This window comes from Furipterus horrens, unplaced genomic scaffold (assembly GCF_987537825.1).
Source record: "Furipterus horrens unplaced genomic scaffold, mFurHor1.1.pri manual_scaffold_4, whole genome shotgun sequence".
Lineage (NCBI taxonomy): Eukaryota > Metazoa > Chordata > Mammalia > Chiroptera > Furipteridae > Furipterus > Furipterus horrens.
Window position 1 is genome coordinate 54,569,617 of NW_028327174.1, and position 72,089 is coordinate 54,641,705.

Genomic DNA, 72,089 nt, shown 5'->3' on the forward strand with positions numbered 1-72,089 from the left:
ACCGTTTGTTCCTTCCCTATGTTCCGATTTGTTGATTTGATCCCTGGTATTCTTGCCCTCACCACTAGTTTCATATGTGTTTTTGTTCATTTCAGCAGGACTAGCCTTCATTCCTTCCCTGTCTTGTTTAAGATCTGCTATAAGGTCTGTAAGCATTCTTATAACCAAAGCTCTTTACTGTGCCTCAGGAAGATTTCCTATCTGCTGAGCCGTTAGATTAGATATTTGCTGTCTGGTCAGCTGCATCACTGGGATCTCTATCATAATCTGTGCCATCCTGACCGTTTTGTGTTTACCTTTGCTTCCTGGGTGGGGCTGTCACACCTACTATGTTATAGGGGGTGGATCCCTGTGTACTCATCACAACCAGGTGACCCTTCTCACCACGCTCTGGCATTTTCTGTGAGGGTGGGGTCCAAGATGGATTCCTGCCGTTCACTCTCTGCTGAGGGACCGGGAGCCTCCTCCTCTGTCCCCACGCCCTCTGGGCCTCACAGTCCAAGGCAATGGGGGTCTGCCTTCCCTGGCATTGAAATTGCAAGCTGATGGGTCTGGTCTGTAGCTGTGGGTGCTCCCTAGGCACTTCTCACCTCCCCCTAAATATGGGTGTCTGTGCTTACTGCCATCCTGCTGCCACCACCAGCACAGCTTGACCTCTCCGCATTGGCTTCACCTCGCCTACCCGTCTGGATGAGCACCACTTCTTTATAACTTCATACGCTGGACTTCCATTCCTTTTCTGGAACTTCTGGTTATTTCTGGTTTTCGGTAGTTGTATTCCTTCTTAGTTGTGGAGTGAGATGGAGCATGTCAGTCTAGGCCTCCATCTTGGCTGGAAGTATCTGCCAAATCTATTTTTAAGGTGCTTCTGGCAATAGAGAACTTTGAAAAAATAATATCTACATCTAGGTAGGATCACTTCTCACCAGGGAGAGGAATATTCTTTCTTCTTTTGAAGCATTAGAATTGTAATAGGCAGTAAGATAAGCATGAGAAGAGCAAGGGAGATAGGCCAGGTACAGAAGGTCACCAGGGAAGAAAGCCCTGGGTGCCTGGCAATGGGAAAAACTGGGAAAACAAGGACCTCACCCCTAGGGTAACCTTTCTTCCCTTAGCATATTGCTGCTCATATGGTTTAGACCCCCCTAACCTTTTATGTCACTTTTCATGCTGTTTGGACCCTCCCCTGATTTCTTCCCTGGCACATAGCTAGTCATGTGGCAGAATTCCTTAAAGGAGGAACAAGTGGGCCAGAGAATAACCTCATATAACTCCCATACATGCCCTTGCACAATCACTCTCTTAAGTATTAAGCCCTCAAGACAATAAGGTTCTGACCCAAATCAAATAATCTTAGGAACAAAGCCTTGGGCCTGTTGATCACAGACAGAGTTTCGTCAAGCTAGAGATAACATCTTGGCCTCAGTTGTGTTTCAGCTCCAGGCTCAGAAAAGCAGCAAAACCAGATGAAACGATGTCATGACTGACATCAGGATCAGATGCAGTCACTAATGACCTCCTTCCGTAGCACCAATCAATCAGTAGAGGCCACGACCCTGAAAGGACACACCTGGAAAGCTGATGAACATTATATTGAAATCCTCCCCTGGGACCTTCCCTAAGGTCCCCACCTTCAGAGAGGGGATAAAACCCCTCAAGCAAAGGACTTAGCATGCACTTTCCCTCTCTAGATCATGCCTGTGCCTATCCCCCCTCTCCTTCCTCTAGGCATGTTACCTTTGCTTCTCTTAAGGTCCAAGGGCCCTTCTTTTGCCTCTGTAACTTGTTTTCCGAGCCCATGCAGCCCAGCTGGCTCACTTTTTCCATGGCTCACTTCTACTTCTGTGACTTTCTAAATAAAAATTTGCTTGTATTTGAGTCTTGACTCTAAATTCTTCCTTAGTGAGAACTTAAGTACTGAGGTTGCTGAACTGAAATCCAATTGCTGGTAACATTCTGGTGCTGTTCATTGCTAACAGAATCCTCAAAGAGGGGGAATAAGTCCCAGGTTTCTCTCTTACTGCTCCTTCAGATAGTCACTGAAGCCCTGCTTTTAAATTGCTTACCTTCTTTCTTTAGGTGTACAGATAAAGAGAAGGTCCCAGTGCCTGTCTTTTAATAGTTTTAATATACATTGGGAGATAAATTTTATTTAAATGGCATAAGTTGGGAGCCATTCCTGGAGTAAGAGCTAACATACATTTTATTTTAAGTGTATGAGAAAGGCTTTGTATCTAACCTGAATCTTTTGATGTTATTATTAAGTTCATGAGATAATGGAAGTATTTATTATAGTTCATTTGGGGAGGATGATACAAGGTGGAATGAAGCCAAAGGATGAATGTCTCCTGACTATGTAAGACATCTGAGCTAGGGATGAGATAAGGTGCCTTGAGGCTTCAGTAAATTATTGCAGGGAGAGCACATGTTCAGCAATTAACAGTTATCTCAGATGAGCTTATTCTGAGCAAGGCCTCTAATTCAAGTTCTGGGTAGTTAAGTGGGGAGGGGACAGAAGTTTCTCTTGAGCCCAGGGTGAAAGTTGCCTTCAGCTAAAAAAAAAAAAAAAATTCACAAATCACAGAGGCACATCATGGGGTGCCTTGCTCTGAACCTCTGTATTCATAAGGCACTTCTCTAGCCTTGAGGATACATTGTAAACAAAACAGACAAAAAGAGGCAATTAACAAATTAAATAAGTAAACATAGGATTTTAAATAGTATAAGTTATATAGAGAAAATTAGAGGGGGTGGGTATGAATTTTGGCAGCTGCTAAAGGCATAACAGGAAGTGAATGAGGACCTCGGGGCTGAGAAATGGAAAGAGACTTGTCCATGGTGGGCAGCAGGTTAGAGCAAAGGCTTCTTAGTCCTGTGATCACTCCTTTATTCCTCCTTCATGTCTCAAGGCCAGAAGCACTCTTACAAAGGCTACTGCATCCTGACTTACACTGATGAGAGTCAACAGGAGAAATCCCTGAACAATGTACTTTTCTTAAAATATAGATAAATTAGCCTTGATTTTGATTATAGAAGAAAATTAAATTTGCAGATAAATTTGGGGAGTGTTATGGTATGTAAAGAGAATAGCTGGCCTTAAACTGCAGCTTGTAAAAAGAAATCGTCGTCGGCAGCCGTCCGTCTCGAGAGACGATGGTGTAGCTTCTTAAGAGTCTTATCTGCACCGCCGAGAATGGCTGTGCAGTCCGACTCGGGTATCTGTCTCCTCCCGTGTTGAATCGACATCTTGTGATGTCGCTGGAGTGTCCTCTCCAGTGAAGCTGAAGCTACAGAGCCTGGGCAGGGTGATATGGAGGGTCTGCTGTTGCCCATGCAGCAGACCCCCCCCTCTCTTCGAAGCTGAAGGGTCCAAGGGAAAGACGGAGCCAATACAGCTTGGCTTCAGGTGCGCCGCAGGAGTTGCCGGTGTTGACTACAACGTCAAACCGCCTTAGGGACTCCAGCTCCGGATTTTCGGATTTTCTGTCGGGGTTTACTCCCTTAGCCTTTCCCCTGAAGAGGTATGCCGCAAGGCAGCGGAGGTTTTTTGGAGTCAGAGTTTTCCTTCTCTGATGTGCCCTGACTGGAAGATCGAACCAGCGACACTGTAAAAAGAAATAATACATTGCTTATAATATATACGGTTTACAATCCACAAAGCACTCTCTTAGTCTTTTTTCTGATTTTCATGACAATAATCTGAGAAATAAGCAAATTTCTTTCACATTATTATCCCCATTTTTAATAAATGAAGAAACTGAGGCCCATGGACAGTAAGTAATAAAATTGCCATCTGTGTGGGTTTCTCTCTCTTTCTTTCTGTCTATCTAGATAGCTACACACACACACACACACACACACACACTCCTTCCATCAAGTTCTTCTGACTGGTCTAATAATCAAATTAACAGAGATTAACAGGAGGAAATCAGTTTTAATACATATGCATGAGGAATCCATAAAGGCATGAAAATTCTGAAGACACTGAGGCAATGTTGGGTGTATTAAGACATTTTTGGACAAAGGAGAAAGGGTGGAGGAATGATGTATTAGTTTTCAGAGGTGAGAATAGGTGATATACAGGTAGTCGAGGAAGAGCAGACATAAATGGCAGGAAAATCTTTGCTGCGTGACTCAGAAATTAGGCTAAGGTGGCATTCGAAGGTTTCCTTCCTGAAGCAGTTTTCTCTGAATCTCTTGAGCAGGAAAGGCAGGTAAGTGGGTTAAAGGTACTTTCTGAGTCTTGTTTCTTAATAAACAGCTTAAAATAAATATCCTATAAAGCAGCTTCAGGGTGGCAAAACTTTGGTTCCCTTCACAATGAAAGAAATATCCAAACCTGTAGAGAATTTTTATGAGATTATCTGAGCCAGATAGATGACATGTGTCCAGGAGCAAGATCTCAAATGCTCCAGAGAGAAACACTTTCTTTTATACGTTTGAAATTAAGGAGGAAATGAAGGTGGGATAAAACAAGGTGAGATTAGGTTACAGGCTACTGAAGATTACTGCTCTCTTGAGGGTAGTCAGCTTTGAAAGAAGGGGTCTGAAAGGGAGCATTTCAAAGGTGTGTTAACCTAGATGCACAGGGCTCTGCTTAAGGCAGAGATAAGCCTGCTACTAAAAAAGTTATATGCCTGGGGCGAGACAACTCACAAAGATCTGCCAAGTTAGAAATTTATGATCAGATCACCCTGTGAGGTTATTTTCCATAGAATCCACCTTTTTAAATTCACTTTGATAAAGTTCTCACAATAGTGAATAGCCTCTGTGGTTGGGAGTCAGTCGGTCTGACTGAGGTAGGATGTGTGTACAGACAATGTACCTAAGGATGTGTTAACTCATGCAGTCATGTTGCCTGGGCTTTCATGCACAGAAATCATCTGCTTGCATATGATTATTGATTGGTGACTAAGTACAGTCATAGTAATGAGTATGGAAGAGAATATTATATTACGGAATGGTAACTTTATCATGCACCCAAGAAAGAAATTTTCTTGGGATAGAAGTTTGATACAAAAGTTTCATTGGGATTGTCTGGAGTCTTTTGCCATCCTAGCTCTGGTCTCCTGTCATAGCCCTACATGGAAACATGTCCCATGGAGACAGGATGGAGGAAAGACAGATCAAGGAGAGATGTCTTCCCTGGCCACCTTTATATTATTAATCCTCATCTTTATACCAACAAAGGGGTGGGTATAGGGGAACATGTCATGCCAATCAGCAGGTAATAGAAGTCATTTTGGATTAGATCTTAACAAGCACCCAACATCAGTCTTCACTCCTGAAAGATTCATGTATTTTGTTTGGTTTGGTTTATAGATTATGAAGCCAGTTTATATTTCCTGAGACCTCAGGGGTGGTGCATGTTTTAGAACAGTCGGCAAAATATGTGCTGAGCAAGGGCAGGAAGGTGGCTGGAGATTCAAAGTTCACCTTGGAAAACTGCCTAAATACGAACTAACATCAAGGTAATTGACATTTATTGTTGCTTCATGAGAAAATATTGTTTTTCCACCTTAAAGAATTAATGAATCTCAGAAATGGAAGAAATTTGAGATACCATTTGTAACCTTCATAATTATAAACCCTTCTCTAGTGATTAATAAGTGCAAGGCACTCTTTTCTGCTCTTTACATAGAATTCATTCAATGCTCACAGCAAGCTCATGAAGTAAATATTATTATCATTGAACAAGATGACCTTAATATTCCATTCAACTTAACTTAGACTTCTTTCTGACTCTAGCCCCTTGACCTCCATTTTCATAGAGCAATTACTTCAGAAAACTTGCCATTGTAAATTCTTCCTCTGGCCCTTTGAGATGTAAATCTCCCCCCAGACTCTCGCTGGTTTTACAACTCTAGGATGTCTCTCCCAAGGACAGGGAGCCAATCTCTGTGAAATGTAATCCTCAAAGGTTAGCGCTCTTATCTCCCAACTTCTTTGGGAGGCTAGGAGCCTAACATCTGAACAGGTCTAGCTCCAAGTTGCAAAACTATCTCCTGTAATAAAGATATGAGAGAGATTTTTTCCTTTGGATAAATCCAATTAGCAAATACAGGTATGGCCTATGACCTCTCCGAAAGTCCTCCAGTACTTTTCCATTATTTCATTCCAGTTCTTAAAAATTCTATCACCCTGGCTTTAGCAGAGATGACTTCAGACTTAATTCTGGCCTCTCTCCCCTATTGGAATAGGCATTTATAAAGGTTTTCTTGCCTGCTTAACTTTGGTGCAATTTTTAATTTATTTTTATTTTTTATTCTTTATTTTATTTTTTTGATTTTCAATTACAGTTGTCCCATTTTCCCCCCATTTGTCTCCCCCACCCAGCCCACCCCTTCTCCCACAATCATATCCCTCCCCGTTGTCCATGTCCATGAGTCATTTATACACGTTCCTTGATTAAACCCTTCTCTCCCTCCCCCCTCCTCCCTATTGACTGCTATTCTGCTCTTTGTCCTATTTAGTTCGTTTGTTTGTGTTGTTCTTTAGTTTCCTGTATTAGGTGATATCATATGGTATTTTTCTTTCTTTGCCTGGCTTATTTCACTAAGCATAATTCTCTCTAGTTCCATCTATGTTGTCGCAAATGGCAGGAGTTCCTTCTTTCTTTCTGCTACATAGTATTCCATTGTGTAAATGTACCACAGTTTTGTGATCCACTCATCTACAGATGGGCATTTAGGTTGTTTCCAGCACTTAGCTATTGTAAACAGTGCTACTATGAACTCTGAGGTACATAAGTTCTTTAGAATTAGTGTTTTAGGATTTTTCGGGTATAGTCCTAGCAGTGGAATCGCTGGTTCAAAAGGAAGTTCCATTTTTAGTTTTTTGAGGTAATTCCATACTGTTTTCATAGTGGCTGCACCAGTCTGCATTCCCACCAACAGTGCAGTAGGGTTCCCATTTCTCCACATCCTCGCCAGCACTTGTTGCTTGTTGATTTGTTGATGATGGCCATTCTGACTGGTGTAAAATGGTATCTCATTGTGGTTTTTATTTGCATCTCCTTGATGGCTAATGATGTTGAGCATTTTTTCATGTGTCTATGGACCTTCTGTATGTCCTCTTCAGAGAGGTGTTTGTTCAGGTCCTTTGCCCATTTTTTAGTTTGGTGCAATTTTTACCTTGACATTATCCACAGTTTATTGATTAAGAATCTGAGGCACAGAATAATTGAGTAACATGCTGAAGGTCACACATTAGTGAGTGGGATTCTAGTCCTACCTCCTCACTTTACTGATAAACATGCTGTCAATCAGGACTTTCTGTCTTTTTGAAATATTCCTAAATAAATTACTGTGTTAAAATCATTTCTATGCCATTTTTTCATTTGACCCAACCCAATATACTAGGCAGGACAGGTGTTTTTGTATCTTTACTTTATGGCTGAGAATTTAGGGAGCTTAAATATTTTGCCTAAATCACACAGTTAGCTAGTGAATGATTCAGGTAAATATATTTGTTTCCACAAATTTAGGGCCCCAAGGTTTAGGGTTCAATCCTCACGGAACTCTTCAGCTGTGAATCTAACTAGACTCAGATAGCAGGGAAGGGCTAACTCCCACCCAACTCTGGAAGCCTACGCCCTCTCCCAGCCAGCTAAGGACCTGCGATCCCTTCATCCCGGTTGCAGTAGTCCTCCCAACTCCCCTCTTCCACAACAGCCTCCAGAGGCCTTTTTGTAGCTCAGAAAAGCCATCTCCTAAACCCTTCTCTACCCACATGGCTTTCCTTTGACCAGCTACCTGTGATGATCCTATGCCTTTCTCCAGCCTCTTAGAATTCACTTAGGAACTCCGATTTATATATGGACACCTATCACTTTGCCCCCATGAGGCCACAAGTATGAACTCCAGCCTGTTTCCTGCGGGTGTCCTGTCTCCCAAATTAGTTTCTCTTCCTTTAAACAGGGCTTCCCAAGTAACCCAGGATAGCAATGGGGGGAATGGGGTAGGTAAGAGTAACGGCGGAGCTAAATCAGCACTGAAAGGGTTTGGTGCAAGAGGACTGTGTGTGGAAATGCTTCGGCAGCAAGAGAAGGGGAGTCTAATAGAAAAAAGTTCCCCACTCAGGTCGGGGGACCTGACCACTCGCTCTGGCTGCTAGCATGTGATTTTGGTCACTTTTCATTTCCTTTCTCTGGGTCTTTTTTTCTTCTTTACAATCAGGCCACTGGGCTAGTCCTTTAAAGCTGTGATATTCTGGGATTTTCAGGCCTCGATTTTCTCGGTAGGAATGAAGGCATTTACCCCTTATCTGTTGGGCTCACAGGGACCTCAGTTTTCCTGATGGGCGGTGGCATGTCTAGCAAAGAAAAGAACCGGAATCTTGGAGCTTTATGAGGACAGCAGTGGCTGCACTTCACTTAATGAGCACTGCATTGCTGCGCCTCGGGTCCATAATTTTCCTAAACGCTGCACGCTCTGCCACCCCTCCCCCACCCACGGGCCAGGGATGCGAGCACTGCCGACTGGCCTGGAGATTGCTTCTGTTGTCATGCGGCGACCCGCCGGGGAGCTCAGTCTCACACGCTCCAGTTCCGACAGGGACAGTCTATGGCTGGGAAGCTGGCAGAGCAGCCTGGCTCTCCTTGGGAGGAGGTCAAGCCCATGCACATTTTGGGGAGAGGGGAGCTGGGAAGCTTTTGTTCCCGGGGCTAATAATAGAACCTTCCACAAACGATTCTGATTCAGCGTCAGAGTTCTTTAGCATCTGCCTGGGAGGGGCCGTGGAGACTGAATGCATTGTTTCTTTTTCTCCCTCGCTGGTATTGCCTGGGCGCATCCATCAGTTATTCCTCAAGGGCTGTGCGCACGGAGGAAGGGAGCAAAAGAGGGTATCTGGACCATACCCTGCCTCCAGAATGCTATTACCACCCCCCCACCCCCGCCAGACGCCCTCCTTAGAAACCTTCAGTTATTCATTCATTCCCGTATCTAATAGTCGGCGGCGGCGGCGGCAGCTGTCCGTCTCGAGAGACGATGGTGTAGCTTCTTAAGAGTCTATCTGCACCGCCGAGAATGGTTGTGCAGTCCGACTCGGGAGTGACACGGTATCTGTCTCCTCCCGTGTTGAATCAACATCTTGCGATGACGCTGGAGTGTCCTCTCCAGTGAAGCTGAAGCTACAGAGCCTGGGCAGGGTGATATGGAGGGTCTGCTGTTGCCCATGCAGCAGACCCCCCCTCTCTTCGCAGCTGAAGGGTCCAAGGGAAAGACGGAGTCAATACAGCTTGGCTTCAGGTGCGCCGCAGGAGTTGCCGGTGTTGACTACAATGTCAAACCGCCTTAGGGACTCCGGCTCCGGATTTTCTGTCGGGGTTTACTCCCTTAGCCTTTCCCCTGAAGAGGTATGCCGCAAGGCAGCGGAGGTTTTTTGGAGTCAGAGTTTTCCTTCTCTGGTATCTAATAGTAGCTTCTGGCAAAGCTGAATGTAGGGATTACCTCATTCCAAGCACCAATCCATTTCCTCCATGAGATGGGATCAAATGTGCTGTGAGTCTCTTAGGCTCTTTAAATGACAAAAGTCGCAGGTTCTCATGTTCCCTCTCCTGGCCAAGATGGCCTTAACTTTCCCCCAGCTTGGGGAAAGTTCGGACAGGCTTTCTCCTGATGCTAGTGCCTGACCTTTTTTCAGAAAGCATTTGCTTTAGAGAATTTTACTATAAATCCTTTTTTTTTTTTTGTCCCTTTGAGATGTCAGTCTTCTCCCTGCCTCATTGCGGCTTAACAACCTGGGGAAGGACCAAGAACCCTGTCTCTGTACTGTAAACATGAGAAGATAGTGCCCTGTCTCCCAGTTTCTATGGAAAGGTAGGAGCCTAACTTCAGTGCTGGGGGTTAGGAGGCCCTAGCTCCAAGTTGTAAAACTGCTGCCCTTCATGAAAATACCAGACAGTTTATTTTTCCTTTAGGTTAGGCCAATTACCAAACCCAGATGTCTAAGATTCCCCCAGCCCAGCCCTCAAACCTTTACAGCCTGTTGTTACCACCCAGATTTCATCTCTGCTCTCTCCGCCATGGCTGGCAATAGTATCAGAATAAAATCAGTCTCTGTCAGCTAATGGTATCTGGTGATTTTCCTTTTATTTAATGCTTATCATGGTTACGATTTCCCTCAGACCTCTCTCTTCTAATCTGTGCTGTCTTGCAACTTGTTAGGCAACCAAGTAAAACATTACTGGAAGAGTGTGTGTGTGTGTGTGTGTGTGTGTGTGTGTGTGTGTGTGTGAGAGAGAGAGAGAGAGAGAGAGAGAGAGAGAGAGAGAGAGAGAGAGAGAACTCACCCACTCTACTGAAATTCTCTTGGGGAAGCCATGTATCTATGAGATGCCTGTACCACACACTACCTGGTAGAGAGAGCACTGTAGGTGCTTGAGCCCTGTTTGTTGACAAAACTTTTTCCATCCAACACAAACCATGACTTTTAGTTCTCTAAAAACACATCAAGGTTTTGAAATATTTTTATTTGTATTGTTTTCTGCCAGCAGAAAATACTGTAAATTTTTGGCACTGGCCAAGAAGAGGGACTCTGGATCCCACTCATTTCTTTTCCTATAAAGATACAAAATTTGACATAGAGGGAGATGCTGGTTTTAAGGGAGAGGCTGCAAGTGGATCTCCTCAGATGAGGCCTCAAGAAGAAAAACAGGACTCTGGTGTTGTTGGAGACATTCTGGAATTTGATGGGGAGCACAGAAGGATGACTAGAGGTTCAGAGGAAACCCCATGGCAGGTTGCACCAAGGTTACAGAGCTTGCCAGTGGGATTTTTCCTTCCTCACTTAGCCTGAGCTTTTGAGAGCAATCCAGTAGCAACCCCTGTTTCTCAAACTTCATCATCCTTAAATCCTCTGTCTTAGGCAGTGTCAAAGCTTGGGAGAAAATTAAGTCTTTGTTCAGTTTACTATTGCCTGTAGCATGTATTCTGTACCCCTATAGTAGAGAAACAAACGTGCAGAGAAATGAAGTGATGCGCCTAAGGTCTTTCTCTGTGCACACAGTTTGTGACAGCATCAGGACGTAGATTCCAAGTCTCTCAGTCTGGTCTTCTTTCCCGTGAGCCATGCTGCCTTCCTCCTACTGAGTTCAGGAGTTTGTAGGGCCTGGGAGCAGGAGCTGGATGTTGGAGGCAGTACCACCTCCTGCAGGAAGGGGCGGGAATTAGGCTCTTCTATGAAGCCACTGCTGTCAGAGCATGTGCTGTTGTGGTGGGGGAGAAAGCCTGCAATGGGAATGAAGAGGAAACACATCATACATTTTTGAGACAAGTTTTGGGTATTGGCATTGGTAGAGATGTTTACACCTCACCTATGGAAATGTCTCTCATTACTAAAAGAAATATTTAAAGTTATTAGCAGCAGCAAGAGCAGAGTCATATGACAGGCTTTCTGCTCTTCTCACCATTAAGTGAGATCTCTGGAAGCATTCACATCTTATTTTTATACTTATAAAAGTATATCTATACTTTGTTCTTATTCTTTTATATATATTGTTGAGCACTGTTGTAGAAATTTGCCAAACCATTGCCAACCCATGTTCTGCACCTTGAGTGGAGCCCCAACGTTATTCACCTAGTCAACTGTTAATGCATGTTTCTGTTAACAAATATTTCTCTTGTCCTTTCTCCATAGTGACTATCTCTACTGTCTTCCTGAAATTCTCTGCATCACACTTTTAGTGATGACACAAACAGAAAAAGAGGGAAACCAATAGGCACCAATTTCTTGGCTTCCTCTTGAAATGACCAATGCAACTGTATTCACACCTGTCTTTTTCCCTCTCCTCTAATCTCAGACAAAAACCTGCACCCCTGGTTCATGAATAACTCACCCCAAGGTGCTTTGGATCTCAACTCGTTCTAATTTTCCAGTGGCCTCAGATCATCCTCCCTTCCCTCCTGAACCATAGTCTTTCCACCCTATTGTTTCTCTCCTTTCAGCAAACATATATGCTTTTGGGACTGGGTTAGTTTTGAGTTTCTATTTACAGGGCTATTTTACTACTCTGTAGGGGCAGAAGTCACCTTGAAAATTTATGTCGAATAGAGATGCAAATGATTTCTTTCCAGTGTGATCAGTATTCCCAGAGATTAATTTGTGGTGTTGTTGGAAATTAACCAGTTTTGTAGCTAACTGGGCAATCTATTAGTTTGTCTGTTTATAACTAGCTTCTCAAATACTCTTTGAATTAGTTCAAACATACTACTATTAACCTTATTAATTGACAAATAAAATCTTGGAACATGTTTATCTTATATTTTCATGAGAGTCATAGTTTTTCTTTTTGAAAATTATACTTAAAAATATTTGCCTTCCAACTTGTTACTTCTACTGTATTCTGTTCCTAATAAAAGGGCATTAACATTCATTTAGTCACCCAAGGAAAAAACCTGGAAATTTCTCTTGTTTCTTTCTTTTCTTCACCTCCTAAACATAAATCTATTGGTTCTAGATTTAGCTACTGGATATATTAAAAATATCAAAATTCCACTCTTCTTCCCTCCATTCCCAGTACTCTCATCATATTTCTGGTCATCACATTTCTCTTCAATCTTCTGTGGTAGACTCTTGAATGATTTTCCTTCCTCCATCAGCTCCCTAATCTGTCTATTTCTCATACCTCTGCCACAATGATCTAAAAGACAAATCTAATAAGATCACTCCTTTGTAGAATTTTAAGTGGCTCCCTATCTTCCTAGACTAAATGAAAACACTTGAAATAACATAGAAGACATTGCTTCATAATTTGATTTCTATTGACCTTTACTAGCCTTAATTTTTATCTTCTCCCACATATCCCCTTTCTCCCATTAGGCATTGGCATAGTTTCTGGAGATATTATGATTTTTTTCCCATTCCTCCCAGCCTTTTAACATCTTATCTCTCTAACTAGGATATCAATCTCCTCCATCTACTTCCATTTCACTACCTTTACTCATCTGTCCAGATTCACCTGGAAATGTCATCCTCTGAGAAGTTCATTTTTATATGTCCCCATGACATCTAATAGAATTAAATAAAAGGAATTGTTGACTTTTCTGTCATGTCTTTTACTAAACTATGAGCTGCAAGTATCCTGTGACTGTTCTTGTTTAATCTGTTTAATACCCTCTGCCTATGAGTTTATAAGAAGACAAGCAAAATCAGTGGTGATAAAACTCAGAGGGTTAGGGCAAATCCAAGCACAGAAAGTGAGGCTTGCTTGGACCCTCAGCTGTAGCAGGAACTCAGATCTCTGGGTAGGGGCATTTTCCCATGCCCCTCCATCCAGGTGTCCTGTGATTCAGGAGACAAGCTGGTCTTGTCTCCACCTGTGGCTTTAGGCTGTCCAGGCCACTGGGTCATGGAATCTTGAGAACAAAGAGGTCTGCTAAGTACTCCATCTGCCTCTCTGTAGATAACGTCTTAAATTGGAGCCAGCCTTGAGGATTAATGGGTCTGCTTTGTATCCCTGATAGGTGCTATCTAAACCATAAGTTACCATGGCTGTACTTTACACGTTAATGATACATTGTAAAAATTCTTTCACTGTTGGCTGTAAAGTTCACCCCCCCATTCTAATTTTAGTAACTCTTGAAATCCTAATAAAAGGACGGTAAGGCTTCTTGCTCTTTGCTGACAGCCAGAGCATGTTGCAGCCGCCCATTTGTTTTATCATTCTGTTTGCTGGAATTATCTCCACGTCTCCGATCATATTCAACACTACACTCAGCCACAGTCTAAACTCCTCCATACTCAGGCAAGTGTGATCTCATGAAAAAAGCATTTGTTCTGATTCTGATATTAACTAACTAGTTACATGATCTTGCTAAGTCATTTTTCTTCTCAAATAGTCTAGATGATTATAAGATTTACATGAGATCATATCTATGAAAGTGCTACATATACTCACTAGAGGTACTTTCTACCTGAAGGGCTGGGTAAGGTTGCGTGGATGGAGCTGGGGCCTCTGCTATGGATGTCTCCAGGAACAATGTTTACATTGCTGACTTTGTCAGTGGTGACCCACCGTTGCATGGCTCAACAGCCAACAGCCTTGGATATGGCCTTGATTCCACTGAAACATTTGAAACCAATAACTCAGAAAAGAAGCACTATGTGAATGCAAAAAGAGATTATCCTTCTGCTTTCAACAGCTATAAAGAGTGGGACATACAGATAAAGGAAAAGTCAAGGGGGCAGGCGAGAAGACACACAGAGGTGAAATGGCAAATACAAATTAAAAATAACCTTAATTTTCCTTGTTTTGAAAGAGGCTTCTTCCCCTCCCCCACCTTTTCTTAAAGTGCATTTCTTTAGAAAACCTGTAAGTTCTTTATTTGTATATAAATCTTTAGAAAAGGCTAACTAAACCTCTTGCCACCTTTATTTTTCTAAGTATATTTTATTGATTATGCTATTACAGTTGTTCCAACTTTTTCCCCTTTGACTGCCTCCACCCAGTATCTCCCTTCCCTCCAGCAATTCCCCCCACGTTAGTGCATATCCATGAGCTGTGCATGTAAATTCTTTGGCTTCACCCTTTCCTATACTATTCTTAACATTCCCCTGTCTATTTTGTTCTTAACAATTATGCTTCTTGATCCTTGCACCATATTTCCTCCTTCCCCCTCCCAGCTGATAATCCTCCAGATTATCCCCATATCTATGATTCTGTTCCTGTTCTGGTTGTTTGCTTAGTTTGTTTTTGCTTTTGTTTTTATTTTTTAGATTCATTTGTTGATAGTTGTGAGTTTGTTGACATTTTAATGTTCATAGTTTTGATCTTCTTTTTCTTAAATTAGTCACTTTTACATTTCATGTAGTAATGGCTTGGTGATGATAAACTCCTTTAGCTTTACCTTGTCTGGGAAGCACTTTATCTGCCCTCCTGTTCCAAATGATAGCTTTGCTGAATAGAATAATCTTGGTCGTAGGTCCTTGCTTTTCATCACCTTGAATACTTCTTGCCATTCCCTTCTTGCCTGCAAAATTTCTTTAGAGAAGTCAGCAGATAGTCTTATGGGAACTCCTTTGTAGGTAACTCTCTTCTTTTCTCTTGCTGCTTTTAAGATTCTCTCTTTATCTTTAACTTTTGGCATTTAATTATGATATTTCTTGGTGTGGTCCTCTTTGGGTCCAACTTGTTTGGGACTCTCTGTGCCTCCTGGACTTGTATGTCTATTTCCTTTACCAAATCAGGAACATTTTCTTTCATTATTTTTTCACATAAGTTTTCAATTTCTTGCTCTTCCTCTCCTCCTTCTGGCACCCCTATGATATGGATGTTGGTACGTTTAAAGTTGTCCTAGAGGTACCTAATCCTCTCCTCATTTTTTTCAATTCTTGTTTCTTCTTTCTGTTCTGGTTGAATGTTTATTTCTTCCTTATGTTCTGAATCTTTGATTTGAATCCTGACTTCCTTCCCATCACTGCTGGTTCCCTGTATATTTTTCTTCATTTCACTTAGTATAACCTTCACTTCTTCTTTGTTTTGTGGCCATACTCAATCATTTCTCTGAGCATCCTGATCCCCAGTGTTTTGACCTCTGTGTCTGATAGGTTGGCCTCCACTTTATTTAATTCTTTTTCTGGGGTTTTGTTCTGTTCCTTCATTTGGGCCATATTTCTTTGCCTCCTCAATTTGGCAGCCTCCCCAAGTTTGTTTCTGTGTATTAGGTAGAGCTGCTTTGACACCATGTCTTGGTAGTATGGCCTAATGTAGTAGGTGTCCTGTAGGGTCCAGTGGCACAGCTTTCTCTATCACCCAAGCTGGCAACTTGAAGTGCATGCTTTGTGTGGGTTGAGTACATCCTCCTCTTGTAGTTGAGCCTTGGTTGCTGTTGATAGATCAATGGGAGGGACTTACTCAGGCCAGTCAACTTCAAGGACTGGTTGTGACCACTGACAACCAACCTCCGCGCTCCATGGAAAATCAGCTGTGCAGGGGCAGGGTGGTGGTACTCCTACATGATCTGTAGATGTCCACTGGGTGCACTGGCCCTGGGATTTCCCTGGTAGTGCAGGCCAAGGTCAGCCCCCACCTGTGTTTTGCCCAGGGCCACCCTGCCTCAGCTATAAAGCTGAGATGCCTACTACCTGTGCTGGGCTTGGAGATTTCCAGGTGAAGCCAAGCTGTGAATCTAAGCTAGCTGCTGCTAGTGCCAGGCCTGGGGCTCACTGAGGCTACTATTGCTTGTTTGATAGGATTTAGGAAGTTGTGAAGCATGAGCCAAGACCAGCCATTCATATGCAAAAACAACTTGGATAGGTCTGTAAGTTGGGTGGGATGGAGTCTCTGGGGGTCTCCAAGGCAGGTCAGGCAGTGTTAGCCAAGTTCATGGAGTCTCACATATGGCACCAGCTTGCCAACTCTGGGGGTAGGGTTTAGAAGAGACAATGGCCTCTGCTTGACTCAATGCCAGACACTTTAGTTTCTCCCTGCATGCCACTGGTGCCTTTCAAGCTGCTACCCCAGTGCTGGAGCTCAGAGGAAGTGAGTCTGGGTAGGTGAGTTCACATGTGAGTTCTTTAAGAACTGCGTGGGTCTCCAGAAGTTTCTTCCACTGACTCAATCTCCACTGGTTTTTGCATTCAGAAGTTGTTGGGACTTGCCTTCTTGGCACTATAACCCTGGGCTGGGGAGCCTGGTATGGGGCTGGGACTCCTCGCTACTGTGATATCCCTTTGGAATTTTTATCTGCCACACATGGCTGAAAGACCAGCTCATTCTGTGTCTGCACCCCTCCTACCTGTCTCGATGGATTTGGTTTTTAATGCCGTAGTTTACAGACTTTCATTCAACTTGATTTCCGGCAGTTCTGGATGATGGTTGTTCTATATTTTAGTTGTAATTCTGATGTGGTTGGGTGAAGAGGTGAGCCATGTCTGCCTTCGTCACCATCATAACTGGATCTTACCTCTTGCTACCTTTATAAGCCAGAAGTGTCTTTCTCAAGGGAAGCTAGTGCTTTGAAATGTAATCATCAAAGACCATAGTGCCCTTATTTCCCACTCTTCGTGGGAGGGTAGGAGTCTGACTTATGTGCCTGGTTCCAACTTACAAAACTACTTTCTGTCATAAAGATAGAAGTTTTATTATTCCTTTGGATAAAGGCAATTAGCTAACACAGTTGGCCACCCCAGTTACCGGGTAAGTCTAGGATGAACCATGTGACAAATGGTGCTGTCGAACATAAATAAATTATGTTTATTTTGACGTGTATGTTATAGGTTATATTTGCTTGACTATAAGAGATGAGATTTCTTTCTGTCTTTGCAATCTTGCTCCTGGTTGCCTGTGATTGTCTTAATGCTTATTTAAAAACAAAACTGCTTTCTTTCTTTTATACCTTTCTGGAGAGGTTTCCTGGAGTCGAAGAAGATTTTGTTTTAAATTATATTCCCCCAGCAGGCACACATGATCTTGGTAAGAACCATAAATGAGGCAGAAAAATAATTTTCACATTCTTACGATGTCCTCTCTCCTTCCCCTCTCCCTTTTCCCATCTCTCCCTGTACATCTCTTCTATCTAGTAGTTCCTCTTCAGAATTTATTTTGGTATAAATATAACTGCCCGGTATCATCATGTATAGAATAAGAAACAACAGAAACATATTTTATAGGATTAAATGACTTAATTCCCACAGACTGCTAAGGATAGTAGCATCTAGAATGTAGTGAGCCTTGTGTGTATTTGTTATTATTAACATTATCATATGGAAAAAATCTTACATCAAAGAGCAAGTCTGTAGCTACCTGGCCCACATAGGTTCCACCAAGTACCAACAGATAGCACTTTGAGTAACCCCCTATGAGATTATGTCACACTAGTTTTCTTCTTATCCTATGCTCTGCACCAGCCTCCCTACCTAACCTTTCCTGTCTCTTCTCTCACTGCCAGAAGAATTAACCATAAAATAAAACCTCCCGTCTTCATATATGACCATTTCACTGACCACCAACCTCATATCTAGCTACCTGTGCTACCTCAGATCTAGCAAAAGAAACAAACAACAAAAATTAAAAACCTCCTTGGTCCTGCCTTTTATAAATGTGGTAAAGGTCAAACCGTTTACATTTCAGCAATAGGGCCGAATAAAAGGGCGGTGAATTTGAAATTCTTGAGCATGGTGCAAATGATAAGGAATGATGAGGATCATCTTTTCCCAGGAACTTGTAGGAAGAGTAAGACTTCTTCTCTGATAGAGACTAAATGGTAGAGTGGGAAGAAGGAAAGCTGATAGCTGGGGACGAGATCCTCTTTTAACAGAAAAGGTGCCCTTATGCTAATTATAGAAAAGCACTCACTTTATGTAGATGAATTAGAAGAAAAAAAGGAACTCTGTCTTAGGAGATGAAGACCCTTGAGGTTTTTGGTGGTAAGCTCCATTGAGCTGGATTTGAACCCATAGTGACTTCTTTAAGTGGGCGTCCTTGTGCATAGTGAGGACTATACAAACTGGACACAGAGGCTGCTTGGGTGCTGTTACCACTTCTTACACATGCTCACACCCCTCCATGCCTGATAATCAGTAGTAGATTAACTTCTGGGACTTGATACAGAAATCCTGGGAGATAATTCATATTTTCAAGAAAATTACAAACCCTAGAAGAGGCAGATGAGGCTGTTGTTCAGTAGATCTGAGGGACTGCCCCACCCATCTCTGCCTTTGATGGTGGTAAGTGAATTTCCCTGCTTTCCATATTTATCACATAGTCTTTAATCTTGGCAGCACTGAGCTGTTTTCATGGCTATTCTCCACTTCCCATGATCTCTTAAAGGATGATAGAGAAGTGGACTGAGAGATAATTCATAGCTTTGTGAAAAGGTGATTAAACAGACTCACAGAGAATTGGAAAGATTTGGGAACCACTGTGATCCCTGGCTCAGCCAAAGACAGTGCCTGTGAAAAAGAGATGTCTCATTCTTCAAGAGGCATGAAAGGAAAATCTATGAAATCACTAATTTACCTGAGAGACTAAGTGCATTTAATGTCTAAAGTTACAGTGTTTCATTGAATCTTACAAGTCATGATTTGTAACACTTATAATTATTTTATATTCTACTAAGGAGGCAAAAAAAAATAGACAACTAAATTGGCTGACAATGACAATTATTAAGGTTCATTCTATTTGAGAGATTAGAATGTGGGAAAACGTATACCTTAGAATAAGTGAAATACGGCATTTCTAACTGCAATCTCTTTTGCTGTAATGAAATTGCACCACCATGGCAGAAATGAAATCTAGTAACTTATTTGAAATATGTAACTCCTAGAAATACTTCCTGCCTGGCATAACTATATAGTTTCTGTACACGGCCTGCTTTGCTGGGCATCTTGGTATTTTCTTGTGCAAGGCTGACATCTGCTGGACAAATAACACTTGAGCAAAGCTTTGTGCACTACTCCTGTGCTATCTGCAGTTTGGCTTTCTACTGGTTCATTTACTCATGGTAACAGCTGTCTGAAATATTAAGGGAACATTCCGGAAACAAACAATTCATAAGTTCTAAATTGTATGCTGTTCTGAATAGCATGGTGAACTCTCTCACTGTCCTGCTCCATCCCACTTGGGACATGAGTCACCCCTTAGTCCAGAACCTCCACACTTTAAACAGTCCCCACCCATTAGTCACTTAGTCCCCATCTCAGGTATCAGGTCAACTGTCAGGGTATCACAGAGCTTGTCTTCAGGTCACTCTTACTTTACTTAATAATGCCACATTCCCACATTATTTTTATTAAGTACTTTTATGATAGTATATTGTTATAATTGTTCTATTTTATTTTCAGTTGCTGTTAACCTCTTACTGTGCCTAATTTTAAATTAAACTTTATCATAGGTATGTATTTTCAGAAAAAAACATATTATATATGAGGTTCAGTACTATCTGTGTTTTCAGGCATCCACTGCAGGTCTTGGAACATAGCCTATCCCTGGTGTGTGTGTGTGTGTCTGTGAGTGTGTGTTTTACTCTATTTTGTAGGAGAAAACTAAAGTGATTTCTGTAAGAACTAGAATGAGGTAAGTCATTTGGCTCCATATCTTAAACCTTTTCACTACATATAACATAACATAATGCTGCCTTCTGATATTTACCTCTTTTGTGAGTAACTAACTGTATATATACAAGCTGTACACCTGGAAATAAAGGTAATGGGTAAGGGAGAAAGAAGAGCCATTAGCGCTCTAAAACCACAGAGAATTAGAATTAAAAGAGTTAAAATTGTAAAAATCTTTGTGAATATAGACCAGTAACACTGAAATTTTGGAGTAGTAACCAAAAATCTGTTGTGCTAGGAAGTGCAGTAAACAGTACTAAGACATGCAAAATGAAGGGAACTCTAAGCCAGATAAATCTTGATTCATTTACTTAATTCCAGAAAGGTTTCAATTTCTACTATCTTGGAAAAATCATTATCTCTGATGCCGTCTTTTCAGAGGTCCTAGGATATAGGTAATAAAAACCTACAGGAGATTCATTTTCACTTAGTTTAACTAATGAATCTTTAGCCAAAATATTCAAAAGTATAGGGGATGCCTCTGAAGAGTTAATACTCAAAACTCACATCAAGAGGAAAGACATTTTAGTGGCAATAACTACCTATGTGAGATTCATTGTCTTTTGAGGAGGGGAAGGGGAGCTACATACACCAAACCCTTGTTGCAGGAAAGAACTCAGAGCCTAAATAGACAAAGCTGTGAGATACATTGAGGAGTCTTCCCTAAGTCCTATGATGTGGGCTGATTAGAAAGTAGCTAAAAAATTGTAAGTGCCGGCATGCAAATCTCCACGGTTGGTCCTCACCTGTTACAAAACTTCTACAACAGTGCTTCTCATACTTTGACGTGCAAAAGAACCACTAAGAATCTTGTAACAATGATGATTCATCAGGTCTGAGGTAGGAGGTGGGGTTCCAAATTTCTAACAAAATCCCAAGTGATGTTAATGCTGCTGGCCTGCAGACTGCATTTTGAATATTAAGGTTATACAGAATTCCCCCTAGAATAGCAGTTCTCAGACTGCGATGGTCAGACCAGCAGCATCAGCATTACCTAGGAACTTGTTAGAAATGCAAATTCTGGGGCGCTGTCTAGACCTATTTAATTAGAAACTCTGAGAGTTGGGGCCCAGCTATCTGTATTTTAACAAGTTCTCCAAATGATTCTGATGCTGATGTCTCAGAACCACTGCTTTAGAGGAGTATTTATCCAGCCATAATAGAATTACCCTAGGAGCTTAAAAACAAAATATCAGCCACTGGTTTTCAAGCCAATGCAATTAAATCAGAATTTCAGGATGTGAAACCCTTGATAGTGAGCATTTTAAAAATATACCCAGTGCATCCAGGTTTGAGAATCATTGTTAGAAATCCACTTCTGGAGAGAGAGGGAGAGGGAGAGGGAGAGAGAGACTTACTTCTTGAGTCTTTACCAGCAAAAGTGTGGTAGAGGTGAGGGGATCTGGGTCTGCTGGCCTGGTGGGTCTCCTCCTCCTCACTGTTGCTTTGCACCTGTAACCAAGATCCCAGCAGAACTAGTCAGAGCCAGAGGTGGGGAAAGGTGCAGGATGGCAGGCAGCTGTAGGAGACAGAGGCTGAGTGTTTGAGGGACTAAGCCTCTTTTCCTCTGGCAGCAGTCCAGCAGTGAGGAAGGCAGGAACCGAGGTGCAGCTCTATATTCAGTGGGAGGTGACACACATGCAAACAATATTTTGAATCATAACAGCTTCTCTTTGTGGCAAAGACTTGATAGATTTTCCAAGAGACCCTTGTACTTGGTGGCAGTATTACAGACATAGGCAAGAGGAGTCCAGAGTTTTTCAGAGTCCATGGGATAAATAGTTAGTGGACCTAGGGGATGTGCCCACTTGGATCTTATGATACCCATTCTAGACCATGCCCTGGTTGCCAAGAATCCCAAATATGCTGCTCAAATGACTCCAAGCCTGCTTCAGTGAACTGCACTGGTTTTGCCTGGTATCTGTTCTTTAAGGGCCATCTTCTCTACTAGTGTATGCACTCTTGGACTTTAGTGATGACCAATTAATGGCTATTTTTGTGGGGAGGGGGTATGAGGAATTTGGGTATGTAAGCTGGGCTGTTCACACTTGTATAGGAAATCCATGATGGTTCAGGATAGATCTTGGCATGGGAAGAGAAGGAGACAGGCCAGGGGCTGGGGAGTAGCTCTTCCCGCACCACCATGTTCTAGTACGCAAGTCCTAAGAGTCTGAGAATTCTAGGTTTGAACCTAGACTTGCAGGTCTTTATGGTTACATACTTGTCAAGGTAGAAGAGAAGCAATTTTATTTATAATAGTAGTGTTTAGTTTATTGTATAACCAACCTCTACTCTTGTGTGGATCCCACAAATGATAGGGGAAGGAGTGCTTGATGAGAAATTTCAAGAAAATTAGATGAGGAATTAGAAAAGCAGTTCTGGAAAACTAGATGCTTTTGAGAAACCAGACCTATTTCTTTTTCTCCTTTTATATTGACTCACTCCCAAAGGTTTCTGAATATAATTCAAGAATCAGTATATCTGATGATGACAGGGAGCCTGGATTCCCTTTACCCAAGGACAAACAGTTAGAGTCTTTCTCTGCCAGCCTCTCCCTTACCTCCAGCTGACTCACCTCCTCTATGTCAAAAGTGACCCACAGCTGCTGGGTTAGAGATCGGTGCAGTTCTGGTCTCTCTTCACTCCGCTTCCATTTCTGCTGGATGATGGACAGGTCCAATGATTTAGCCTTCCCGCTCGTGGGATTCTTCTGAAATAGGCTCTTTCTTGCTCTGCTCTTCTTTTTCCAGAAAGTCTCGTCCTTGGCCAAATGGGCTTCCTTATTGGTGGCCTGCAGACCCCACAACTCTCTCTTTACCTCTGCAGGGTCTGTGCTCCACTGTAGATCTGCTCTGGGCAAAGAATGTGTGCAACAGGGTGTCTTGAGATTATAATGCAAAATTTGTGATCGTGGATGTACTGTGGACATCCTTTGCTGCATTTCCCCTTTAGGGCAGAGGACACAAGAACCAGAAATAGGCAACATTGCACCATTGATGGGGGGCACAGGACCTTCCTGTGAACCTGGCCCAAAGTCAGAGTATTGCTGGAGAATCATCTTTTCTCCTCTCACTCTGTCCATCACTTCCCACACCACTTGGTCCAAACTGTTCCTTTTGGGGGTATCGTGGGGTGGAGATAGCTGAACTCGGGGACATGTGTACAGGCACATTTTGGAGATGGCTTTCTGGAGGCGCTCTCTAGGTGAGTGAGGTTCAGATTCTGTGGCCAGAATCTTGATGGATGGCATATCAGTTGGGTTGCAATTCCAGAGCATGTGGGATGGTGTGAACTTTTGGACAGGTGTCTTAGACACATAGGAGTAGAGACAGAAGAAGGCATCAGCAGTGATAGCCAGTGTTTGCACCTGCTTAAACCTGCCTGGATAAAAGGGTTGAATGAAGACAGTGAGTCTGGGAACTTATCAGCAAATTAGTTCTTGAATTTCTCCCTTCAATGTCCTTCCTAAACTTAAAATTCAGGAAGAAGGTGCCAATATCCCCATTAGTGTTTCACCACTTAGGTTTCTGATACCCAGGGTCCCCCTTCTTGACTTTTTAATTTTTATTTTTGTTAAATTTATTGGGGTGACATTGGTTAATAAAATTATATAGGTTTCAGGTGCACAATTCTATAATACACCATCTGTATATTGTATTGTGTGTTCATCACCCCGAGTCAGGTGTCCTTCCACTTTCTTGATTTCTTGACTCCCCATCCCAAGTAGGCATTTTACTTTAGTCCAAAAATTAATTCTATATGGATTAGAAACATTTCTATATCTTGAGTTAACATATCTTTCTGCTGTCAGTATATTCTAAATAATGGCCTCCATCACTGTGTTTGCTTTAGATGACAAACATAATAAAAAACAACAAAATCAACATTATTTTCTTAGTAACAAAACTTTAGGGTTATAGAAGACTTCTTGATAGCAACAAATTTGAGGGATAGCAATGACTAGGCAATGGACTGGATTAGAGAAATTTAGATGGAACTTATCATTCCTCTTAGGCCTTTGCTTTTCAAAGTGTGGTCAGTAGTCCAGTAGCATCAGTATTGCTTGGCATCTTGTTATAAATGCAGAATCTCAGACTGTATCACAAGCATTTTAACAATATCCTTTGGTAATTCATGTGCACATCTATGTTTGAAAAGCATTGTGTTCAACTATATATCCATTAAATTGTAACCTTCTTGGAGGTAAGAATCATGTTCCTCTTGACCAGCTGTTGTTATTACAGAATATAATGTCTAATTATGTAGCTGGCACCTACAGCAAATTCAATAAATTATCCTCAAGTAAGTGTGACTAAGAATCATCTAAGGTGTGAAAATACTCCAAATCAAAATGTCAGCAGGTGACACTCAGGAGGCTAGCTTTACCAAGGTTTTAAGTTGAACCTGATACAAAGGATCTGAAATAGCATTGCCAGAAACACCATCATGTTTTGAGTGTAGCAGAATATAATTTGAAATATATTCTTTTTTTTTTTTTTATCAATGTATGGTTGCCTCTCACTTGCGCTCCCAACTGGGGACCTGACGTGCAACCTAGTAATGTGCCCTGACTGGGAATCGAACCTGCGACACTTGGCTCGCAGGCCGACGCTCAATCCACTGAGCCACAGCAGCCAGGGCTGAAATATATTCTAATATATAGAATCAAATAGAGTCTTTTACACACCATCAAGGTAGAGAAGCCCTCTCATATCTTTCCTTAGTATTAAATTAGTACAACTTAACTTATTGTTTCCCCAGATGTGGCATAAGGATTATGCATAAATATCATCTGTATGCTTGTTTAAACTAATATCCCAGAGCCCCTCTTACTCTGGAGGAAAAACCTATAAATATGAATGCTTTGTAAACTCCTTATGCAATTTAACATCTTGAACTTTGAGAACCACTGTCTTAAATGGAAATTATTTTAATGCAGTGGCTGTAAATAGTAACATTCAATAATTCCAACTGAGAATTAAAAAATGGGAATAGATTTAAAGATAGTATTCTGATTTGAGATGGCCTATAGAAAGCAACAGTGATATGAGGTTTCTTGAAGAGTATTTCAGAAGAGAGAAGCAGATGTCAAAGTTCATCTTCCTTGCAGCCAACATAAGAGGAAATATATAGACACAAGAGATAAAGGATCAGGTGAAGCTAATCAAGAGAAAGTGGGATGTGGATCCATTGATCCCTATCTGGAGCCTCGGGGAGCAGCAGAGCATGGATCTGTGGGAACACTCACTGGCCAGCATGAGGCAAGGGTCCTCCATCTCAATTCTCTGCACCTGGGACTTCAGGAAGAGCTGGAAATCAATGCCTCTGGCCTGGGAGGGGTTGGTGAAAAATCGGGCAGGAATCCGAGAAGTGTCTTTGTGGTCCTCTTGGCCAAAGCCAAGACTGAAGAGGACATCTTCTGCATCTTCTTGCACCTTGTCCAGAATCTCAGAGATGCTAAAAAGAGGGAGTTTGAGTAAGTAGGGGCAATTCTGAAGCACAGGGTAATCCACAGTGTCTTTGACTTTGAGAAAAGCTTCAACTTCTCTGGACCTAAATTCTCTGAAACAAGGGAATTACAATCTAGCTCTGGTTTAAAAATTGAATGAGATTCTATCATAATACTTTGAATAAATGGTTACAGGTGAATGAAAATTTACTATGAGAGGATTTGAACAATCAAAAGCAGTACAGATGCAAAGGAATCTATAGTTGTGTGATTAACCAGTTAGTTCCCACTTGCACACATGTACTATGACATAGCTGGCTTCTGCCAAATTCTTTGTATCTTGTCACCCAGTTTGCCCTTAGCGGTTGTGCGGGACAACTAGAGAATGCATGTATAGCAAACATAAAACTCATTTTATCCTCACTTTAGGGTAAAAAAATTTCAATATGTTAGGTCCTCACTTAATGTTGTCAATAGGTTCTGTGACTTTAAGCAAAACAACATACAATGAAATCCAATTTACCATAGACTAATTGTTATAAATAACTACTCTTACGGCATCTCATCAATGTTGTAACAAAATAGCATTGAACAAAACAATGTTATTTGAGGACCTGCTGTATAGGTATGTTCAAAACCTGATTTTGAGAGGTAGACCCCTCTTAAGCACCATCTTCAGGAGAGAAGCCCTGCATTACAGAAGGTCAAGTGCTCTCTCTTTATGGCACCAACACGTATCTACATCTGAATCTGTGTTCCACCAGGATGGGTGATACAGAGCTCAATAACTATGCATCCCCAACAACAATGGGGGTGAGGGGCTGTGGATTATTTGAGTCTCTGAATAATCACTGTCACTCTCTTTAGAAAAGATGCTAGGCTTTTGATCCAAATAGGTACCACCTTGTTTAATTGATAGCTGGATAATTAATTGGAATCCCTGGCTCTATTATTATGTTTGTTACCTAAATGCTGACTATTTCTGTAGTCTGAAATCTCCTTATCTGAATAGTGGGCCTGAATCTGAATCACTGGTTCTCAGTCATGGCTGCATATTAAAATCACTTTGGGAGAGGGACTTTAAAAAATGCAGGTATCTGAGTCTTATCTCAAGAGATGCTGGTTTAATTGAACTAGAGCATGTCCAGGGCTAGGGCTCTGTGAGGACAAATCACCAAAGATAGTTATATGGCTAATAAGTCTCAGAACGAGGTCTCAAATTCAAACTTCGACTCGAAATTCCAGCATTTTTAATTGCACCACACTAGTTTTCATCACTTTCTATCTTGTTTTAAAGTTTTTTTGCATGTTATTTTGCATTATTGGACTGTTGAACTCCTTGACAGCAAGCTCTTTGTCTTCTTTTCAAATTCCATATAGTCATTGCCTGGCTTGCATTCAGGGATACAAAATTGCCTGAATGAATCAATATTTTATTGCTTCATTCAAGCAACAAATCAATCAATCAATCAATCAATCACATTTATTGGTTGTTTATTGAGCACTTAGTATGTCTAGGAGCTGTGATGGTATCAATGCTATACCTCCTGGGGTATAAGTTCAGTGGAAAGACACCTGTTATTTTACACATAGCATCCAGCTTTGAGCAGTAGATTCCTTTGCACTCCCCACTATTCTTGAAGCAAATATGGTCATACTTTTCAAGTATGTTGACTGCATAAAAGCTCCATTAAGATATCCCAGAAAAAATGGGCATTGGTACTCTCATCTTACCCCTCCTTCTACCCCTGCCAAACTTGGTACATACCTTGAACTAGTCTTGTTGGTCCCACCAGTCATGCTGCTGGAAGCCAAACTGCAGCCAAGATCTAGTAGCTGGCAGGGCCGGTCTAGGAAACTCCTGCAGGGATCAGAGATGATATCATACTAATCCTATAAACAGACTGCATCCTGGCTCTAAGACATGCCTGCTGGGCATAATCACTCCCTGATGGGTACCTTTGAACCATTTACTGTGAAAAGTCAGTCTATGACTTCATTCCTGATGGGAAAATTTCTGACACTTACCCCAGTTCAGTAGCTCCTGAAGGAGAGACAATTTAGCCCGGCTGAACCTTACACTTACCTGGAGAAGAGTTTGCCATTGGTGGCCAACAGAGTGGCTGGACAAGGAATAGAAAGGCAAAGAGCAAGTTAAAAGGGGAAATAAAAATCACCTAAGTTGTCCTGCTCCTTTGAACTTAAAACTCAGCCACCTTTGTTCCTCCGTGCATCTACTATAGGATCGCTGAACCCAATGAACTTTACTCTTTATGGGGTCATCTAAAGGTTATCAAACACAGACCTGGAAGGAGGACAGATATGGCAGAGAACAGTAGACTCTAAACCTCTGAAATTCTGAACCATGACTGGTTTCCAGGCAAGGGTTCCTCTGTCCTGAGAAGGACAGAATCATTCAGCCCTCCAGGCTAGACTTGCTATCCCACCATATGAGTCCCTACAGGTCCCAGGCAACACTAGTAGGTTGTTACACCTCCAGCTTTTATTCAAACCCTTGTCTTTCTGCCATGCAGCCTTTCTCACATGCAGTGCTTAGGGTGCTTTGGGTGTCCTACACAGAAAACCATTTCAAAGTTGTCTGGGCAGCCAATGTTACTGTGATTTTATATGTTATCTTCCCAGAGTCCAAAGGAAAGATCCTGTGGTGGACCAGCAGACATCCTGAGACTGGTGCAGAAGTATTTCTGGGCACATGGTGCCTTCTGAGTTTTGCATTAGATCCTATTGAGACTATTCTTTCCCTATGGGTAAGGCCCCTTTCATTCGATCCTAATTAATCAAATATATAGTCTCTTACTCGATCTCGACCTCAGAAGGCTATGTCACTTACCCTCTGCGCCAAGGGTCAAGTCATCTTCAAAGCTGGTTCCATGGCTGGGACACCCTGTCAAATAATAAAGCAAAGGTCACAGAAAATCAGGCTTGGACACACACACACACACACACATACACACACAGTGTCACATCAGACATCCACATGTTTGCAAACCTACCCCCAGTTGTACATACATATACTACCTCAGAAATCACATTCACATTTGACTCAGAAAGAATCACATGAACACTCATTTTATAATTAACCTGTCCCCTACGTCACATAGTCACATACACAAACCTCTGCCAAATAGCACATGGGGGTGTGCACTCACACACATAAACACACATTTTATAAAGCTCTTTTCCTAAAGCAGCAATAGTTAGCTGAGCAACCACCAATGGAACATGACGTCTGAGTACTGTTGAGCCTGTGGGCTCTAAGCCAATGTTTACTCTATCTTCTGGATCTTCCTGACTGCCTGTGACCACTAAAAGGTATTTTTCAGACAGTTATGAGAGAGTCAGCCTTCTTATGGATGCATATTCCTGCGCATATACATACATACTCGTGCACACACACACACATACACACACACACACACAGCCATATCACTATCCAGGTAGAAAAACAATAGAAGGAAAAACAGAGCCTATACTCACCATTGTAGATTGACTGTCCAGCTTCCTCAAAAAACCCTTCTTCAGAGTACCTAAAAAACAAAAATAATCTTATAGGTAAAAATCACTACATTTTCCAAGGGGTTTTTCTCAAATATGTCCCACAGGTTCACATAATTTTCCAATGAGAATCAGTAGCATTTAAACTGATTTTATGTTGAAGAAAATAAGACAGAGGTGTTATTTGACTGGCAAATTCATGGAGGTAGTCAGGGGGAGCTAGGATTGGACTGCTGCCCTTGTACTGACCACATTGTCTGAAGTTAGCTTAGCAAGAATTCTCCAGGTGAATTCCTAGGTAAAATAGAATATAAAGACTACAGAAGCAAAACTGGAGAAATACATTTATAGAAGCAGGGGTTTGGGTGCATAATTTCCACATTGCAAAAGCAAATAGAGAAATTAAAAAAAAAAAAACTTTTAGTAGGTCATCTTATCTACTCACACCCCTTTCCTTCCCTCTGAGCCATAGTCTTGCAGAACATCATGTCTTTCAGGAAGCAGCAGAAAACTGCATCTTGGTTAGAGATTATGTTCTTGCATTTTGAGATATGGGCTTATCAAACATTTACCATCTCATGTGGAGGCTGGAGCAGAGACTTGTTAAAGTGAGTTATCAGGGAGATGGACTAGAGTGCAACCATTCCACTGGAGTGATCCTAAATGAACCTCCTCCTTCTTCAGTCTCCAGCAATGGCAATAAATCTCAGGCTATTGGAGCATCACTTCATGAAATGTTTAATGATGGCAATGGGTTTACTATTTGAACATCTGTAGATTGGTTGTGTTTAAATTTTGCAAAATAAGTCATTATATATCATATACAGACATCTTTTACTGGTACTTTGCTTTTAATAGTGAAAAAAAATCAACCATGTTTTCCAAATTCTGTATTTTTATATGCCCTTATGAAAAAAACTGGACATCAAGGTATGATATAAAATGTGAAGTCAAACAAGATAAGTAATAACAAGTGTTGGAGAGGTTGTGGAGAAAAGGGAACCCTCATTCACTTCTGGTAGGAAGGTAGATTGGTACAGCTACTATGGAAAACAGTCTAGCAGTTCCTCAAAAAATTAAAAATGGAATTACCATATGACCCAGCAATCCTGTTTCTGGGTACCTACCTGAAAAACTTGAAAACATTTATTTGCAAAGATATATGCACCTCCCATGCTCACTGCAGCACTATTTATGATGGTCAAGACATAGAAAAAACAAGTTTCCATCAATAGAAGATTGGGTAAAGAAGATGTGGTGCATATATACTGTGGAATAGTGCTCAGCCATAGAAAAGATGAAATACTGCCATTTGTGACTACCTGGATGGACCTTGAGAATATTAGGCTAAGTGAAATAAGTCAGTCAGGAAAAGCTAAGAGCCATATGATTTCACTCAGGTGTGGACTGTAAAACTGAAACTCATAGACACAGACACAATGTGGTGGTTATAAGAGGGAAGGGAGTGGCAGGGGTGAGGGATAGAGGGGGCCTAATATATGGTGATAGAAGATGGTTTGATTTCAGTATACAGTGTGATATACAGATCTTGTGTCATAGAAATGTACAATTGAAGTCTATATAATCCTATTAACCAATGTCACCTCAATAAAGTTAAAAAAATGTGAAATGATATACCCAAGCTAATTAAGAAATAGTAACTCTAATACTACAGCTTGAACTATGATATGTACTTTTCTTTCTAGTATTATTTTATTCTACATATGACATTATTACACAAATATATTTTAATATAATATTACAAAAAGGTTACTATATATAATATTATAAATACTAGTATAACTTAATATTTACTATTACTATTAAAATACTATGGTGACTAATATAATCAACTACTAGAATATTGACATTTACTACTGCACTTAATACTTGTGATGTAGCTACACAGTAATGCAGCTACTAAAGCCAACTTATTTATAACTACAATAAAAACACACTATTATTGCACTTCTGGGTGTGTATTAAATGGAAATGCTTGTACATATTCACCAAAAGAAATGATTTTCATAATAACCCACAGCTGGAAGACCCAAATCTCTAATTATTGTAAAATGGATAAATTATAGGATGAACATACAATTTAGTGCTACACAACAATAAAAAGTACAACCTTCTCCACACTTGCAAAACATGAACATCACAAACAATGCTGAACAAAAGAAATACTCATAAAGCAGTACATGTTGTATGATGCTATTTATATAAAGTTAAAAAACTGCAAAACTCATCTATGATGTTGTATGTCAGGTTACTGGTTACCTTGGAAACTGGGTAATGAACGGAAGGGGACAGACAGGAGCTTCTGGAGTGCTGGTAATGTTCCTGCAGGTTTTATAGGTGTGTGCCCTTTGAGAAAATTCCTTGAGCTATGCAGTTAATACTAAACTATTTTCCAGTAAATAGTTTATACTTCAATACAATTTATATTATTGTTATTTTAGCAGCTTTATTGAGGTATAATTGATATATTGGATTGGTCAAAAAGTCTGTATGATCTTCTTTGTAAAATAAAATACATATTTTTTATTTTCACCAATAACTGTTGATTTGGATATTTTGAGTATGTTGGCTATCACCTGCATGGTATAATGTTGATTGTTCTCAGTTAATGTTTTGATCTGGTCATGATCAACTTCAACTGGTCTACCCAACCGTGGGGCATTGTCCAGTGAGAAATCTCCAGCACAAAACTTTGCAAACCACTTTTTACATGTTCAATCGGTCACAGCACCTTCTCCACACTGCACAAATCTTTTGCATTTTAGTTGCATTTTTACCTTTATTGAAATAATAAAGCATGATATGCTGAAAATATTGTATATTTTCTTCATCTTCAATATTAAAATGGCTACACAAAAATTCACCAATTTTGATGTTTTTTTAAAATGCACACTGATATGACAGCTGTCAAAATACAATCCAACAAAATTGTTTCAAATGAAGTTAAAGACAACTAAGAGCCATCTTACATAAAAAAACAAACATTTTGGCCAACCTAATACAAAAATCTGCATATATTTAATGTATACAATATGATGAGTTTGGACATATGCCAACACCTGTGATTCTGTTAATGATCAAGGTAACAGACATATCCAACAACTCCGTTTCCTTTTTTAAAGAACACTTAACATGAGATCTACCATCATAACAAATTTTAAAGTACACAATACCATATTGTTAACTGTAAGACCTATGTTGTAGAGTAGGTATCTAGAACTTATCTAGTATAACTGAAACGTATATCCATTGAGTTCTAAAGCAATTTATATTAAAAAGAGAAATGCTACTAATATGTAAGCTATATTTCAATAAAATTTACATTAAAAATATGACTAATAAAATTCCTAGTATAGCCAAAGGAAAACTTGCTATTATTCATTAGATACAAGTTTTTGTTGAGTGTTCACCCTGCATTTCTCTTCTTTAGTTGTGCCCTGGCAGGCATGTCCATATACTTTATATGAGGACCAGCCCAGGATGACCCTTGGGACAGTAGACTTCTCTATGTATATGTGGGATCTACCACAGTAGTATGAACATGGGCCTTGGTTTATTCATGCCACCTTACTGAGCATGTTAATTTGAAACTTCATGTCTATCACATAAGTCTCAGGCCTTTCATGAGTTATTGCTTAAGACATAATGTCAGTGACTGAGAACTAAATCCATAGCTGTACCTCTCTCTCCACCTTTTCATTGAAAGGTCCCTTGGCATCATTTCAAGTCTGAAGTACAATAGCCAGGGTGCCATTCTCCTGTATATCCAATTCATAAAGAAAGAGTAGGAAGGTGGACTGGATTATGAGAAGCATGTGACTATTTTTAGCTACTTCCAGCAACTTCCATAGGTTCTGTTTGCAGAGATTTAAAAAAAAATAATTTATTTGTTTGTTTATTTATAGAGAGGGGGAAAAGAGAAAGAGAGGGAGAGAAACATCACTGTGTGGTTGCCTCTCACTTGTGCCCCCAACTGGGGACCTGATGTGCAACCTAGTCATGTGCCCTGCCTGGGAATCGAACCAGCGACACTTGGTTCACAGGCCGACGCCCAATCCACTGAGCCACAGCAGCCAGGGCTTGTTTGCAGAGATTTTAAACTGAAGTCCACACAGATGGTTTTTGGGTTCCTGACCCTATCTCTGATGGTTCACAAGTAACATTTTCATGCCCAGGAAAATCCCCTGAGAGCCAAAGAAGGGAAAGAAAAAGGAGAGATATAGTTCGTAAAGATGTACATGATCTAAATCTGCAGCAGAAGGGTCTGCCACAAGATTTAATTACCCTGAGAAATACTGACACTAAATTACCAAGGAAGTTGGTGAACTTTCTTGGAAAGCTTGTCATAAAACAAAGCCCTTTTGCTACCAGAGGGTGTTTGGCATTGGAAAGAAAACGGAAACTGTATGGTCTTGAAATAAAATTTGAAAGGTGCCTTCCAGGGCACCAGCCAACAGAGTGGACAGATAACCAGTGAACGTGGATTTCTTGTCCATCTTCTTTCCTCTGTGGTTTTTGTAGACGAAAGTAACTCAGAAGGTCATATTCAGAGTACATTTCCTCTAAATTTACTTCATTGTGTATTATCAAATCAAATATTTTCTCACTATCATCAATTATCATCCTTTAATTTTTATGATTTTCTCATATAGTTAACAAGTTTTACATACTTGTTTGGGAGGATTAGAAAATAGAGAAAGTTGAAAATATTTTATGAACTTACTGATTCCCCTTTCAAAGACAAGTGTAAGCATGCTAATAGACTTCCTTGTGGCCTTTTTGAAGTTTAAATATTGAAAAGTTTTCAACACATAGAAAAGTAAAAAATTATGACAGATACTCTTACATCTGTCACCCCATTTTTGCACATGTAAACATTTTGTTATATTTGCTTCAGATAAAAAATAAAAATGAATAAAATGTTAAAGATATAACTAAAGTCTCACTTTACTCCCATTCCTTCCTACTTTCTTCTTTCCTAGAGGTAAACATCATCCTGGAGTTGGTGTGTATCACTTCTGGACATTTTTTGATAAAGAGATGGATAGCCAGATAAACAGATATATTTATTTTGTGAAATTTTAAATTAGCATAAATCCCCTACTTTATAAACCTTACCACTTACATATTACTACAGAGCATTACAGCATTTGTATATACATCATAGCAGTTAAGTCTTGGAAAACTTATTAAATTTTTGAAACTATTATTCTAGTTCTCCACTTTATAAGTGAGGAATCTGAGATAGAATTTCAGTTGCTTACTTACAATTTACACAGATAGATAGCAAAAGAATTAGACTCAAATCTTGGAGACTTTTCACTTACCAGGCTACATTTTCAACATATATTTTGTATCAGGGTTTGTCTTTGTAGAATACAGGTGGGGAAAGGTGATTTCTGAAGCTTGCAATCTTATATTTCTGTGAATTTATTCTTTTCAACTAGAATGTAGTATGTTTAAAGCCAAGGAGCATATTTTAAACCATTTAGCACTTGTCTAGACCATTTAGAAAATCAGGCAGTTAGCAAATGCACAGTTAATAATTGTTGGTATAAAAAAAATTGTTGATGTAAATTGATAAGACTCAAGAGTAGTTAATGAAATAAAGATATTAACTGAGACAACTGGTCCTCTTGTACCAATCCTGGTGAAGCATTAACATATTTATTAATTTTTAATTTTTATTGAATTTATTGGGGTGACATTGGTTAATACAACTATATAGGTTTTAGGTATGTATATGATTCTACAAAACATCATCTGTTTATTGAAATGTATGTTCACCACCCCAAGTCAAATCTCTTTCTATCACCGTTTATCTTCCTTTTACCCTCTCCTACCTCCGCCCACCTTCCCTTTCTTCTGGCAGTGGTGAGGGATTGACAATCTCAGGACAGTTCTCACACACCAAAATGTGCAAACATTCCTATTCCTACATTCTTTCACTTCTCTATATTTTGATTATCTGTAATTGCCTTTGAAGTCATTGAATTGTGAACCAGCTTAGGACTATAAGGACAACACGTTTTGTAAATAACAAAACACAAAATAAATCCTTCCTGGCATTTACCTTCTGGGTCATAGTTGAAATAAACAACATTGGATTATTCAGTGCTATCTATTTCCTACCAAATAAGCAAGGATGTGCTTATGTATATGTCAATAGATGAGTTTAGATTAAAGGCTATATAAAGCTTGAACCATTCCTGGAGGGGAAATAAGGAGCAAGCAGGAGTTATAAATTATGAGAATTCATTATCGGCTTAAATAGGTCACAGAAGCATTCCCTCTATGTCGGAGTAGACTGAGTCTAAAATGGTTCAGGCTATGGGGTGTGGGGTCTCTTATTTTAAAGTGTTTCTGAGAAAAGATACAACATTTTTCATTTAAGCATCTGCTGGGATTCTTCACTGCTTGGAATGATTGGAGTAAACCCTTAGCCCCTTGTCCTGTGTTCTGCAGTAGAAATAAACAACATAGTGACGAATTACTCTGATCATAAGAACAATTAGATTTTTTACCTCTTTTGTTACATAGTGTTAGGCTCTAGTCTGAAAGGGAAAAGCAGTAGAGTAGGGATCTGGGATTCAGACCAGCCTTTCCCCAAAGCTGCAGATTTCCATCATTCTTGGCTTTAGACCAGATCCTGCCTGTATTTCCGGACCTCCACCCTAAACTCATCTCATCCCAGAGTTGCACTTGATTCACAGACGCAATGCCCACACTCACCCCAACCCTTATTTGCCCTCCCCATTTCAACCCCACTTCTAATCATTAGGCCCAATTCAAACCTATTTCCTTGTTTCTGAATCCCCGTGAGCCAGTGCCCGTTAGCACATCCAACCATCAGCGGAGTCCAAGCCCGTCGCACTCCAGCACTTACCCACAGTCCTGCAGCCAGTCTTCAATCTTAGTAACTGGGTTCCCTAGGAAAGTCAGACATCAGATCACAGTGAGACCTGGAGAAAATCAGGCTCCCTCTCTGTAACTCGCCCCACTTTCAAGTTTGTCCTTAAATAAGCCATGTCACAAATCCTCCCCACCGCCCCACAAAACTTTTCTTTAAGATACAAGAGGAGTATACCCGTGTATAAAAATAGTAGAGAGTTTTCTTTCTTCCCCCCTGTCTCGTTCCTCCCAGGCACCCAGAAAATGGCTGGAATGTCAAGCCCACTGCTCTCTTTCCCCCACAGTTTGGGAAAAGGAGTGGATCTTTCTTCTTTAAAAAAAAGGAACATCCCCAAAATAAAACTAGAAAAGCACAGTGTTGCATTTGTGATTTTTGTTTCCTACTAAGCAAAAATGGGTTTATTTATACAAGATTATTTTCCCCTCATGGTTGTAGTCTCATTTGAACCTCAAAGAAGTTCTGAGAGGCATATAGAAAAGGTACTACTGTTATACTATTTACTAGACACATATGTCTTAGAGAGGTGAGTGACTTGCCAAAAGACACACAGCTTGTTAGTGATAGAGTTGTGGCCAGAATCTAGGCATCCGGGTGGTGATCTTGTTACACAGACAAAATTGAACCCTCCCAAAGCATTCACAGAGCACCCTGGCTTCAGGTCCTGCAGACAGCTTCTCAGGGTGACACAGAAATGTGCCTCTTTCTGTTTCCTAATCTTATGTCTGCTTTTCCCCCACATAATTCATATTTTGTATTAATTTACCCTTCTTCCCTTAACCTCTGAACCAGTCAAAATGAGCCTCCCGGCGGGGCTAGCCTACACAAGGGCCCCACTGCCCACACGTTTTCCCTACTGAAGACAATGTGGAAGCCTGTTTGATGTCTAACCGCCTCTTACCTTCCTGGAAAACGTCATCCAGGCTGGATGGCTCAGGATCTGGGACATCCTGCAGGGCTGCTGCAGCCTCCTCTTCCAGGACCTGGGTCTGCCAGTGCCGGCTCTGACGGATCCAGGCCCGTCGCCTCTCCCAGGACGTGGGGCTCAGCACAGAGCCCTCCATGGCCCTGGTTCAGACTTCAGGGTCTCCGCCGTCCTGAGAATTGAAGCACAGTGGTACTCCCTCATCCTCTATTTGGACACTCCAGGGGTGTCCCCTGACTCCCCATTGTCCTGGATCTGCACAAAGGAATGCGACTCCTCCGCCCATTTTGAGGGGAGGAAAAACATGTCGAGCCCTTTCCCCATCTTAAAAAAAAAATAAAGGAATGCTCTGAAGAATCCAATCACCAGGGCAAGGCTCTCAAATCAATAAGCCTGGAAACTTCAAATATCATGTGGTTTAAGGAGAGTTGAAAGGGCTCTTCCTCCTTAAAGAAGTGCTATTCTTGTGGTAGCTGAATTTAATCCTTAAGGATTTTGTCTCAGAATCTTTGACTGACATTGAAATATCTACAGATTTGCAATTTACAAAGTTCAGTTTATTTGATCCTCATAAAAGCATATGAAGAAGTTCAGATCTCAAAGGTTGAACAGCTTTTCTAAGGACCCACGAACAAGAAGCCATTCTAGCTACCATCCTTCTGGGTTTGCTGTGTTTTCTTTTATCTTATATATTAGCGGTCCACAAAGGATTTCTTTTAGGGGGTGGCAGATGGGCTTACAATAAAGACAAGTAGGAGACCTTGCCGTAAGCAATTAGCAGCCACCCTTAAGGATCATCATTTTCCACTTTGTGAACGTGGGTTTCTCCATAGCTATGAGTTCATTTTCTGGTTCATCAATGCGTTTACACCTCAGCACTGCCTAAACAACATCTCTGCATCCTTCCAAAAGGTTCATTCTGAAGGCACTAGCCATTTATCCAAAGAGGAAGAAAGAGGACAGGAATCATTTAATTGTCCAAATAGAGCTTTAAAAGACTCGAGGCGAATGAACATTTATTGGTTAATGCTGTGCCCTCCTGCCTCTTCCTTGCTTGCCGCACTCACGGCAGAGAGGCAGCAGAACTGGGACCACTGTTCTCCACTGCATTGTCCCTCTGTTCCTTGGAGCTGCCATAATAACACCTTCATCATCTTGTCTAAACTTTTAATTGTTGGAGTAAAGGGAAAAAATATATAAGGAGAGTGCCAGTTTTCAGAGACATCTGTTCTTCAAATATTTAAAAACAAAATCATTTATAAGGCATTCAACAATTTAGGCACTAAAATAGCTATTTTTGAAGAGAACAAATTGAACATAAAACACATTCCTAGTACAATAGAATTGTTTTGCATGCCTCTGCTTGCTACAGAAAAGCTTATCTGGAGAAAAATAATACATGATTACTATTGTCTGATCTAAATTCTTTCACTTCGGGTCTAACCTAAGAATATTTTTCTCCAAAGAGGGATAACAGTCAATGCTATAAAACTTTGTTAACTCTGGACATCTGGCAAAAACCTACAACGATGATTATTCTATCTAGCGAAGCTCTCATTCAGAATAGAAGGGCAGAGAAAGTACTTTCTAGGACAAAGTAAAACTGAAGGAGTTCATCAGATCCAAACCACTGTTATATGACATGTTAAAGGGACTTGTTTAGGAGAAAGAGGATCAAAACTATGAACATTAAAATGAAAACTGTATCACAACAACCAACAAGAGAAGCTAGGGAATAGAAACAAAGGCAAACTAAGTAGGCAATGAGAGTGGGAAAAGAATTATAGATATGGGGAACATTATGGGGGGATGTCAGCGGGGAGGGGCAAGGGGGAAAGGGAGAGAGATGGTACAGGAATTAAGAAGCACCGTAGGAGGGAGTGGAGTAGACAGGAAGATGTTGAGAAGAAGTATATGCACAAGGGGGGAGACAACTGGAGGGTGGGGGGTCACTGGGTGGAGGGGAACAAAGGAAAAAGAAATTGGGACAACTGTAACAGCATAATCAATAAAGCATATTTAAAAAACTGTGACAATAAGCTTATAATTATGTGTTTAAGAATCCAAAAATTGTTTGGGGCTGAAAGTTGGAGAAAAGAGATGAATTTGAGGGTTATTCTATGACTTGTTTATAATCTTGGAATTCCTATAATTGCAAAGATAAGTTGTATTTTTCTTAACTATTTCTATTTGTTGTTATGTCCTATGAAGAACAGTTTTACTTAATGAATGTAAATACTTAAAGAAAAATTACTATGGAAATAGAATCCTCAATGCTGCTAAAGAAAGCCTTACAAATAAGTGGTTATTATAGTTATGACAACAAGAAGGCTGGACAAATTAAGGACTTTGCTGCCTATTGAGAATGACAGTCATTTTCTAAGCAATTTGGATGAGAGTTGAATAATTTCTTTTCTTGAAAAAGTAACAATGGTCTCAAGTTTGAAATAAAAGATGCAAGAGATATCTAAGCTAATCATTTCAACTGTGGCAAACTGGACATGGGACCAGGAAATTGAATAAGAATTTTTCTCAATCTCTGCCACTCCTGGGTTGTAGAAACCTGCTCATGGGGTGTTATAAGTACAGTGATATTATGAGGCAGAAAGAAATAGTTGACTGGTTAGTGGTAACAGGAGGAAACTGTGCTACTGGAAGATAAGAAAGTGGGTATTCTTTGTGGAAATCTGGAGGAAATGGCAAATAGTTATCAGACAAGCACATCAGCAGTGAAGAGTGTTGGAAAGAATTGAAGGATGAGGTGCACACAGCTATCAAGGTCACACCTTTGAAGGCCTCAGAGCCCCTTGTAATAGAGAGAAGGGCATGGAGATATTTTCTCCAAACAAGCCACACAAAAACATACACCTACACATACAATGGAATCTGGTACAGTGGAAAGAGCAGTGACTGGGAATCAGGGAAGTTGGGCATCCTTCCAAACTTTGTGTCCAATTAACTGACTTCTGGCATGTTAATTATATTTTCTTTTTCTTTCTTTTTTTCATTCTGGAGTGTAAAGTTCTTTCTAGGTAAATTATAGCTGACATACACTATCATATTAGTTTCAGGTGTATAACATAGTAATTTGACATTTATATACTCTCAAAGTGATCACCACGAAAAGGCCAGTACCCATCTGTCACCATACAAAATTATGATATTGACTGTATTTCTTCTGCCGTGATTTACATCCCCATGACTTATTTATGTTATGACAATACACTTTTTACGCCTCATCCCCCTTTACCTTTTTGCCCAACCCCTACCCCTCCAGCAACTATCAGTTTTTCTGTATCTATGATTCTGTTTGTTTTGCTTGTCCATTTAGTTTTTTAGATTCCACATATAAGTAAAATGATATTTCACATAGCATAATATCCTCTAGGTCTATCCATGTTGTTGAAAAGGCAAGATTCCATTCCTTTGCATGGCTAATATTATTTTATGTACACACACACATCCAATTCTTCTTTATATATTAATCTACTGATGAACACCTAGGTTGCTTCCATATCTGACTGTTGTAAATAATGCTACAGTGAACATAGGGGTGCATATACCTTCTCAAATTAGTGTTTCATTTTTCTTTAGATAAGTGCTCAGAAATGAAATTATTGGACTATTCTTTTTATTTATTTTTTAAATTTTTAAACTTTATATATTTTATATTTTTTATTGTTTTTTTTCTATTACAGTTGTTCCACTTTTTTCCCCATTGCTCATCCCCCACCCCGCCCACCCCTTCCTCCACAGTCCATCCCTACCCTGTTACCCCATTGTATTGGACCCTTCTTTGTCTCTTGTTATAGCCTTTGTTTTAAAGTCTATTTTATCTGATGTAAGTATCATTATCTCAGCTTTTTAAAAATTTCCATTGTCATGAAATATCTTTTTCCATACCTCTACTTTCAGTCTCTGTGCGTCTTCCAATCTAATATGAGTCTCATACAGGCAGCATACGTAAAGGTCTTGTTTTTTTTATCCATTCAGTCACACTATGTCCTCCGAATGGAGCACTTAGTCCATTTACAGTTAAAGTAATTATCAATAGGTATGTACTTATTTCAATTGTAATTGATTTCATACTAGTTTATAAGTGGTTGCTAGTCTACCCTTATTATATGTTTGCCTTTACTAGTGAGATTACTTTTTTCCATAAATTTTCTTATTTATAGTTTGGCCTTTTCTTTTTCACTTAAAGAATTCTTTTTAACATTTCTTGGGATGCTGATTTAGTGATATAAACTCCTTTAGCTTTTGCTTGTCTGGGAAAATCTTGATCTCTCCTTCAATTCTAAGTGATAACCTTGCAGGGTAAAGTATTCTTGGTTGTTGAATGTTCCCTTTCATTATGTTGAATATATCATGTGACTCCCTTCTGGCCTGCAAAGTTTCTGTTAAAGTCAACTGATAGTCTTATGGGAATTCCCTTGTATGTAACTAGTTGTTTTTCTTTTGCTGCTTTTAAGATTCTCTCTTTATCTTTAACTTTTAACAATTTAATTACAATATGTCTTGGTATGGTTATCTTTGGGTTCTTCTTGCCTGGGACTCTGTGCTTTATGGACTTGGATGTCTGTTTCTCAACCAGGTTAGGGAAATTTTCAGCCATTATTTCTTCAAATAGGTTTTCATTCCTTTCTTCTTCATCTAGAACCCCTATGATTTTTTAAAAAATCATTTTATTTACTGATTTTTAGTGAAAGGAGAAGGGAGGGAGAAAGATAGGGAGAGAAACATCAATGTGAGAGAGAAACATCAATCAGTTGCCTCTCAAATGTGTTCTGACTGAGGACTGAACATGCAACCCAGGCATGTGCTCTGACTGGGAATCTAACTGGTGACCATTCACTTGTGAGATGATGCCCAAACAACTGAACCACACTGGTCAGGGATAGGACCCCTATGATTTGAATGTTGGTACACTTGATGTTGTTTCAGAGGTTCCTTATGCTATCATCATTCTTTTAAATTATATTTTCTTTTTGATCTTTCAGTTGGGTGATTTCCACTATCTTCTTTTTCTTATTGCTGATCTATTCTTCTGTATCATATGATCTGCTGTTGATTCCCTCCAGTGTATTTTTTATTTCAGTTGTTATATTCTTTAGTGCTGATAGATCTTTTAAAAATCATTTTATCTCTTTGTTGAAGTTTTCATTGAGTTTATCCATTTGTATGCAGAGTTTGATGGGTATTTTTTAAAATTAATCTTCACTTGAGGACATTTTTCCTTGCCTTTAGAGGGAAAGGAAGGGAGAGAGCAACATTGATGGGAGAGAAAAGCATCAATTGGTTGACTACTGTACATGCCTGGACTAGGGATCACATGCACTCAGACCAGGGATCACACACACCCATGACTGCACCTATGGTCAGACAGGGGATGGAACTCTCAATCTAGGTATGGGTTTTCTGGGATTTTGTCTTGTGTTTTTCTTTTCTTTCTTTCTTTTTTTTTTTTTTTTTTTTTTGTTTGGAACATAGTTTTTTCTCTTTTCATTTTGCCTGTTTGTTTCTATGTATTAGGTAGATAAGCTGTCTCTTGGTCTTGAAAAATGGCCTTATGTAGAAGGTGTCCTGTGGGGCCCAGTGGTGGCATCCCCCTTGTCATCAGAGCCAGGTGCTCCAGAGGTGTTCCCTGGGTGGACCAGTGTTGCCTCCTGTTGTGGTTAAGCCACAACTCCTATTCACACACCAACAGGCAAGGCTGGTCACTGGCCCAGCTGGCTGTGAGAATTGGCCCAACTGTTGTGGGCATGCTGGTGTGCAGGGCAGGCCTTCAGAGTGGCTGGCTGTGCGACCCAGCCACACTGTTGTAGACACAGTGCTGTGTACTGGTGCTGACTGAGGCTGCTGATGGGGTGTGGCAGGGCAGGAGCTGCCTTGGAGCAATGACAGCCTGGATGAGTCCTCAGGGAAATGCCAGGGTGGGGTGAATAGTGTTAGCAAGGTTAATGGAGTGTGTCAGAAATGGTGCCTGCCAGCATCAGACCAGCTAGGTGGAAAGAGAGTAGAAGAAGAGGAAAGAAAAGTAGTGCTCACCAGCACTTCTGGCTCAGGAGAAAGTTCCAACGGTCCTTGTCCCTCCAGCAGACACTCTAAAATTAGTCAATGTAATATCTTTATGTATGACCTAGGTGCTTTTCAAACTGCTGCCTCTCTGTCAGGACTCCGAAAGAATGCAGCCTGGGTTTTCTACAGCCCTTTGGCTTTCCCAGATGGAAGCCCCACGGTTTTTCAAAGCCAGATATTATGGGGGCTCCTCTTCCTGGTACAGGTCCCATAAGCTAGGGTTAAAACCTCTTACTTTTGGGGGACAACCTCTGCAGTTATGATATCCCCCCTATTTGTCAGTCACACTTTGGGAGTGGGAGGCAGGGATAGGGTACGTCCTGACCTTAGTCTCTACCCTATTTGTCTCAATGTGGCTTTTTCTTTATATATGTAGTTGTAGGAAATCTGTTCTGCTAGTCTTCAGGTTGTTCTCAGAGATAGGTGTTCTGTACGTAGTTGTAGTTTTAGTGTCAATGAGAGGAGGTGAGCTCAGGATTTTCCTACTCCATTATCTTGAACTTGAAGCCAACAGCCTTACTCTTGAATGCCAATTTAGCTTGTCCATGAAATGTCATTCCTGTGGCTGATGCACTGCCAATGCAACAAACGTGACTCCAGATGACATTGCTGAGTCACTGTAGATTTTCTATTTGCGTATTGGTTTTATCCTCTTAAAAATGAATTGATGGGACTTGATGTTGTATAAGTTTGCTGCCAATACCAATGTTTAAATGTTTATAAATTTATTCTAGTTTACTTTGAAATATTTGTAGAAATAATACCTGTAAAACTGCATTTGTATAGTTTCCCCCATAAGAATTAGAAAATGGTCCAGTAACCTCTGAAGTTACTTCCCATTTAGTAAATTCCCTTTCAAATTAACACTGACTTATGAAGTTTCTGGAATTCCAGCTTTCACTGATCCAGGAAAGTGAGAGCCTGAATGAGGGAGGCTGAGAAGGAACCCAAATGTATATGATTCAGTCAGGTATTGCTCATTGACCTCCAGCACTTGAAATATTTTGCTTTTTTTGGTTTAGGTCATACAGATCCATCCACCTTCCTCTCTATCCAAACCATTCTATTTACCTTTTGAAAATCTACTTGTTATCTACTTTTTATTACCCACATCTAACTAGCACAGATGTTATAATATATTCAGCAAGAGATAAGTAGTTACCTTTCTCATCATTATGTACCACTTCTTGTGGCCTGTCCCCTGAAACTTATTTTAGAGCATAGCAATTACCTTGCAACAGGAGGGGCTCAGTAAATACTGTACCAGCAGAGGAGCAAGAATCACACTGGTGCTGGCAAATTATCCTTATATGTCATAGGACAGATGCTCTTGACTTTCCCTATGGTCTCAACTCCTAATACATATATTTTGTATACTTTGTAGCGAAGGGGGAAAAGGCTTGGAGTAGAGTCATGCCATTTCTTTGCTGATATAATATAAGGGTCACACTAGTCTGACTGAATTTAGAAGCTTAAACTAATTTTCCTATCTTAAAAAATTTCCTAGAATTCCACTTTAAGCTTTCATTTCTTGGTCAAAAGTTCTTTCTGAAATCTGCATACCATCTTTCTTGATGCTTATATTATTATATTATATTTAATCTGTCTCCTATGAGGATGAAAATCTGAAGCCTGCTGATATCTTTTCTGTGACATTCCCACTACCCCCCCCACAAAACAACAACAAACTACAATAGATCTATCTATAGCTACTTGCCTGAATCACCCCAAAGTCTTATTTTCTCTCTCCACTATCATTACCAGCCCTTTGTTCTTTCCTTTTCCCTACATTTCTTGAAAGACTCACTCTCCAAATATTTCTTCACAATCTGTCAAGTGCTCTGAAATCTGACTACGACTGAGTAGCATAGGAGATAATTCTTTGTTCTGAGGATGTTAAAGTTAAAGGCAGAAATTGCAGCAGAGAAGGCTGAAGTTAGACTAGAGAAATCACCTCTAGTGGTTTAATATTAGGGTGTGGTTTAAGAGCTTTGAAATAAATATCTTTGAACAAAACTCATCACCAGAAGTAGTAATTTTAGTAGCAGAGAAAACCTTTACAGGTGTGTTATTATTACTACACTGAGAACATACATACCTCCAGTCTCTGTTTTCTAAGGGATGTAGTCAGTTTCCCTACATATTAACACGGGCAAGTCAAAGTAATAAGTACTCATGATACATTATAAGATGTATTATTTATTCATAAAACCTTTCCACAAACTACCTCACTTGGTCCTGGCAATCACCTTTGAGCTAATTATTGTTATCTGAAGCTCAAAGAGATATGTGACTTGTTCAAGGTCATATATTTAGGATCTTATAGTGTTGAGGTTTAAACTCAGGTTGGTTTGACTTTTGGTTTATGCTGCTTCTTCTATGCTATGTAAAATGGAGAATTTATGTAATATAAAATGGAGATTTTACTAAAATAGATTCCCCTTTCCTTTATCCCAAACTGTGTTTACCACTGACATCTAAATGGTGATCTTAGGTTATGTTTTATTCTATTATTAATGGAAAGACTGTATCTCTAGTCAGACCAACCTAAGTTGTGACAATCTTGGTGAGGGAGGCATTGCTTTGTTTGGTTATTAGCATAGTGTTCCTTCTTGATCCAACTAGATGATTGTGAAGCAGTGTCGTCTTCCTTAGCCTTATGGGTTGGATTAGCAGCAAGGTCCAACTAAGGTCTAGTTGAGAGGGAAAGTCTGTTTGGGAATCTATATTATTTGTAGATTGTTGTGACATTTAGAACATTTAACAATGGTGATGGGATGGCACAGGCCAATCATAGTTGACACCAGTCACAGCCCTGTGGCTGAGTCCTACAAGTGCATGGCTAGTATAGCACTGAGTTTTTGGTGCCGGTCTTTGGAATCTTGTGGGAAGCAGACGGAGGGCTTGGAACAATGAGTATTTATCATAATTTAGTGTGGACATATTTTAATATTTAACATCTAATATGGGCCTACCAATTTGTACCTGCCAAATATTAGTTCTGCTTAGTTATCTCACCACGGGAATATTACTAAGAGGCTCAGGAAGGATGGTCAACTCTTGAGAAGAAAACCTATAGAGAGAGCAAGGGCCATAGAATCAGAATAAGTTTTGTTTGGAATCACAGTTCTGTCTACTTACTGCATGTGTCCTTAGTAAAATTACTTAACCCCTCTAAACCTAAGCTTCTTCATATGTAGAGCAGATAACATATCAAATTTGCTGCATTCTTCCAGGTCAAAATTATATAATATACAGAATGGGGCAAAAATAAGTTTACAGATGTTCTTATGGAAAATAATACAACTCATAACTGTAAACCTACTTTTGCCCAACCCTGTGTATTAAATCCCTGATGTATAAAGGAAGTGCTTAATAAATGATAGCTATTATTAGTATTAATCTTCTCTCAATCTAAACCACTCTTACTAAAGCTGGAACATTTTCAGGCATAAGGGAAGAAAGAAAGAATGGGCAGCAGGGTGCAGTAGTGTGTGTGACATCCAGATGGTAAGAAAGGGATGTTGCTGTTAAGTACAGATGAAAAGTATGCAGTGACTGGGTCCTTCATTCTTACTGATGTCCAAAGGGATCTGAGAAATAATCTAATCCTGGATACTCATTTTGCAGTTGAGGAAACTAAAAGAGAAAGCAAAAGAGATAGAGGTAGAGATAGAGATAAGAGAGACAAAAAGAGAGAGAGAGAGAAATATTAAAAGAGAGATGTTTATCTGAAGTCATGTAGGATATTAATGGCTATTAATGGAACGCACACTTACAAGTTCTGAGTTCCAGGTGTATGCTTTCTTCCTCTATATCAAATAGCCTTCCTCCTGCCACTCTTGGTTTCCACGACTCTGCCTCAGGTTTTTGTTTAACACTCTGGGCCTCCTCCCAGGGACATGTATCAGACAGATCTCTTTTCTGGTCTGTCTGTTATTGTTCCTTTACCTCAAGCAGTGTCTGTGAATTGGGACCGAGAATAAAAACAAGTGTGGGAGGAGAGGAAAATGAAACAGTTTCCATGATGAGGCCCATAAGACCTTCCACATCTTATCCGCATTCACAACCAAAACACACATCACCACCATGGCAAAGGGCTGTAGAAATACCAAGACAGGCAACATTTCTTTGTTTGTGAGTGGGACAAACTTCAACTCAAGCCAGACTGACCACCCCCCATTCTACATACCCCAACTGCAATGTCCTCTAGCATTGCCTTCATAGACAAGAAGTTTCTTCCTAACATCAAATCCTCTTTTATGCCACTGCAGTTTGTAAGATCATCAGAACAAAAATTACCCCAAGAATAACATTTGAGCATTCTGAGACTTCTGCATGCTAAGGGAGCAGTTCAATCCATTTCAGGGAAAAAGGGAGATGTTATTTGATAAATAATACCAAGAAAATGCCAATTCATCAATATAACTTTACCCCTCCTTTTTCATCCCCTCTCTCCTAAAGTAAGTTTAGCTGAATAAATACTGAAAGAAGACTGTTTGTAAGACCTGTTCTTCTCGCCTTCCTTCTCTTTCTCATTTCTACTTCTGTGATGTCAATGAGTTTTAAGAAAGGCTTGCAAATTGTTATAGAAAATATTAAAGTTGTACATTTTGAAAAAAGTAATCCTGCACTCTAAGTATTGGGAGACACTACATTTTATTAATCTGGATAGGCTCTAAAGGCATCAAGAATAAGATATCAAATGTTGGAGAGGTTGTGGAGAGAAAGGAACTTTCATTCACTCCTGGTGGGAAGGAATGTAAACTGGTACAGCCAGTATGGAAAACTGTATGGAGGGAAGTTCCTCAAAAAATTAAGAATAGAGTTACCATATGATTCTGCAACCTCTCTTCTGGGTACCTATCCCTCAAATTTGAAAACATTTATTTGCAAAAATATATGTACCCTTACGTTCATTGCAGCATTATTCATGAAAACCAAGACATGGAAACAACTGAAGTACCCTTCGATTGAGGACTGGATAAAGAAGATGTGGTGCATAAATACAATGGAATACTACCCAGCCATAAGAAATGAGGTAGACAACATGGTTAGACCTTGAGAATATCATGCTAAATGAAATAAGGCAGACAGAAAAAGTTAAGAACCACATGATTTTACTCATGTGTGAAATATGAAACTGAAAGTAACAAATGAACAAACAGGAAAAACAAACAAACAAAAACTCACAGACACGGACGACAGTATGATGATTATCAGGGGGAGAGGGAAGGGAGTAGTCAAGGGTAAAGGGGATAAAATATGTGGTGACAGAAGATGATCTAACTTTGGGTGGTGGGCACACAGTGTAATATGCAGATCATGTATCAGAAATGTACACTTGAAACCTATATAATTTTATTAGTCAATGTCACTCCAATAAATTTAATAAACACACACACTGAAAAAAGGAAACATCAGTTCATCTGAACTGTTTTACAGATAGCTTAGTTTAAGGGGTGGGAGAATGAGCAGATTTCACAATTCTTTAGTTCTAGGAATTCATATCTTGAATTCTTAATTTCTATTTTCTTGGTAATAAAACACTTGCCCTTATGTTCTAATTTTTATTCTTCGTTTCTTTCACAATATTTGAATCCTCTCCTCAAACTGTGTTTAAACCTTTTGGCATTAGGCTTGGGCTTGGGCAGGGTACAGAGTGTAGTGGGTACTGGGATATCCACTTTGTTCTTGTCCTTTAGGTATAAAACAGAAGTTGTCAGTTATCAAATGGAAATGAATGTCTGATCCTTTTCCCTTACTGTAGCCAGAGTGGACCTTGTGAATCATGATCTGAGCTGAGACCAAGCTTTCTCTCCATTCTCTATTAGAATACAAATCATAAACCTTGAACTAAAAACGACTGTGTTGGTTCTCTATGGCCACTACATAAAGTGTCATCACTGGGTTCCATTGAACTTTCAGAGGACCAATGGAGTTATGAGAAAATGTTCTTAGTGTGGTTGTGAAGAATTTCTAAGCCCCCTGGGGTGCCTGTGAGTAAGAAATTAATTTGTTAGATCTCTTTCTGTCCCCTTTGTTATATCTTCAGCTTGTTTTCTCTGATAATATGTAGAAATAGATAATAAACCTGGCTTACTCTCTTTCTACTAATGTTTCACATTACAGCAAAATCAAACCAGATCTTTATCTCTAATCATTCAAGCCTAACAACTTGAAATCTGAAGCTTGGGCATACAAGTTGAAAGCCTGCAGACTCCAACCTCCTATCCTTGGCAATGCTATGTACTGTCTAGAAAATCTCTGGGTCTCTCTACTCAAGGCCATCTGTGGTAGATGGAGTCACTATTCCTTCCCTGGACATCTCTTCCAAATCCTCATTGTCTTTTTAACCCACTTCTGTGGGACTCTTATCTTGTCCTTGTTCTGCATTGGAGACTTACCGCTTCTCCTCCACCCACTGGTGAGCTCAACAGCACAGCAAGGGCATGGGAAAACCCCAGTATAGTGGATCTTTCCATTCCTCTACCCTCCCCAAAACTCATGTAGGTGGTGACATGCTCAGCCTGGCTACCACTGAGACAAGGATGTTGGAGAATCATGGAGTCCATCTACTCCCCATGATTATGTAGGCCATTGAGTAGTCAACATATTCATCTCTCTATCTCTGAGATGTACCGCTATAAACCAACTCTGACAGGTAGTTAGCGGTCTTGAACCTTCCAGTTAATTTGGCCAGGTATTGTCCAATTGTGTAACTTTATCTATAACCACACTCTATCTTTGTTTCATGGCTTCTGAAGAAAGATCATACCCACAAAAAGCAAAATTGGTTTAGGGTAGGTAGTCTCCATAATCAGAGTTATAGACACTAGAATGGGACTTGCAATGAAACTAAGAAACTTTTCTCCTGGAGAATCTTTCCGAGTTAGAATCACATTGAATTTACAGCAAAAGTGAGCACAGCAAGAGACAGAGATAAATTTCTCAGGTGAGAAAGGTGAACAGTTCCTAAATACTAACTTTGGCCATCCAAGGAAACCATGGCTTGTGACCCTAGAAAGAGTACCTGTCTAGTAATGAGAAGGAAAAAAGAAAGTAAAGGCACCCCTTTCTTCTGAGAGGCACAATGATGAATTTCTTAAGATTAAAGTCAGGGGTGTGAGAGATTTTCTCCTGACCTTTTCCTTTTCTCCACAGGCCTGATTTTTCCCTGACCTGTTTCTCCTGGTCTCCCAGCAGCATCCTAAGCCATATAGTTTTAAAGTTGAAGTGGAAGTTCCACTCACCTGTCTGCTGGTAGAGAGCTGAGTTTGAGGCAAAGCAGTTGTCAAAGCTGGGCCAACCCTTTCCCAGGTAAGGGGATGGCAGTGAGGATGGTGAGAAAGTATCATGTTGCACATTGTACCTTTCTCTCTGTCCTCATTACCCTGCTGTTGCCAGCTTGAAAGGGGAAGCGGAAATGAGAACACACACACGCGCGCACACTCACACATATGCATAGTCCCCGCCTCCTACCCCAGCCACATCCTTTGCTCAAGAAGCTGACTGAAGAACAAAGGATCTGACCAAGTACTGAGCTCACCACTAGTGAGCCCTTCCCATCAGAGAGTTGCCTTGGTCTTTCCAAAACAACAGATCTTTTCCTGTTAAGGGAATGGAACAGCCCATTTAATGAGGTGTGTATAGGAAAGTCTTCCTACCATAGAACTAAATCCCACTGCTACAAATAAAGCTTTCTGTCCCCAGGACAGGAGGTGCCTAAAAACGATGATAAAGCTTTCTCTGAAAGATAATCTCAGAGAAGATCCTCACAGCCCGATCACACGCTTGTGAGGCCCGAAGCCAAAATGCGTCTGTTCACAACTCCTTCACATGCTGGTAAACTCCCCAGAAGTTTGTTTTCAAATACTGCAAATCATTGTTAGACTTTTTTTTTTTTTTTTTTTTTTTGCTGGATTGACTTCTTTGTGTTTATATTCTAATTACTTCAAAGTTATTTTTTTTTTCTTTTAAAAAGAAATGATTTCCTTCTCAAGGAACTTTTAAAGCTGGATGAAAAAAAATCTGCCACACCCTGGAGATGTCTTCAATTTATTGGCTTTCAATTCCAAGAAGCCTTATTACACTCCAAAAGATTTTTCCCAATCCTCAGTCACCTCCACCCTAATTCAGCAGGATTGGCCCTCTTTCCCCCTACTTCTCCAGTATCCACTAATACAATTTCTTCTTTGTTCCATGTGGCACCATTCCAGCTGCCTCCTATCTCTCTCTCCTGAGTCTGCTCTAGTGTGCTAACTGTGGCTGATTTTCACATGTTCATTCTTTTCTTTCTAATTTCTTGGTTATAACTACAGTTGGATCTCTTTTTACCATGTTCCCAAATTCCATTTCCAATTGCTAATAGAACAGCTTGATTAGAGATCCACACTGTAGCTCTGGCATGGTGGAAAAGAGCCTAAATAAAATTCCTGCATGGCAAGGTAAGTTTTATAAACATTGTTTTCTTCCAGGATAATATAAGTAAAATAATCATTCTCCCTGTCTCATTCTCTCTCTGATACACACACACACACACACACACACACACACACACACAAACACACCACATTTATTTACACATAGAGATGAAAATGTCTAACATATTTTCCAGTATACAGGCAGAATTTGGAGGCTGCTGTAGACTTGGTATCAGGGGGAAAATGCAGAATGAGTGTGGGGTTAGGGTTTAAAGGCAGAACGTGAGAATGTGGGTTAGTGAAAAAGGGTCGGAAGTAACAGATTTCTAAGCCTTTGTCCTACTCTTATTGCTACAGAAGGGGAGCCTTGAAGCTTTCAGGTGAGACTGCATTCCTCAGCCATGGTGGACTAGAGACCCTGACTGGCAGAGTGAACATAGGGACAGGAGACGGGGTGGGGCAGAACCCAGGGATGAGCTGGAGAACAACCAGCCAGGATTTCTGGAAAGATGTAAAACGTTTCATTAGTGTTGTGTCAGTTAATCAAAGGAAGTGGGATAACTGTCACCCTCTGATCAAATCAGAGGGAGCGTGGCAGGAGGGGGAAATGGCACATGTGTCAACCCAGTGCCAAGTCTGCAGAGGAGACCCAGCTGCAAGGGGAGTTCTCTTTGTGAGGGTTAGAGAAAAATGAGCAAGAAGTGGAGGAGAAGAAAGAAGAGAGACTGAACTGGAGTGACACAGAGACAGAGAAGCTGAAAGGAAGTGATTTACACATAAGAAAAAGTGAAACTGAACTTTAACCACCCAAACTATGAAAGGAAAATTGGTCTGCCTCATGGGAAAAAGCATCTCATTTTTCACAGACACCTGCTCCTGCCACGACCATCCTCCCCGCCTTCACGGAGGGAACATTCTCTTCCCCCCGAGTCCCCTCCTGCTGTACCTACTTGGAACTAGCAGCTTGCCAGGGCTACCTGAGGAAGTAGCCCTGGCAAGTGGGTATGAATGAGACTTATATGTTCCACAATTACACACTATCATTTTTGTTATACTCATAATGAACTTGTTTCTTCTGACATACATTTGGTAAAGGAGTGAGGAGTCAAAAAGCCTGTCCTGATCTTGCCTTACATGTCTCTTGGATGTCAAGTTCCTTAACTATAATGTGACAAAATGAGCCCTGGCTGGTGTGGCTCAGTGGATTGAGTGCCGGCCTGCAAACCCAAAATGTCAACGGCTCAATTCCCAGTCAGGGCACATGCCAGGGTTGCAGACCAGGTCCCCAGATGAGGGCGTGTGAGAGGCAACCAATTTCTCTCTCACATTGCTGTTTCTCTCCCTCTTTTGCTTCCTCCCATCCCCTCTCTCTAAAAATTAAATAAATAAAATATTTAAGCAAATAAAACAATAAAATGACAAAATGAAAATAACTGGTCTTTAAGGTTCTTTCTAGTACAGTATTTTATGTTTCTAATAACACTACCTACCATTTATTGAGTGAATATTCAGTAAAAACAATAATATGTCTTAAATTTAGTCCTCAAAACATTTTGTAAGATGGATATTACAACCTAGAGATGAATTGAATGAGACTTTGAGCAGAATCTGTGTGTCCTGACTTCTTTCATTCTGCAAACCTCTTCTAATAAATATGCTCCAGAGAACCACCAGGTGGCAGCCTATACCCCCTTTCTGAGTTCTGCTCGTGGTTACTCAAGCAAAATCTGAGACTAGCCCACAGTTCAGAAAACTGACCTAACCTAAGCTGATGAATTCACCCAGGAGACTGGATGGATTTAGGGACTGAGTAAATGAGGGTTTCTTCCTTGGATTGGTTAATTTTTTATTAAGGATGTTCAGGGTTGAAAAGGATTTCAAAGGTTAAGGAGTAAAAAGAAGGTTGTCCTGGTCAGGGAGATCTGAGTGAACACAAATACCATGGTGGAAAAGAGAGAGGATACTTGGATGTTTGGGAAAAATCAAGTAGCTCAATGTGTCTGTAATGTGAGTTTTATAATAAAGAATAAGTGGAACATAAGGTTGTTAAGATAGTTTGAGGTTAGATCTAAGAAATCCTTGAATGTCATATTTTCAGGGTTTGAACTTTGTTTTAATTTGTAAATTCTTGTTTTGAAATAATTCTAAACTTATGAAGGAATTGTAAGAAGAGTAAAGAGAACTCTGGTGCACCTGTCATTCTGATTTACAGTTGCTGATATTTTGCTTTATAACACTGTCTCTTTTTTTCTTTCTGAACTTTTGAGAATAATTTGCAGATCTTATGCCCTCTACCCTTAAACTAAAACAAGGGCAATCATTTCATAGGTACAGTACAATCATCAAAATCAGAAACCTTAACATTAATATAGTATTATTATCAAATCTACAGACCTAATAAATTTCATTATTTTCCCAATAATGTACAGAATCACACACTGCACATGGGTTTCACGTCTCTTGTCTCCTTTAATCTGGAACTACTCCTCAGCTTTTCCTTATTTCATGAGACTGACATTTAAAAAATTTTTCACCCAAGGATATGGTTATTGATTTTAGGCAGAGAGGAAGGAAGGGAGAGAAGGAAAGAAAGAAACATAGATGTGAGAGAGAAATACTGATTGTGGACTCCCCTATGCACTCAACCAGGTGTCGAACCTGTATCCCTTTGGTGTATGAGATGGTGCTCCAACTACCTGAGCCACCTGGCCAGGACAAGATTGACATTTTGGAAGAGAGCTGTACTTCTGTCAAGTGTCCCTAAGTTTGGTTTGTTTGCAGTTCCATGTGATTAAATCTGGGTTAGGCAATGATGTTTCCAAGACTGTGAATGTGACATTGTGTCCACCCCAGGGCATCACATCAGGCAGCACATGATGTCAATTTTCTCTATTAGTTACATAAGGTGGTATTCTTCTTTTTTTACTATAAATTTAGCATTTTCCTTTCTATTTTTAAAATTTTATCTTTATTGTATCTTTTCAATTACCATTTAGCCCCCTTGTGCCCCCTAGCCCAGCAATCACCGCACTGTCATCCATGTCTGTGAGCCCCTTTTTCTTTTCTGCTCAAGCCACTCAGCCCCTAACTGCCCCCCACTAGCTGTCATCCTGCTCTTTATCTGAGTCTGTTCACATTTTCCTTGTTAGTTTAATTTGTTCATTAGATTCCAATATGAGTGAAATCATATGATATTTGTCTTTCTCTGACTGGCTTATTTCACTTAGCATAATGTTCTCCAGGTTCATCCATGCTGTTGCGCAGGGTAAAATTTTCTTCTTTTTTTTTACAGTGGAGTAGAATTCCATTGTGTAAATGTCCCATAGTTGTTCTATCCACTCATCTATTGATGGACACTGGGCTGCTTCTATATCATGACAATAATGCTGCAATGAACATAGGGGTGCTTATGTTCTTTCAACTTAGTGTTTTGGATTCCTTCAGATATATTCCCAGAAGTGAGGTTGCTGAGTCAAAAGGCAGATCCATTTTTAGTTTTTTGAGGTATCTCCATACTACTTTCCACAGTGGCTGTACCAGTCTGCATTCACACCAACAGTGCGAAAGGGTTCCCCTTTCTCCACATCCTCGCCAGCATTTGTTGTTTGTTGATTTATTGAAGATAGCCATTCTGACAGGTGTGAGATGGTATGTCATTGGGGTTTTAATTTGCATCTCTCTAATTATTAGGACATTGAGAATCTTTTCATATGTCTATTGGCCATCTGCATGTCCACTTTGGAGAAATGTCTGTTCAAGTTCTTTGTCTATTTTTAATTGGGTTGTTTGTTTTGGTATAGAGTTTTGTACATTCTTTATAAATTTTGGATATTAACCCCTTATTGGATGTATTGGCAAATATGTTCTCCCATTCTGTAGGTTGTTTTTAAATTTTGTTGATGACTTCCTTTGCTGTGCAAAAACATTTTAGTTTGATGTAGTTGCTTTTGTTTATTTTTTCTTTTGTTTCCCTTGCCTGGGGAGATATATCTGATAAAATATTGCTATGATCAATGTCCGAGGTTTTGCTGCCTATGTTTTTTCTTCTAGAATTTTTATGGTTTTGAGTGTAACATTTAAGTCTTTGATCCATTTTGAATTTATTCTTGTGTGTGGTGTAAGAAGGTGGTCTAGCATCATTCTTTGCATGTATCTGTCCAATTTTCCCACCACCATTTTTGAATAAACTATCTTCAGCCCATTGTATGTGCTAGCTTCCTCTGTCAATTATTAATTGACTATAAAGGTGTGGGTTTATTTCTGGGCTCTCTACTCTGTTCCATTGATCTATGTGTGTGTTTTTACACTAGTACCATGTTGTTTTGATTACGATGGCCTCATAGTATAGTTTGATATTAGGTAGCATGATTACTCCAACTTTGTTCTTTTTTCTCAGGATCACTGTTGCCTGCAGGGCCTTTGGTGATTCCATATAAATTTTTGAAATATTTGTTCTAGTTCTTTGAAATACATCATTGGAATATTGATAGGAATTGCATTGGATCTATAGATTGCTTTGGGTAATATGGACTTTGTAATGTTAATTTGTCCTATCTGTGAACTTAGTATGTGATTCCACTTATTTGTATCTTCTATTTCTTTCTTAGTGTCTTATAATTTTCCAAATACAGGGCTTTTACATCCTTGGTTCGGTTTATTCCTAGGTATTTTATTCTTTTTGTAGCAACTGTTAATGGGGTTGTTTTCTTAATTTCTCTTTCTGTTAGTTCATTATTGGCATATAAATATGCAACTGATTTCTGGACATTAATTTTGTATCCTGCTACTTTGCTAACTTCATTTATAGTTCTAGTAGTTTCTTGGTGGACTCTTTGGGGTTTTCTATGTACAGTATCATCTCATATGCAGACAATGACAGTATTACTTCTTCTTTTCCAATTGGATACCTTTTATTTCTTCTTCTTGTTTGCTTGCTGTGGCTAGGACTTCCAGTACTATGCTGAATAAGATAGATGAAAGCAGACATTCCTGTCTTGTTCCTGATCTTAAGGGGAACACTTGTAGTTTTCACCTGTTGAGTGTGATGCTGGCAGTGGGTTAGTCATATATGGCCTTTATTATGTTTAGGCATGTTCTCTCCAATCCCACTTTGCTGAATGTTTTTGTCGTAAATGGGTGCTGGATATTATCAAATGCCTTTTCTGCATCTGTTGATATTATCATGTGGTTTGTATCCTTCATTTTGTTTATGTAGTGAATCAGATTTATTGATTTGAGAATGTTGTATAAACCTTGCATTCTTGGGATAAATTCTACTTGATAATTGGTTTATGATTTTCTTTTTGATGCATTGCTGTATTCAGTTTGCTAATATTTTGTTGAGGATTTTAGCATGTATGTTCATCAGGAATATTGGCCTATAATTTTCTTTCTTTGTAGTGTCTTTATCTGGTTTTGGAATTAGGATAATGCTGGCCTAGTAAAATGAGTTTGGGAGCCTTCCCTCCTCTTGAATCTTATAAAACAGTTTGAGGAGAGGTGTTAGTTTTTCTTGGAATGTTTGGTAAAATGTCCCTATGAAGCCATCTGGTCCAGGGCTTTTGTTTGTTGGAAGTTTTTAAATTACTGCTTTAATTTCATTAGGCACAATCTGTCTATTCAAATTCTCAGATTCTTCCTGATTTAGTTTTGGGAGATAGTATGTTTCTAGGAATTTCCCCTTTTAGTCCAGGTTGTCCAATTTGTTGACATATAATTGTTCATAATATTTTCTTACAATCCTTTGTATTTCTTTGGCGTCAGTTGTTATTTCTCCTCTTTCATTTCTGATTTTATTTATTTGGGTCCTTTTTTTTTCTTGATGAGTCTGGTTAAAGGTTTGTCAATCTTGTTTATCTTTTCAAAGAACCAGCTCTTGGATTTATTAATTTTGCATCATGTTTTTAGACTCTATTTCATTTATTTCTGCTCTGATCTTTATTATTTCCTTCCTTCTCCTCACATTGGCCTTTGTTTATTGTTCTCTTCCAAGTTCCTTTAAACGTGAAGTTAGATTGTTTACTTGAGGTTTTTCTTATGTTTCTTTGTTTTTGCTTTGGTTTTTTTTGTTGTTGTTTTTTTTTTTTTGAGACAGGCCTGTAATGCTATGAATTTCCCTCTTAGGATTGCTTTCCCAGTATCCCACAGGTTTTGGATTGTAGTGTCCTCATTTTCATTTGTTTCAAGATACCTTTTGATTTCTTCCTTGATCTCGTAGTTGGCCCATTCATTGTTTAATAACATGTTATTTAGCTTCCATGTCTTTGTGTGTTTTTCAGTGTTCTTGTGATTGATTTCTAGTTTCATAGCATTGTGGTCAGAGAAGATGCTTGATATGATTTCAATCTTCTTAAATTTATTGAGACTTTTTTCATGTCCTAACATATCATCTATCCTATAAAACATTCCGTGTGCACTTAAAACGTATGTACATTCTGCTGCTTTGGGGTGAAATGCTCTGAGGATATCAATTAAATTCGTGTGATCCAATGTGCAGTTTAAGACCACCATCTCCTTGTTGATTTTCTGCCTGGAAGACGTACCCTTTGAAGTCAATGGGGTGCTAAAATTTTTTTACTATGACTGTATTTCAGTCAATCTCTCCCTTTATGTTTATTATGATTTGCTTCACATATTTAGATGCTCCTATGATAGGTGCATAAATGCTTACTAGGATTATATCCTCTTGTTGAATCGTTCCCTTTATCGTTATGTAGTGACCTTCTTTGTCTCTTACTATAGCTTTGGTTTTAAAGACTATTTTGTCAGATATAAGTGCTGCTACCCCACTTTTTTTTTTCCTTTCCACTTGCATGAAATGTCTTTTTCCATTCCTTTACTTTTAGTCTGTGTGTATCTTTCAGTCTGAGATGGGTCTCTTGGAGGTGGCATACATATGGGTCTTCTTTTCTTATCTATTCAGCTAACCTATGTCTTTTGGTTGGATCATTTGAGCCATTTACATTTAAGGTGATGACAGATAGATAAATATTTAGTGCCATTTTATTGTTAGACTATTTTCTTTGGCTTTTTTCTTTCTCTTTTTCTTCTTCTCTTTAAAGCAAGCTCTTTAATATTTGATGCAGTTCTGGTTTGATATTAACAAACTTCTTTAGCTTTTTCCTGTCTGGGAAGCTTCTTATTTCTCCTTTGATTTTAAATGATGGCCTTGCCAGGTAAAGTCGTCTTAGTCATAAGTCCTTGCATTTCATCACCTTGAATATTGCACGCCACCTCCTTTCTGGCCTGAAATATTTCTGTTGGGTAATCAGATGACAGTCTAATTGATGCTCTCTTGTATATAACTACACGCTTTTCTCTTGCAGCTTTTAGGATTCTTTCTTTAAGCCTTGCCATTTATTTATTTATTGAAATGGTTTTATTTATTTATTTTTAGAGAGAGGGGGAGGGGGAAGGAAGGAAAAAGAGAGGAAGAGAAATTTTGATGTGTGAGAGATACATCAATGAGTTGCCTCTCGCATAACCCCAACCTGGGCCTGTGCTCTGACTAGGAATCCAACCCAGTGACCTTTTGGTTTGTAGGCCAGCACTCAATCTACTGAGACAACAGCCATGGCTAAGTCTTGTCATTGTAATTATGATGTGTGTTGGTGTAGTCTTCTTTGATCCCTTGCCCACTTTCTTCTTCTGATATTCCCATTATACAGATGATGTTAAGAAATTTCTTAACCCTGGCTGGTTTGGCTCAGTGGATTGAGCGTCGGCCTGCGAGCTAAGTGTCGCTGGTTCGATCTTCCAGTCAGGGCACATCAGAGAAGGAAAACTCTGACTCCAAAAAACCTCCGCTGCCTTGCGGCATACCTCTTCAGGGGAAGGGCTAAGGGAGTAAACCCCGACAGAAAATCCGGAGCCGGAGTCCCTAAGGCGGTTTGACGTTGTAGTCAACACCGGCAACTCCTGCGGCGCACCTGAAGCCAAGCTGTATTGACTCCGTCTTTCCCTTGGACCCTTCAGCTGCGAAGAGAGGGGGGGGTCTGCTGCATGGGCAACAGCAGACCCTCCATATCACCCTGCCCAGGCTCTGTAGCTTCAGCTTCACTGGAGAGGACACTCCAGCATCATCGCAGGATGTCGATTCAACACGGGAGGAGACAGATACCGTGTCACTCCCGAGTTGGACTGCACAGCCATTCTCGGCGGTGCAGATGGACTCTTAAGAAGCTACACCATCGTCTCTCGAGTCGGACGGCTGCCGACGACGACGACGACGACGACAGATGATGTTATGCTTCATGTTCTCCAAAATTTTTCTTAAGCTTTCCTCACTTTTCACAATTTTTTTTTTTTTTTTTTTTTTTTTTTTGCTGCTCTTTCTGTTTGTTTGCTTTTTTTTGGTCTGGGTGTTTTTTCTACCTTGTCTTCCAAATCACTGATTTGATCCTCTGCTTGATCTCTCCTACTGTTTATTCCTTCCAGTGTGTTATTTATTTCAGATATTGCATCTTTATTTCTGACTGGTCCTTTTTTTTGGTTTCTATGTCATTTTTAATGATGTTGAGTATCCTTATAATCATTACTCTAAACTCTCTATCTGATAAATTGCTTGCCTCTATTTCACCTAGTTCTTCTTCTGGAGAAGTCTCTTGTTTTTTCATTTGGGGTCTGTTTCTTTGTCTTCCCATTTTGGCTGTTTATTTGTATTTTCCACCTCAGTTTTTAAACTAATCAATAATATAGCCTTAAGCTGTAATCAGCAGCCTGGCTTAAGAACCACAGGGTGGGGCAGAGTAATTCCTGCTGGCAGGGCTATTGCTCTTCCTCAGGCTGATGCCACTTGCAGAGGAGTGCTCTGCCTGAGAAAGATGGCTTTTGCAGTATGGGGAATGACTCAGCCTAGGGATCCTGGTGGCTGTTTTTTCAACCCTCTCCCCAGACTGTCCTCAAGCATCTTTAGTCCACTCTGTCCTCTCTCTGCTAGAGCCCAGGGTAAGTGGTTGCAAACAAAATTGTGTGTGTTGGGCCTTTAAGAGGCTCTCTGCATCTCCAGCTATCTTCCCCTGGCAGACAGAAACCCTGCTGCTTTTCACAGCTGGATGTTATCTGGGTTCCATTCTGGCTCTGGTGCTGTAGGCTGTGGAGCCCAGCTTTAGGTTTAGACTCTACACTCCTCTGGGGGAACCCCCAAGCTGCTGAAATATCCCTCCAGAACTTCAGCTGCCACCTATGGGGGCCCATCCAGCCCTCTTGTGTCTCCTCTGCACTCTGTACCAATATTATTGTGGTGAAGTGGTTTCTTCTGCCTGTCTTTGGTTGTAAGGCTTCTCTCCAACTAGTGCTCAGTTGGTTATTCAGGATGCTTTCTCTACAATTTTGTTGTAGTTCCAAATTGGTCCTGAGAGGATGTTAGTGTAGCTTCCACTTACTCCTCTGCCATCTTGGATCTTTTCCCTATCATTTTTCTTTTAAATAAGTGCTTTTAAGTATTTTTCAACTATGTAAATATTCTATTCTCTATCCAATTTTCAACTCTCATGTACTAGTTTTAGTATTTTGTTTTTTTAATGGTGAAGATCAAATATACCAAAATTATATTGAGTAGGGCAGGGTGTATTCAGAGACATGTTTAGAAATATCACTCTGGAAGGGGTGTATGTGTGTGTGTGTGTGTGTGTGTGTGTGTGTGTGTGTGTGATGTTATTATCTTTATCTCCTATACACTGTACTTCTACCTGCAGCTCTGGTACTGAAGTCCCAGCCTGCTTCAGGAAATCTTTACCCTTGAGTCTAGGACATAACAATCTTGGTAGATTTGAGGGAAAAGCAGACACCCGTCTTCCAGGCCAGTGCAGCCTGGGTCAGAGTGCACCCACCACCCCAGTTATATTTGCTCCTTTGGGCATGTAACCTGTGTAAGGCACAACCAGCACAATCATAAGCCCAGGGGCCTACAGCTCTGGATTGATGTGAGGAGCATTAGAATCTGGGAAAAGACAAATATGTATTAAGCTCTCATTGCCCACCTACCTCCCTTTCAGGTGTTCCACTATACATTCCCCTCCTTTAAATCTACAGCAATCCTTCAAGGCCAACATCAGTATTTCCAGTGTACAGATAAGTAAAATGAGTTCCAGCAATCTTATCAGAAGGTCAGGGTTTCATCCCAGATCTATCTGATTCTAATTCTGAAATCTATTTTGTCTGCTGCTTTATAGCTCCATGCACTGTGGTGACAGCACTGAGAGCAAGCTTGTCATTGAGTCAGTGACTGACATTACCAGATTCTTAGTATACATTTTCCTCTCATTCTCACAACCTTGTCAGAAATATAGAGCAGATATTGTCTCATGTTATAGATAAAGATATTGCTCACATAACCAGTGGCAAAACCAAACTTTTGGATTTCCAATCAAAAGCTCTTTCTAATTATAACATGTGTACTCTTCTGAGGAGGTAGGGGAGGATTTGGGGGAGTGAGGGAGAAGACATAAGGAATAAAGGCTATAGGGCTGGAGGAAGTTAGGGGTTTGGGACCTGTGAAATCAAGGTGCCTCTTTTGGCTTCCTGGACCTGGTTATGGAACCACCTAGTGGTGCCTGCAGGCTCCAGGATTGAGGGCACATCTGTGCTCTTTTTGGCTCCTTTTGCCAGGGTCTGGGATTGGCAGGGACCCTAGAGAAGATCCACTCATGGATGTAGGCATATGTTGACCAGCTGAGCAAGCAGGGCTAGGCAGGCAGGGAGGGCCAGCCAGCTCCTCCAGCTCACTTGGTTTTCCAAAGGCCCTGTGAGCACAGTCTCCCTCTTCCTCCTTTGGGAGGAGAAGCTTGGCTTCCTTCCCTTCTTATTCCCATTGGCTCTCAAGGTCTGAGAGGAACATTTGCCAGGGAAAAAAAGAGAGCTGAAGGAGTAACAAAACCTCAAAGTACAAAAGAAGAACCAGGCTTGTCCTCTGTGTCTTTCTTCTAAGACAAGAGGCCCATAGGATAGGACAGAGAACAAATAATTTTCCAAGGGGTGGGGGTGGGGGGTTGTTAAAAGCCACAGGGAAAGTTGGCTCTGAGAGTAAAGGAAACAATCACAATATATAGTTATACATCTTCCCATACCCCAAAGTGACAGGCTGAAATTTGAATGGGACTGGCTTAGGCTTGAAATAAAGAAAGATTTCTGTGGCTCTTTGAAGTTTTATGTCACTTCATGGGGTGGGTAAAACTCACAGATCCATCCTGGACCCCGGGGGAAGGATGTGGTGCTGCCTGGAGAAAGAGTGTGTTTCACAGAGAGACAGTGATCAAGAGATGGGCTGTCTGATTTGGAATCCCTGCTCTGTCATTAACCAGGTATTTGACTTTGGACAAGCTATGTAGCCTCGACACCATAGTCTTCTCACATAACAGGGAACAATAATAGTGCCCACCTGAAAGTGTTGTCATGGGAGTGTGGGTAAGGCTTATTACATCACCTAGAACATATTACGTGAGCAAAAATAGCTGTTATTCTCATGCTTCTACAGTGAAAAGAGCATTGAGTTGAGCAAGAGGAAAACTGTTTTAATATCTGTTTCTTTCAAGATATACAGTTTTTATCGTGGTAAGTAAATTTCTGTCTTTCCCCTATATGTTCTCTATGCCTAAAAGCAGTATTATGTGAGATCCAAGTTTTGTTTCCAGTTGTGATATTAACTTACAACTTGAACTAATGCAAGTATGCCATTACTCAGAGCCTCCGTTTCCCCATATGTAAACGGAGAGGATAATATCTACTTTGGGTTGCTGGTTAATAGCATAGTGCTTAGAGTCAGACAGGGCTGATTGGAATCATACCTTCAACAGTTACTAGCTATATGACTGTTGACATCACATTTAATCTCCATGAGCCTCGGTTTCCTCGGTCATTAAGGTATTCATAAGGGCTACTTAAAACGGTGAAGTATAAGCTGCTTAACACGGAGCCCAGCATAGGGTAAGCACCCTGGAAGTAAAATTAGTAACTGGTAGCTTTTGGGTATAAATGAAGTATCCCCTTAATCATATTTATTTGCCTATGACAAAAAGGAAATGAGTGTACAAATTTAAAAACCTTATTCTGCTTTCCCCTTTTAGACAGACCCACTAAAAAAATATCTAAAAATATTTTTCCTGAATTCAGCTATAATCTGCGCCAAGACCCCACACCCTTCCCTCCACAGTAACCAACAAGGCCCATCCATCAACTCTCAATCTCACCTTTGTCATGCAGAGTGGACTAGCCCCTAGTCACAAAGCCCTGTCCCCCAAACACATCAACATACATGCACAAACCCATTCTGCACACCACACACATAATTTCTCAAAAGCCAAATTAAAGTCACCTTCTATCCGCTGACAGAAGCCTTTTTCCTATTCTCTTCTCCCAGGGGAATCCTCACTTTCCATTGACATCAGCCACCCCCATACCCCAACCTCCAACACAGGCACAAACCGGTCACCATCCCACTTCTCCTCCCCTTCTTCATTGCTCAGTAATTGTATTCTCCGCCTCCCAGTGTCATGCTAATACAGGCTCCTGGCACAGCTGCCCAGATTAAATTAGACCCCAAACCAGCAGGCTGACTAATTATATTTTCTGGCCTGGAATTCTCTTCCCCCACCTTTGAGGTACTGGGCCAATGAAGAGTAAATGAGCTTGGCCAATATTTGCCAAGGGTATTTGACTCTTCTTGCCTGGGTGGTATTGTCCTACCCGTGCAATCTGGGCCTCTTGAATTAGATTAGACCAGAATGAGAGAAGAGGGTTTTACTAAAAGAATCTTTTTAAATCCCACCCATTCGCCTGCTGGCTAGCTCAGCTGTGCCTGGTCACCATCACCAGGCAAAGGAATAAGGGAATAAGGAATGGCACGGGGCTCTTTCTCAAGAATGGGATTCTACTACCTTTGTGGGTCTGTCCACCCTTCCCAACTTCAAAGCATTTTCTCCAAATATTGATTACCATGTGTCCTGCAATGATTGTTGCTGAATTATTTTACTTCTGTTTCATGTGGAAAAAAATGGTACTCCCTATACAGAATACTGTTTCATAGGCTATATTCACTTTTGTGTTATTCATGACTGAAACCTAGTGTTTCAATTTACCTAGAGACAAAGTTTGCCAGTTTTTAATTTCTTTATTTCACTAACATTTATTGTGCACTTACCATATGCCTCATAGAGAGATGGATGTTAAATAATGTAAAGGTGTAATTCCTGCTTTCAGGGATATTGGGGCCTTATGATTGGTCTAAATATGTATACATGTGCAGAGAGGTCCTTCAAGACATCTATGCAGGCAGGATACAGTGCTGGCACAAGAGGCATTATTGAAGAGGTGATCCTTGAGTGAAGTTTTGAAAAATTGTTCAGAAAACCATTCAAGTTAGGACAGGAACTCTGGGAAGAGAGATCAGAGAAAGAGAGGCAAGAAAGGCATAGTAATTTCATGACCCCCAAGAATAAGGGATAAGACAAAAGAAGTGGACAGAAAGATGAGTCTTGACATTAGGGAAATGTTTTATTTCTAGATATTTCTGGGGCCCAAATTCATGTATTCTTAGGTCAGGGAGAATAACTCCACTTCTCAAAGACCTGAGTTACCCCAGTTAGGGCTCTTTTCTCTGTTATCAACTTTCCTGCTCAAATATTCTTGCAATAATTCCCCCACAAATAACTGTCCTTTTCTTATGTTAGTATTTCCTTTGGAGGTGCATTTAAGCAAGAAGTGAATTTTTTAAAGGCTTGAAGGGAAACATTCTGACAATACAATTGCTAAAAATAAAATTAAACAAAAACAAAGCAAAACTAAAACGTCTGACTGGATCACGAATATTTTCCCACAGTCACCAATCTCTTCTACTTCATTATTTGTTAATCCAGCACATTTTTTTAGGTCCTTTTAAATATCTAGACATAATACAGCCTAAATGGATAAGAGAGTCCTCCCCTTTGATGAATTCAGTCTAGGGGAGAATAGACTAATACACAGATAATTAAAAAGATGGTACATGAGAGCACAGAGGATCACTGTATTGGTTTCTTTGGGCAGCTGTAACAAAGTACAAAAACTGGATGCCTTAATATAACAGAAATTTATTGCCTCACATTTCTGGAAGTTAGAAGTCAAAGTCATGATGTCAGTTGGGTTATGTTCTCTTGAAGCCAAAAGGGGAACCCTTCTTTTTCTCTTCTTACATTCCAGTAGCTTGCTAGCACCTTTGGCATTCCTTGGCCTTGCCTGTGTCACTCCAATCCTCTCTGCTCATGTGGCATTCTCCCTGTGTGTCAGTCTCCACACAGTTGTCTTCTTATAAGGACACCAGTCATATTGGATATGGGCCCAGCCCCCTCCACTGTGATCTCATTTTAACTTATCTAATTATATCATCAATGACCCTATTTCTTAATAGGATTATATTCTAGGCACTAGGGGTTATGAAAATGCATCTTATTTGGAGGGAACACAATTCAACTTGTATCAAGTATCTAACTCTTCCTAAGATTTGATTCCAGAAAATCGAATGAAAAATTAACCAAAAGAGTAACTTGGTAGAAGATATTCTTGTGGAAGAAATAATATTGAAAGAGGCATGAAGATATAGAAAGGGCATGTCTGAAGAATTTCCTGTAGCTATAGAAAAGAATATTCAGAAATAAAATAGTGAATGTTGGATGTTGAGAATATTCTTGGATCAAATAGTGACAGGCATTAAGATGTGTATACTTTATCCTGGTGTCACGAGATGCTGTGTGCTTACTTTTACACTTGTGACTTACTCCTCTGACCACAGAAAAATGGGGGCCTCAATTGTTAGTAAGTATGATATGGGAATGGGAAAGTGGGAGATGGCTCTTATGGAGGGGCTGCCATGGCCCTCCTGTCCTCCTGGAGCTGGCACGAACATCACTCCTGGACTTCCCTATGAAGTATAAATCCCAAAGGAAAAGCCTCTGACTTATATTTTTTTATATTCCCAGGTCTCTGCACAACAGCTGACACAGTGTGCATGCTGAATTAGATAGGCTGAATGAATGGATAGGTAGAAAAGTACATTTAGAGCATCAAAACTTTTAGCAGGTTCTGTTGGCCAAGTAAATGTGCCGAGGCTCGTGTAATTTACCCACCCTGGTTCCCACTTAGCTCCTCCCTGCTTAGCTATCTTCAAAGTTGTTTCATGGAGGGTCTTGCAGGTTATAAAGAAACACTCATAGACAACTTCTTAGTAATCCAGGCTTACTGTAAGGCTATGTGGGAAGTAAAGGAACATGAAAGCACATAGCAGCAGCCACCCAATTATTCTGAGTCCCAGGAATGCAAGGACAGTGATGCACAGAGAGGGAGAAGAAGATATTTAAGGAAGTAAATTGAGCCCCACTAAGTCATCTCCTATGTGTACCTAAGTTTGCACTTCCTGAGAGCAGATCTGATGAGGTCTCCTCACCAACATTTGAAATGAAGTGGTTTCCTTCACACATAACCCGCACAAGCTCTGCCTCTGACCCTTGATCCAACAGGCCTCAGTTCTGGGTTTCAAGTTTCAGATAAAGCCTGAATTATAAAATTAGGAAGAATAAAGCACTATTCTCAGAAAGGGAATACTTGTTTTTAAGACCCATCTTCAGAATAAACAATTGACTATATCAGATCTGGGTCTGAAATTTCATAACCCTTGAGGATTATGCCACTTTCTCAACATGTGCCTTGTATGACCTTATTCACATTTTATATGCTGCCTCTCTTACTTTTCCCTACACATGGGCCTTACCTATCCCCCAAACACTCTGAAAAATCAAAAGATTATGGATTTTGCTGTGAAGTACACGTGGATTAGAGTACATGGCATTTAATATGCATGCACATCATTTGGTTATTTACCATCCTCTTAACTCCTCAGTCCTTATCTGCAAAAGACAAAATAATATTTCTTCACAATTTTTAAAAATATTGTATCAGTCAAGGTTCTCTAGAAAAACAAAACCAAAATGTTATCTTTCTACTTGTCTGTCTATCTACCTATTATCTATCTATCTATCTATCTATCTATCTATCTATCATCTATCATAGGAGTTGGCTCACATGATTGTGGAGGTTGAGAAGTTCTACCATCTGCAAGCTGGAGAACCGGGAAAACCGATGGTGTAATTCAGTCCAAGTCTGAAGGCCTGAGAACAAGGGGAGCTGATGAGGTAAGTCTGAGTCCAATTCCAAAGGCCCAAGAACCAGGAGTGCTGATATCTGAGGGCAGAAGGAGATGGATATCTCAGCTCAGGTAGAGAGAGGAAATTTGCCCTTCCGACACCTTTTCGTTCTATTTAGATGCTCAACAGACTGGATGATACCCAGCTGCACTGGTGAGGGCTGTCTTCTTCACTCACTCTAGTGATTCAAATGCTAATCTTTGGCAGACACATTCTCATGGTACACCTCAAAATAATGTTTTACAGGCTATCTGGGCATCCCTTAGCCCAGTCAAGTTGACCTACAAAATTAACCATGACAAATATTAAATTAGAAAACTAGGGACATGACAGTTTTCTTTCTCATTTTCTTTAAACCAAAGATGATCCATAAGAATTCTTTGTAATTGTTTATTTTCCCAGGACCTGAGTCAGACCAGGCACACAAGAATTTGCTTGTAGATAGGCTAAAAGCAGTTTAAATACACTTCCACAAGAAAATATCTTACAAAGTGTTAATGAGAAAAAATTGCAAAACTATTCAATCTATTAAGTAGTCAGTTAATGGCACTGCCTTCAGAATAAGAGAGAGGAACACAGAATTTGTTTCTTCCTAACTTTGAAAATGCTGCAGACCTCTGTGGTTTACTAGACATGCTCCTTTGTCAGTGGTCCTTTGTATCTCCCCACCCAGGCCAAAGGCTGAGTTACCCAAGAGCAAGGTGTGGAGAGGACCAGCAATATAGGTTAGTCTCATCCTGGCCTGGTCCCACCCCACCCTCCTGTTAGACCTGCAGCATTACCTCATCCGTGAAGCCTGCCTTCATAATGCAGTTCATATTTTAAAAATGTCTTAATTCAGCATCCTCATAATGTGATCTAAGAAAGTTAAATTAAGTATGGGAGAATAATGATCATCTAATTTATGGCCCTTAATTCATAGATGAGGCTCAGAGAGGTCACAGTGTGTTATTGACAAATTCAGACCTAAAACCTAAGCTCTTTGGCTTCTAGTTAGTGCCTTTAAAAAAAGTTGAACTTTGTTGATGTTGTTTTGCTTAGTTTTGCTTCTCCTATTAAACTGGGAACCTTTGAAAACAAATATTGCCTCTCTGTGTTCTTCTCCTGCTGTTCTTCAAGTGCTCCTCATAAAAAGTAGGGTTAATTATACATGTGTGGTCCAAATTGAGGCATTTTTGAGAATGAAAAGGAGGCATTGCCATTAATTAAGCCAGGACTTGAGCCAGATAAATACTGGTGAATGAGTTTATTTTACTGAAATTCTGTTTTTCTCTTATAAATTTATCTAAGGTGTTCCAATCACCATGACCTTAGTGAATAGGAATAGGAGCTCTTTCAGGTCAAAGTTCTTCTGTACACACACATATTCTCATTCTTTCTCTCTCTCACACACACATACACACACATATGCACATGTGTGTGCACACGCACACACACATCCTCCTGTTGTGAAGTACACCTGGGACACCAGAAAGCCACCAAGATCTTGGGCTAATTTGATTCAGAAGAGAAGAAAACATCTAGGAAAGCAAGGAGGACTGGAGGGAGTGATTCTGGATAAGGGCAGAGGGAGGAAGATTCACTTCACCTCCTCTTCTATATCTTTCTTCCCTATCTAAGCCATTCTGTGTTCTCCTTTTTGCATTCAAAACTAACTCCCTGGGTGGATTTTTTAATATTTCACTTCACTATTTCCTCTTGTCATGGATGTGTACACTTTACAACACATTTGATTTGATTGCTTATACAGTATTTTAAGCATTTTATAGTCATGAGGTCCTTGAGGCCTGGAACAAGATATTTGTTTTGAGTAGAGAGTTTTCAACAAGGACTTCTCATTGGAAAAGTGAAATAGGATTTCTCTCATAGCTGGAGGACTAGAGGACTACTGAAAACAAGGTAGAGCACCCTGACTTTAAACATCAGGAGATTATTCCTGAGAAGACTTGTGAAATCAAAGCTTTTAGTTTGTATTTAAAAATAAACAGTACCATGCAAAGGGAGAGAGACTTGTCACTCTAATTCTCCACTGGATCCCTCATTCCTGGACCAGTATCTGGCAATCACAGGGGCTCAGTGGAAATTTATGCAATGATGTCAGGTTGTCATGCCCATATTGCATGATTCTTGAGATAACCTCTTCCACTTCTGTTCAACAAATGTAATAAATGCACTATGTTTTGTGTTGCAGAGATTACATTGAAAAGTAAGACAAGTTTTCAGCATGAGGAGAGAGGCATTATATAAGAGTAATGAACAAACAGCATAAATTGTGATAATGCAGCATATGATAACAAGTACATATCTAGGCATCATCACTTTCTGCAAAGGTGGCTTTAGAGTACAATCATATCAAGTTAGATGCAGAAGGTTAGTAGTAAAAGAGTTAGTATAGAGTCAGAAAGGTAAATTACAGAAGAAAGATAGACAGCCTTGGGATTTCAAAATCTGTTCTTTGAATCACCCTGTTGAATTGCTTTCTAAATGATTTAAATAACAACAACAAAGTGATTTTATATCCTCTGTGCCCTAATGGTGTGAATGTATTTTAAGAAACCCCCATGGACTTATTTATAACTATATATTTTGCTACTGACTTATTTTAAACTGGTAAAATATGTATATTTCTTACCATAAAAATTAAGAAAATAAAAATCAAACAGCCTACTGCCTAAGTGACAACCATTGGAAAGGATTAAGCAAAAAACAAACAAAAAACCCAAAATAAACAAACACATAGACACAGACAGTAGTATGGTGATTACCAGAGGAGAAAAGGGGGCGAAGGGAGGTAGAAGAGGGTAAAGGGGGGATGAATGGTGATGGAAGGAGACTTGACTTGGGGTGGTGAACACACAAAACAGTGCACAGATGACGTATTATAGAATTGTATACCTGAAATCTATATAATTTTATTAACCAATGTCACCCCAATAAATTCAATAAAAGTCTGCCGTATTTCTTAACTGCTTTTTTTCTTTGAATATTTGAAAATGCTGGATTCCCTAAAAATTCTATTCAAATAATGTTTTTATAAGACAAAGCTTAGCTTCTTGCTTTCCATGGCAAGGGAAATCACTGTCTTGCCACAGTTCTAAGAGTGTTTTGTTTTTTTTGAAGGGATCTGGGTCAGGATATTTATAAAGTGGAGGCATAGTGTAAGAAGGACCTTTCAAGGTGAAGAGCAAAGAGGAATGGATAAAATCAGTGAACAATGGTATAATAATTTAGGACTGGGAAAGAAAGCAAGGCAAAGGTTATGCAGAGAGAATTTTGAAGAGTCTTGGTTGATAAACAGTACATTATATGTTTTTTTTTAATTTTTTATTGCTTTCACTTCTTTTAGCAAAATTCTTGAAATAAACAGTAAGGTTATTTAAAATAGCCCTCCTAGGCAAAAGCTTCCTGAGAAGGGAAGCCAGGTTAAAGTGGACAATAAGCTGTATTGGTGTAGACAACTTCAGTTCTTATTAATATACATTGTAGGTAATTGAAATCACATTATATACAAAATTTTGTATATTAAGTTTTTAAATTTATTTTGTCATTTTTTACATCTTAGAAATCTGCCATAAATGTAAAAGCTGCAAAGTTTAAATCTCAGCTCACCTAAATTGAATTATTTATTCCACAGAGTCCATTTCGGTTATTTACTATCTTTACATATAGATAACAAGAGAATGAATTTGACATGACTTCCTTTAGATAGATCATTTGAGGTGGAATTATGTGATCAGAGGATTGAAGTTACATCTTAACACTGGAGTGGCTGTAAATGCTTTTTGAGTTTGTTTTGATTGTTTCCAGATGAGCTCCAGTCACGAAAGTCAAGCCGCCTCAGTGGGTAACCTCATTCAAGTCACTCTCCCAATGGGTATTTTATCTTTGTTTTTCTTTTTTTCCCCATGGACAAAATAATTCAGATTTTCTACCCAAAGGAAGAAAAATAAGTCAGATTTTTAGAGCGCCCTGCAAATATGGGCTTGCTATTCTCTATGGCTCCAAACTGTCAGGATCTTAAAAGCTAGCACTGCCATGCAAACTATCTCCCAGAAATCTAGTTACTGAGTGAACCCCAGTCAAAAATGATGAGAGGAGTAAACTTGCTGATTCTCCTTAGCACTCATAAAGAAACAAAATGCCCTAGGCTTTTCACCTGCAACACATAAACCCCTGTGAGTTCACTTACGTACCGCATATAAAATGGGTTACTGTGAAGCCTGAGAGAAGAATGCGTGTAAATGCCCACTTTCCATTTGGGGCTGAGTTAATAGGAATACACTGAAAAGCCACGTGAGGCACAGCTCAAATTTCACATCCTGCTGGAACCTTTCCCTGAGCATGGAGACACCTTCTCCTGAAGCCCTGGAGCACATTTTTACACCCATCACCATTTTCCTGATTAAAGTCTTCATATATGTGAATAGCCTCCATTAGACTTTGAGTCACTAGAATCCCTGGAGTGCTCCCTATTTTATTCATGTTTGTGTCTCCCGCACCTCATAGGATTTGAACAAATAGGTATTTGTTGAATGGGGTCTAA

At 40.0% G+C, this 72,089-nt stretch overlaps 1 protein-coding gene across 1 annotated transcript; it reads right to left on the reverse strand.

Moving 5' to 3' along the window:
* Nucleotides 1–10,455: 10,455 nt before the first annotated feature.
* TESPA1 (thymocyte expressed, positive selection associated 1) lies at nucleotides 10,456–50,363 on the reverse strand. The gene is made up of 12 exons (XM_090275591.1): nucleotides 50,208–50,363; nucleotides 46,734–46,917; nucleotides 36,853–37,048; nucleotides 35,928–35,970; nucleotides 29,003–29,052; nucleotides 28,356–28,409; nucleotides 27,591–27,627; nucleotides 27,273–27,365; nucleotides 25,304–25,512; nucleotides 22,631–23,436; nucleotides 21,414–21,507; nucleotides 10,456–11,231 (listed from the first exon to the last, which is right to left on the reverse strand). The coding sequence occupies exons 3-12, from the start codon at nucleotides 37,013–37,015 to the stop codon at nucleotides 11,023–11,025; spliced, it is 1,758 nt and encodes a 585-aa protein (XP_090131717.1). The 5' UTR covers nucleotides 37,016–37,048; nucleotides 46,734–46,917; nucleotides 50,208–50,363; the 3' UTR covers nucleotides 10,456–11,022.
* Between the last annotated feature and the right edge of the window lie 21,726 nt (nucleotides 50,364–72,089).

What these genes read in the sequence shown, in the direction of transcription:
- TESPA1 (XM_090275591.1), bottom strand. Translation starts at nt 37,015, where the DNA reads ATGGAGGGCTCTGTGCTGAGCCCCACGTCCTGGGAGAGGCGACGGGCC. An exon ending in ACCAACAAGACTAGTTCAAG is followed by an intron (nt 25,513 to 27,272) that starts GTATGTACCAAG and finishes CCCTCTTTTTAG; the next exon opens with CATCTCTGAGATTCTGGACA. An exon ending in CCCTTGCCTCATGCTGGCCA is followed by an intron (nt 23,437 to 25,303) that starts GTGAGTGTTCCC and finishes CCTTTTATCCAG; the next exon opens with GCAGGTTTAAGCAGGTGCAA.